The 72,089-nt window shown below is 46.6% G+C and overlaps 2 protein-coding genes across 3 annotated transcripts in view; both read left to right on the top strand.

Annotated features, from left to right (window-relative positions):
• Positions 1–3,952, top strand: part of PSD (ARM repeat superfamily protein) — an 8,857-nt gene extending 4,905 nt beyond the window's left edge. Inside the window, exons 10-15 of one of the 2 annotated variants that reach the window (XM_048699521.2) lie at positions 1–52; positions 167–265; positions 1,488–1,634; positions 2,837–2,990; positions 3,090–3,139; positions 3,547–3,952. The exon at positions 1–52 is cut by the window's left edge and continues 14 nt beyond it. In XM_048699521.2, coding sequence (XP_048555478.2) covers positions 1–52; positions 167–265; positions 1,488–1,634; positions 2,837–2,926 — 388 coding nt within the window. In that variant the 3' untranslated portion in view covers positions 2,927–2,990; positions 3,090–3,139; positions 3,547–3,952. Of the gene's footprint in view, positions 53–166; positions 266–1,487; positions 1,635–2,836; positions 2,991–3,089; positions 3,140–3,519 lie in introns of both variants that reach the window. The other variant, XM_048699519.2, reaches the window with a different exon arrangement.
• Positions 3,953–41,796: 37,844 nt separating this feature from the next.
• LOC125536324 (serine/threonine-protein kinase RIPK) lies at positions 41,797–45,623 on the top strand. Its single transcript, XM_048699518.2, has 4 exons — positions 41,797–42,464; positions 43,421–43,559; positions 44,450–44,586; positions 44,690–45,623. The coding sequence occupies exons 1-4, from the start codon at positions 42,048–42,050 to the stop codon at positions 45,347–45,349; spliced, it is 1,353 nt and encodes a 450-aa protein (XP_048555475.1). The 5' UTR covers positions 41,797–42,047; the 3' UTR covers positions 45,350–45,623.
• The last annotated feature ends 26,466 nt before the right edge of the window (positions 45,624–72,089 follow it).

The following is a 72,089-nucleotide window of genomic DNA, read 5'->3' as shown; positions in this document are numbered from 1 at the left end:
TTTTGTCAAACTTATAAAAGACTGGTGCACTACATCCAAAGCTGATGATAAGGTATTGCTGTGTTCACTCCGTGTGATCTTGCGCTGTTAAGTGTCTCTCTAGTACCTGGACAGTTGTATTACTCAAATCTCATGTGTTCCTGTTTTTACTTTCTTGTTTCATCAGCTTCCTGGCTTCCGAGTATTCATGATTGAGAAGTTTGCTACTGGTTGCTGTTTATACAGTGTCCTTGACAAATCATTTGATTTACGTGATGCAAATACGGTAATAATCTTGCAGCTTGCAATCCTTGTGTTTGTTGTGTTGAAAGTAAACTTTACATGATTATTTGGCTGTTTGTCCGGCTCTATCTGAACCTCAGTAAACTTAGTGACACCCATCTTAGTGGGAGCTATAGGCATCAAATTTTGTGAACACTGCAACTTCCAGTGGTGATAGTTACTTTGTATTATATTGCATTACTTGGTAAGTTAGATTTCTGACCGCCTACACCAGGTTTACTTGGTAAGTGGTGATAGTTAAATTTCGGATGACCACAGTTCCAAAGTAATATAAATTTCAACTTGTGCAGCATGATTATTTAGTCTGTTGTCCCGTAGTTCATATCAGCTTTCTTAAATATCCTGGGAATTTCACTCAAGAAAAATAAAATCTAGTTCTGTCATTGTAACGGAAATTCTAAACCTTACACTTAGTGTAATATGGCTGTATGAAGCCTCTATTTCTGTGACGTTCCAGAGTGAAGAGTTGCATTAAGATCTTATTAGCCATATGCTGTTTTTAATCCATCCAATTTTGTAACTGAATCATCCTTAGAGATTACCCCACCATCTTGGGTCCTTCCCCTAGAGAGGACCGGGGTGGACGGATGTAGATGGGATTTTGAAAAATCCCAAACGATATGTTCCAGAAAAGCGTAAGGCGATGGGATGTACCCTTACATATGAAATTTATATAATTTTAGTTCTCAGCTACACACTATATCAATCTGATCTTTGGCAAAAAAGAAAGTACATGTATCATTGCCCATAATCTGAAGCTAACCTGTTAAATTTTCTACTACTATGCAAGGGATTGTAGAACACTTACCTGGTCAGTTCCATTTTAACTGGGGAAAACTTTGTTTTTGCCACTCTAGCTTTTCCCTTAAACTGATCGAGTTGTACAAAACGAATTGCTGAGTTCGCCATCCTAGACAAGTGATTTTGTTGATTCATGATGATGATTGATAATTAGAGTGCGTGGAGTCAAAACTGAACATGTACTAATGCAGTTCAGACAGTTGTAGCTGTTAATCTGGAATCAATTGTAATGTGGGTTCCATAGAGCACCAGTATGTTTTGTTGAATTTCAGAATTCCGGTGTCGTCATTTTGCAGCAGTATTGTAGTTAAAATCTACATGCTGTTGCATGGTGATATATTGACCAATTTTTTATATCCAAAAGTACATGGTGATGTATTGACCAATTGGTTTATTTCTTCTAGCTTGTTGTCTTTGGTGAAATTGTGATGGCTCAGAAGGTTATGTATGAAAGATTCGGGGAGGACTTCATTGTAAATTTTGTAGCAAAAGCTCTTCCAGAAGCTCACTGCCCACCGGAGCTAGCTGAACAGTACTACCAAAAGTTACAGGTACAATCTTATCTTGACCTCATGTCATTTCTGGTTCCTAATCTATATTTATATCTATATAAATGTATGGTGGATCAGAGGAACCACCTTTGTTCTTAGGACTAGAAATTCTCTCGTGATTAAGAGAAAAAGAGTAGAATCTACAGCACACACAACTTATTATGTTGGAGCCAGATTATGATTGCCGATTTATCTATGTCAACATTATATCTATTACTCCCTCTGTAAACTTTTATAAGACCTCTTAGATCACTGCAAAAGTTTACAGAGGGAGTACATTAGTACAAGGGTACAACAAATACAACTTGTGCTTCAGTCACTGGCTTTACAGTGTACAGCAAATACGACTATATTCTCAATTGTAAACATATAAGTTGAGCGGGCAATTTTACCAGTTGCTGTAGTAATATCAGAATAGACATTGAAGTTACTATATGCAGACTCAAAAGGTTGAATTACTGTTCTCAAAAACTGAACCTACATGTCTGTGGACTATTTTTTCTACTGGACTATTGTCAGGTTGATGGATGTGCCATCAGTATGACGTTTAAGTTAGGAAACTGTTATTAGTATCATCTCTTAGGAAACAAAATGTAGTTGTATTCACACGGTGAGTATATACTACTCCCTCCGTCCCATAATATAAGATCATTTCGCAAGCTTTTAGCTTGTGAAACGATCTTATATTATGGGACGGAGGGAGTAGCTCTTAACTTGTGACTTGAGAGAAATGGTGATGGATGAACTGTTGGATCTCAGGGCTATTCTGTTGCCTGGGGACGCTTTTTGGCCTGTGGGTTCCATAGCTGGTCTGGTTGGAGAGGATAGTTGGGGTTAGGGTCTTAGGTATTAGGGAAACTAGAGTTTATCTACCGTTTCCTTGAATCCCTGGTGTGCCAGTTTGTATCCAGTTAGAGTTGGTTCCACACAGCTCTAATTGGAGGGTTTAGTCATCTTTTGTTTGCCCTATTGCTTTGGGAAGGTTGCTTAATTGAGACTTGAAAGTAACATTGATTAGTCGATGACTCCCATCTTTTGTTTGTCCTATTACTCTGTGAGGGTTGTTTCTTTGTAATGTGGAATAATTATACATGCTGTCATGATTCATGAATACCTGATCTTATTTGTAGCATATTAAAGTCTTCACTTTGTAATAGAATATTTCTTGTTGTAATCAAAGTAGTTTTTTTTTTCTTCAACAGGGAAACGACATAAAGGCATTCAGGTCATTTTATCAATCACTTATCGAGAAAATAAGACAACAGCAGAATGGGAGTCTTGTGTTCAGATAGCATCATCCTATTCATTTTCAATCTGTTTGCCAGAAGACTCGTCAGCTGTATGATTTGAGTATAGGTAGTTATTTCTGACTTATTTACGTTGTTTTTTTTCCTATCTATTTTGCCACTATTATTTCAATCCTAATTTCTTTGTTTAATTCATTAAAATTTGCAGGGTAGTTGTATCAGTGATGTATATAAAGCTACCATTTCTGAGATTAGAAGGTATTGTCTTGCCATTCACATAGTTATTTTTTCCTATCTATTATTATCTTGCTATGTATGTTCCATCTTTTTTGTATTCTTAAGAACTGTGCATCTTATCGGTCAATTCTTCCATTCTGATGGCTTAACGAACCTATAGAGATTTGTAAGAGCGGAAGTCCTGAATGCATTTATCATGAATTCCATAAACATGTCTTTCACCAAGCAGTGTAATGCGATGCATCCTTTTGAACTTTTGGTGGTAGTCTGTTTAAAGTTTTCATTATTTCCGTTCGCATCTTCGATAAACTAAATATTTATACGCACTTTCACCCACCATTCCTCATTTTAGTTGTGTGCTATCTGCATACAGTTTGAACTGGCCTTTTGTATGCTTGCAGATGTATAATGCGGGAACATTTTTACAGACCTGCCGTGGCGAAGTTGACTGTTCACCGCATGTCATCGGATGCAGGGAAGTATAACCCAAGAGTTTGTCATGAGAGAAGAAAAAATACAGGGTTCCATTTATTCGTTTGGAGACTTCTCCCCAAAGTGAATTGGTTGTTTGTTCTCCTACCCGGGCTTGAAATTTTGTAAGGCAATCTCAGTGAGCTAAATAGCCGGGATTGAAAGAGTTGTGTGTGTGGGCCGTGTTTTTCCTGACAGAAAGTTGTCGCACCGCCTGTTGTCGTGTACCAAATTTTGTCTGAGCTTATGTGGTTGGTTTCCACCCCCATTTAGTTAGCTGGGGGTGCTGTACAGACTCTATAATGTTCACCTTATTCGCCCATCCGATGATCTAGTAACCGCAGTGGTATCACTCTGGTAGTACGCAAGGTTTGAGCTGCTGGATGTCTTCTCATCTCAAAGCGTGCAAATTAGAATATTTCCTCGCCTTGTTCCACCCGTCCTTTTTGAAGTTTCTGCAAATCTGAAGTTTCTTCCTTGTTCTGCCTATCCCTTTTTAGATTTTGGATCTTCGAAACAAAGAAGCCGCATGGTTTGATTCCGGGTCTTTGAAATAGAAGACTGCATTGTTGGTGTCTTGGTGACAACGATGTGGCCTCCTTCCCTGTCTTTGTCGAGTTACATCACCGTTAGGCAGAGTGCGCGCGTGCGTGTGTTTGGCTGGGATGGGATTGGGAAGGCCGACAAGAGGTTGGCATGGTCCGAGTCTCCGATCTTCTGGTCTTTGGCAAGGGAGTGGCCGTGAACAGTAATCCGTGCTGGAGACGGCTGTGGCCTGCTTTTATCATGTGCAACTATTGCCTTTGCAAATCTATTTGATTGCGCACAGTGGCCCATATGATTGTTGCCACAACACTGTTGCGAGTAGACTTGACAATCTTTTATCGCCATCGTGTGGAGCGCCGGCAGCTCAATGCAGCGTCCATGGCGTTCCCCCCTCTCGCCTTTCTTCCCCGCGACCCACTCTTTTTCCTCACTCCGCGGCCGTGCCTTGCGACCCACTCTCTTGCTTGCTCGGGCCGCCGTGCTCAGATGGCTGCGCCATGCTAAGCTCATCATCTGAATTCCTGGAATGTATAGAAGTGCATTACCAAGCGTTTGGAGAACTTTGGCGGTTCAAACAGAGTAGGAATTTTAGAATGCGTATTTAGAATTCTTTTCAGCCAAGGCAGCTCAAAGGCACGAGAGATAAGGAAAAACTGAAAAGCTTCTCAAACCAGAGTAGGAATTTTGTAATATTAGGGTTCCATGTCGAAATAGAGAAAAGGATGGTTTCCCTACATGTTTCCCTACACTCTTTTTCCTCACTCCGCGGCCGTGCCTTGCGACCCACTCTCTTGCTTGCTCGGGCCGCCGTGCTCAGATGGCTGCGCCATGCTAAGCTCATCATCTGAATTCCTGGAATGTATAGAAGTGCCTTACCAAGCGTTTGGAGAACTTTGGCGGTTCAAACAGAGTAGGAATTTAGAATGCGTATTTAGAATTCTTTTCAGCCAAGGCAGCTCAAAGGCACGAGAGATAAGGAAAAACTGAAAAGCTTCTCAAACCAGAGTAGGAATTTTGTAATATTAGGGTTCCATGTCGAAATAGAGAAAAGGATGGTTTCCCTACATGTTTCCCTACACTCTTTTTCCTCACTCCGCGGCCGTGCCTTGCGACCCACTCTCTTGCTTGCTCGGGCCGCCGTGCTCAGATGGCTGCGCCATGCTAAGCTCATCATCTGAATTCCTGGAATGTATAGAAGTGCATTACCAAGCGTTTGGAGAACTTTGGCGGTTCAAACAGAGTAGGAATTTTAGAATGCGTATTTAGAATTCTTTTCAGCCAAGGCAGCTCAAAGGCACGAGAGATAAGGAAAAACTGAAAAGCTTCTCAAACCAGAGTAGGAATTTTGTAATATTAGGGTTCCATGTCGAAATAGAGAAAAGGATGGTTTCCCTACATGTTTCCCTACACTCTTTTTCCTCACTCCGCGGCCGTGCCTTGCGACCCACTCTCTTGCTTGCTCGGGCCGCCGTGCTCAGATGGCTGCGCCATGCTAAGCTCATCATCTGAATTCCTGGAATGTATAGAAGTGCATTACCAAGCGTTTGGAGAACTTTGACGGTTCAAACAGAGTAGGAATTTTAGAATGCGTATTTAGAATTCTTTTCAGCCAAGGCAGCTCAAAGGCACGAGAGATAAGGAAAAACTGAAAAGCTTCTCAAACCAGAGTAGGAATTTTGTAATATTAGGGTTCCATGTCGAAATAGAGAAAAGGATGGTTTCCCTACATGTTGCTCCTAATCCTATGGTGGCTGTCAGACTCAGCGGTCTGAGGTCGCGTTCCTATCAGACTCTGGAAAGTCAGTCATTGCAAACTCATGTTTATGTGGTACAGCTAGAAAGGGGCCCTTCCCGGAGGAAAATGCCAATCAGACATGGGACCGTTCCAAAGTACCAGAATAGAGCTACGTTCCAATCAGGGCATAGATACCTGCCAAGTAGCTGAAAAATCATGCATCACAAACATTTCATGCAAGAAACAAAGAAGCATTCACCAAGATGAACTGGCCCCAACTCTTTTCTTTTTGCGGGAAAAACTGGCCCCAACTCGCCGCCTTTTGCGTCCACTTGTCCCGTTGCACTCAAGGGACTTCTATATGAATCCGGGGAATTAAAATCTCTAGGAATTTTCTCCGATACGCGCTGTTTGATTTTGTGTGACTGAATAGTCTATATTTTCATAGGACTCCTCCTATCTCATGAAAAAATCCCTTTGCTTTTTTGCGACGGAATCGATGCGTATTCAATCTGGACATGACATTGCGATCCTAAGTTTCTCCTATTTATGTGTGTTTGGAATCCTGCAAATCGTAGAGGCTCAACTCTCAGTTACTATTTGAGCGGATATTTGAATATTTGCAAACGACATAATAAGTTAACTAATTCTTCGGCAGAACTGTAATGTTTGCAAAAAATTGTCCATCTATTAAAAAAAGGCAGAACTGTAATGTTTGTTTCCAATGCTCGGGAAAACTAGCAAGTCCGGACAACATAACAAATAGCTGTTTCTGCCTCTCCATCGTGAGAAGAATCCAAGTTAATCAACAATGTTGGACGTCTACTTTTACATTGCGTAGTGTTAAGCGTGTTTACTAGGCTTTCATGTATTTTCTCATCGAAGTACTACGGACACTTACGGCACCACAATAATGGACACCTGTGCTAAAAGGCAGTTGGGTGGACACACTAAAAAGGATAAAACTCGCTAACAGTTGTGGAACTGCAGATTGGAGTGCGGAGCTAACTGTCTTTTCTAATATTCACAGTGGAGTTGTTTTGACATCCCAAGTCGGGGTTAGTTGACTTTCTCTTTTTCCCTCGCGACCGCGTCGCCCCCTGCAAGCGATCGGCCGCGCCTCCGTCCCCCTGCCCAGAGGCCCTCCCTCGCCACCTCTCCCCCGCCGTCGCCGGCGTGCGGTGCCGGGCTCAGGCGGCTCCGCCGCCAGCAGCGGCCCTTGCTTTTCCCCTCCCGGAGGCGATCCTGCGCGGGGCGGCGCGTCTTCTGGTGGTGCGCTCAGGCGACGGCGGTCTAGCACGGCGGCGGGGCAACCTACATCGTGAGAAATAGTTGTTTCTGCCTCTCCATCGTGAGAAGAACCCAAGTTACACAACAATTTTGGACATCTAATGTGTAGTGTTAGAGCATCTACCGCCGTGGTCACCTAATTTGACCCCCTATATACCCGCGGACACGTCCGGACGTGTCTACTGAAGGTGACCAGGCGAACCTCATTTCTTTTGTTCCACAGCCACATCCCTCATTTGTCTTATCCCAAATTCATAAACGGTGTTTCTACGTACATGATCATAGAATATAGCAATCCGGCATAGATAACATAGTCCGATACAAAAGCTGTCGGCTGAGTTCATCACTTACAATACTAAAAATCAACTAAAACCGGCAGGGGAGGGGATTTCACCACTTCCTCCATGCCGGGCGCTCCCCCTTGGGGTCTCGCGGTTGGACTAGGCATCGGCGTCGGCGTCAGCTGCTCCGGGCGCGTCGTCGTTGTCCCTTTCTGGAGCGGAGGAGAAGGATGACGAGATGATGATGCCCGCCATGCGACGGGCTTCACGATACTGCTCCTCCCGGAGCCATGCGACTCTCTCCGCCGCTGTCGCCCGCTGCCTCGCCAGACGCTCTGACTCCTCAAGCGCTACGCGGAGCGCCTTCGCATCTTTGCGGCGACGACGGCGGCGTCCGTCTCCACGGACGTGTACGAGCGGCGGATGGTGGTGTGGAGGTTCTCGTCGTTGTCGCTGGACGGGGGAAGTGGTGTGGCGCGGATCTGCTCAATCCTCCCTTGGATCTGCAGCTGTTAGCCGCCCCCGCCTCCCGCTTCTTTGCGAGTCGATACGTGCGGCCCACGGACTTCGGCCGTGGTTCCACCGGCAACAGCACCCAGCGGCGCCCCGGAGGGGCAGGTGCAGGTGGTGTCGAGTGCCGCCTGGCAAGGGCCGGAAGGGAGCACGTCGGACGAGCGCGGGGCGCCGCAGAGCTACCGCTCCCCACCCGGCTAGTTGCCGACACCCTGGAAGAGGAGCTGCTGCCTCGATCCAGCAACGACCGGCAGAGGACAATACAGAGCGCTAGCTCCTCCTCGCGAGGCGCCGACGTGCCATCGGAATCCCCAGCGGCCTTGAGCCACTCCGGTAGGTCAGATTCACTGCCGGACATGGCCAGTGGGGGAAGACGAAGTGAATTTGGGGAAGAAGTGGAGAGGCCGAGTGAGTACGGACTGAGTTTGATTAGGGTTTACTCGTCAGTCGTCATATATTTTGTGGGGGCTGAAGTGGAGTCATTGCGGGCCGTAGCGGGCCAGGCCGACGTGGCGGACGTGCCCGAGCGCCCCCATATCCGGCCCATATTTGAGCTGGATATAAGGGATGCCGGTCAGTCTAGACGGTTGAGGCCCGTTTGAGACGCCTGTCTAGGTCGTGACCGGTTTGTGATGCCCGAATGTTTTAGAAAGGTTTGGTGAGCCCGGCGGTAGATGCTCTTAAGCCGGTTTATTAGGCTTTCATGTATGTTCTCATCGAAGTACCACGGACACTCACGGCACCACAATAATGGACACTTGTGCTAAAAGGCAGTTGGGTGGACACACTGAAAAGGATAAAACTCGCTAACAGTTGTGGAACTGCAGATTGGAGTGTGGAGCTAACTGTCTTTTCCAATGTTCACAGTGGAGTTGCCTGACTCCTGAGCCCTCCCAACACACCTACCATAATGAGGTTGTTGATCTGCAACACTGTATCATGTTTGCTGATCTGATGCAGGCTACGAAGGCGAGGCATTGACATTGCGAGTTTATGCTATTAATCAATGACTATTAGTATATGCTAAAGAATGTTGCTAATGGAGTTAGGTTGATTGGACATTTACATTAAAAAAATACAGGCATAATGCCCCTGCTTTTCAGGCAAAGAAAAAGGAGAATCAACCATGATTGATTAATCCATATTGTATAATTAGGATTATTCCATCCCTTTTTAGCTAGCGTGTATATGCGCATACAATACTTTTCCACCTCCGTTCAAATGTCAAGCAAGCAAGCAGTCGGTCCATTGAAGGAGTCCGTATGACGTATTCCAAAAAGAAATTATGGCCGGCATTCTGTCGAGTGTACTATATGAATGCATGACGGTTGACTAAATCAAACGAAAGATAGTCTCTAATTATAAAAAAATTGTAATCAAACGAAACATAGTCTCTAATCATAAAAAATGGTATAATCAAGCAGAGATAATCCAATCTCTAAGTATGAAAAGCGATCAAGCTAAACTCCTGCAGGATTTTTCATGCTTGCAGCGGACAGATTCAGACAAAACATTCTGATGTCGTGTGTGAGAGTAATCAGGATTGATCTTTGTACACCCACAGAGATACATGCGTATCTCCAAAGATACCGAAGAATCACCAACAAACATATCCTACCCTCGTGTATGTCTACCACATTAGTTAAAGAAGAGCTCCGATCAGCAGGAATAAAATTTTGTGTCCATGCGAGGGAGCAAGCATGAGCCGGCACCTACCACCTTGAGTTTGAGCCATGCATGTCAAGAACCCTAGCGGCAAGGTGGCACGTAGCCTTTCAACCCCATCTTAATCTAATCAGGAGGAAGCGTGCGTGCATGCATGCATCTAGAACACTTTCTTGCGCGGCAGAATATGATCCATCCATCCATCCATGACCATCGATCAGGTGCGAGATGCCATCAGAGCCATAAAATCATGCTTATATCTTCGGGCTGTGGTTGTACCTTCCGATGGGAGCAGTGTTTATCTATGATCCATCCATCCATCTAACTTCCAAATGCAGGAAGCTGGCTGGTTAGTTAAGTTAACCAAGGGAAGCCACGCTGGAGAGAATTGCAGAGGAAGGATCGTGTGAGTGATAAGATATGTGGCGATGAAAGCTGCACACAGTTACATACTGCATACATGTCGTGATGTAGCAGTTGGTAGGGAGTCTCGTGACGCTTGAGCGGAGAGCCTCCGGCCGATCCGATCCTCTCCTGCTCCTCATGGAGGGAGACGGCGGACCTACCGCGTATCCCTCGAAGCTATCCTGTCGCTTACTTTTCGCGGGATCGACATCGATCGTAGCAGTACTACTACTAGTAGTACGTGTTCGTGAGAGTTTCTAGAACCTGTACTGCCGGACTGATTTGCTGAAGTTATCTTCAGGTTTACTGCTCAGACGACGAGAGATTAATAATTAGTTGCTCTCAATCGGGTTGCTCATGATGTCGCCGTCAGTGTCTGCGCACAGGACATTTTGATTAGTACTATAAAATACTTATTTAGTTGCTTGCATCGATCTTCTTGCGGCGTTAGCAAGAGAAGGCGATGACAGCAGGGGTTCCTTGCTGAGACCGGGGACGAAGAATTAACGGCTTCTCTTCTCCGATGTGTGCAGCGAGTTCACTTAGTATACCAACTCACGGCACCGGAGAGGAGGCACACGTACTCAAAGTCTCGAACGCAATCGATCGTTCCATGTAGCCTTGGATCTTAATTGATCACGTGATGCCGTGACGTGCATGCCTAGCTGGGTTGTCTGTTTTTTCAAACTGCCGTAACTAACACAGACAGATCGATGGATCGATCGTAATATTTTATGTGCACGCACCGCAGGAGAGAGAAGTCAAAAGGGTGCAAGGATTGTTTCTCCGCAGGCACGCATGGCGTGCATGAACTCGCGTTTTGACTATCGATCGCTGCCCCACTCGATCGCTCTTCCCTGCCACACGCCATGAAGAAGAAGTAGAAAAAAGACAGGAAGATCTACATAATACATACACACACACACACACATCGATCATGCTGTGAGCGACACCCGTACGAGAGAAAAATTAGTGTACACGCAGATCCTACGACGACGCCGTAGGGGTGTGTGTGTTAGTCAGAAGAGAAAGTTGGTGCAGGTGATATATGGACGACATGGGCGCGCATGCAGCCGTCGTCTCGACGCTTTTGAATTTGCGCGGCCGACGACGTATCACGTATGTGCATTTCTCTTTCGTTCACAGCGTACATGTACGACTTTGCGTTTTTTTGCAAGACTAGACGGGGTGCTAGCTAGCTTCGCGGAAAACACACGCATGCAGCGCATGTTGACTATGTGTGTGTCAGTGGTATTAGCGTCGTCGTTGCAGATTGCCCATACAGTGTACCAAACCGAAGGACCTATCAACCCCCAAGCCCAAGGCCCCAACAACGGCGTGGTTTCTACTGGCCGACGTCGTCGTACGTTTGAGACCGGGTTACCTGCTTGCTCTGCCATCTCTCGCTCTCAGCCAGTACTTACATCGATCGATTTTCACGAGTCATGACCAGTTCCTGATCACGTACTAGATTGTGCGTGACGAAACTAAGCCCGGGAGACATCAATTCCACCAACCAATAATAATCTGAACGTGTGCGCCAAGACACGTTGCACACCATTCGTCCCCGGTCCCTCTCCGCGCCAATTCTTCGTGTGCCAATTCTTTTGTTTTCTTAGGGGTTCGTGTGCCAATAATTCTGGCACGCATCGATCGATCGAGCTCAGCGCATCACATCATCAATTCATCATCGCAAAAGAGAGCCAGCACACCGGAGAAGGAGAAGCAGCCTCTCCATCACCCTCTGAGCTCTGTCTCTAGAAGAAAAGGAAGGCGCAGCAGCTAGCGCGCTGGATCCGGATGTGTGAATGGATCCCGGTCGATAGGCAAAGCGAAACGACGACGACGCGCGCGGCTTGTATGCCACTGTTTGTTTGGTTGGGTAACTGTCTCGAGGAGATCGTAAATAAAGATCCAAAGCGACGCGACGACGGTATCTATCTATCTGGGGGCACTCCGGCCCCTGCGTTGCATTGCATGCATGGCCACACTCGCCGAAAGGAGCAGAGAGAGGCTGTGCCTGCCGTTTTTCTTGGCTAGAAGTCAAGCACGCACTCCCTCCCACTAGTAGAAAAACTCCATTCGTCCCATTTGATAAGGGTCTTTTGTCCCGGTTTATGAACCGGAACTAAATGGTCGTTACTAATGCCTTAGCCCTTTAGTCCCGGTTCTTACACGAACCGGGACAGATGGGCCTCCATGTGGCCGGTGCACCGAGCCCAGGCAGGAGGGCCTTTGGTCCCGGTTGATAGCATCAACCGGAACCAATAGGCATCCACACGTCAGCATTTTAGGGGCTGGGGTTTTTGTTTTTTTTGAGAGGGGGGGTGGGTTGGGGGTTTTGAGAGTTTAATTTAGGTGTTGCATATATTGTGTTAGCTAGCTAATTAATAGAGAGAAGTGTCCTCTCTTATGTCTGTGCTTGGCCTCGGTATCTTCGGCATGATATTTAACCTCAGTTGCATATATGAGATTTGTGTTAATGAACCCAATATCACCGGTTTGTCCTTTCTTCAATTCGGCGATCTTCAATCTGCATAATATAGTGAGGATAATTATAAATACATGCAATGAAAGAGCTGACCTATATAGAGAGACTTAATGACAGAAGTAGTACTACTTACAGACAATAGCAAGTGATCGTTGCTTTATCGAGGGCCTTTTGATTGAAAAACTGGAAGAACTCCTCAAATGGAACATTCAACAGTTCAATTCCAACGAGGTCATGCTCCTCTCTAACTCTCAGCGTCAAAGTATTCCTCCCCCAGACTCTCTGCAGGTTTTCATATACCAATCATGGAATCTTCGCATCATCGTTGTTAGAGATCTTTCATCTTTGACGAGAGGTTTCCCGTACTTGTATTTGTGTTCCTCCACCTCCAAGAACTCATAATGTACATCGTCGGGCAGGTAATCTCCAAGATTGCTATAACCGGGCACCATCCTCGGATCATTAGTAGGCACCTTGATCGGGGGGCACGATTGGTTCGCTTGTTCGCCGAGCTGGGCAATTTTTTTCCCAGCTCGTCGTTCTTCTATCCTTTGATCACTGACAGTACTTCCCGACCGCTCCGCTTCAACAAATTTCTTTGCAATAATGCGATCATAGTTGCCTTTCGGTAGAGACTTTGCTAATTTTTTCAGGGCAGCTAGAGTGCGCTTCGCTTTCACCGGATCTACCTTCTCCTCTGGAGGTGAATGTTTCTTTGCTTTCACCCCTTCAAAGAAGTTCGTCACTTCTGCTCGCGCGATCTTCGCGTTCTCCTCCAGGGTCCTCTCGTATGGTAACTTCTCTGGAGTCTTTAGAGAAGGACCGAATCTGTATTGCCTCCCGCCTCTGGCTGTACTGCTAGACGCTGGCAGAGCAGACGGAGCGGCCGCGGCTGTCTTCTTTCCTTGCTTATGAGGCGGAGGAGAAGGACTATGACGCGCCGGAGCAGCCGGAGCGGCGGCGGGTCTCTTCCGCCCTTGCTGACGAGGCGGAGAAGGAGGAGGCTGGCTGCTCGGGGGCGCCGGCGCAGGAGGAGAAGGAGGCGGAGTGCCGCCACGCGCCGGAGAAGGAGGCTGAGTGCCCTGATCACTCGCCGGAGGAGGGGGCGGAGGAGGAGGCGGAGTGTCCTGACTCGCCGGAGGAGGAGGAGGAGGCGGATGCGTCCAGTTCAGAAGCTTGATGAGCTCCTTCCGCCATAGGCATGGAGTCAATAGACAAGAACCCAGCCGAGTCTCCCCTTCACCGGTAGGGTAGTCAAGCTGGAGGTCCTCAAATCCCTCCGTTATTTCGTCCATCGTCACCCTGGCATATTCTTCTGGAATCGGACTACAGTGAAAAGTTACGCCGGGTTCAGTAGGTCGAACAGAGCCGACAACTGCCTTGACTTTGAAGTTCTACCATTGCGTCATAAGGTGGCAATGTTGAGACTCCGTGATAGCATCCACGGGGTAGCTAGCAGGAGCCGTCAAGACATGCTCCGGCTGAAGCAGCTCGGTGGAAGCCACGCTGCTTCTCCACTGAGATGGCGGGGTAGCTTCGGATCGCTTGCTGCGAACTACTTCTCGTTCCTCTAGCGCTTGAACCCTTTCGTGCAACGTCTGAATTTGGGCATGCTACACTTTTTTCCTCCTCTCCTGGCATTTGTAACCGCCTGCGTTCGGAAAACCAGCCTTCCACGAAACGGAGCCTGGCGTGCCTCGTGTCCGTCCAGGGTGCTCAAGATTCCCGAGGGCCATTGTGAGCTCATCGTTCTCTCTGTCTGGAATGAACGTCCCTTGCTGCGCTGCATCGATATAGTGCTTTAGCTTCTTGACTGGTATGTTCATTTTCTCGTCCGTCCAAACATATTTCCCTGATACAGGGTCCAAGGTTCCGCTAGCCCCGAAGAACCAAGTCCGGCAATGGTCTAGCCAGTTCATTATCTCTGATTTGATCCCTTTATCAAGCAGATCATTCTCAGTCTTGGCCCACTTAGGCCGGGCTTTGATGTAGCCACCTAACCCCGTGCGATGGTGAAGCGTCTTCTTTGCAGCATTTTTCTTGTTTGTTGCCGACATCTTCTTACTCTTTTCCGATGTCTTGTAGGCCACAAATGCGGGCCAGTGATCTCTGATCTTCTCATATCTGCCGATGAATTCTGGTGTTTCTTCTTTGTCGACAAACGTTTTCAGCTCATTCTTCCACCTCCTGAATAGGTCTGCCATCTTCTTAAGAGCATGAGACTTGATTAATTGCTCTTTAACTGGCTTCTCCGGATCCTCCTCTAGCGGTAGGGTGAAATTTGCCTTCAGCTCAGTCCAAAGATCATCTTTCTGCATATCATTGACATAAGACACCTCAGGGTCTTCGTTCTTAGGCTTACACCATTGCTGGATGCTGATCGGGATCTTGTCCCTAACAAGAACCCCGCACTGAGCAGCAAATGCTTCCTTTGTCTCGATGGGTTCAATCGGTGCCATCACGCGCGATTGTTGTGATCTCAAACCTTTCATCTGAGCGCAACTTTTTCTTCGGGCCTCATCTCTTTACCGAAGTTGTGCTCGATCCAGAGGGCTAGAAAAAAGAAGAATTAGAGGAGAGTTAATTAATATGTGTACATACCAACACAATGAATGCATCAATTAGATAGTCATCACAGGCTTAACTAATATATTTACCTGGCCGGACTCTGTTCGGTCACCGGAGCCGTCACCACGGGCTCCTTCTTGCACCAGCATTGGGTCACCAGAGCCATCATAATCATGTCTTTCCTCCTCCATTCTTCGATCACCGTAGCCTGCTTCTTCTTCACCCCGTTCTGCTTGCAGACCATCATTGTCGTTAAGATACGACATGACATCACCTCCGGCTAAGATTATGTCCCCCAACACCTGTTCTTGTTCCTCGTCTCGTCCAAACTCCATTGTTTCTGGAAATATTACAACATGGCAATTATTACACAAACATGACAGCATGTGGATATATTAGTGGCAAACATGGACCTAGCTTATTCCGGATTTCGGGTGGCCTCGGCAACGCTTCAAGGGTAGGGGCGCGGCGGGAGGGGGTAGGAGACCGACATCATTTTTTTCTAGGGTTTGGGTGTCCTCGAGAGTTTTGGCCGAGCGAGAGGGCCGGAGGGTGCTCCCGTGGTATAAGTTATCACGATCGAAGTTATCCGGGAGGGGGTTATATCGACAACGACGACATACATACATGAGAAAATAATGTTACCGGGAAGGGGGTAGGTCGAACCCCCCCTCGTGTTGAAGTTATCGGTACACGGGGTATATCGACAACGACATATCCGATAAAAAATAAGAAGACGAAGAAGAAATAAAAAGAGGAGAATAAGATATTAATAGAGGAGAAGATTGAAGAAAAAAAGAAGAAAAAAAAGAGGAGAAGAAGAGAAAATAGAATATTCTATTTTCTCTTCTTCTCCTCTATTCCTTTCTTCTTCTCCTCTTCTTTTTCTTCTTTTTTCTTCTTCTTATTTATTTCTCCTCTTCTTCCTCTCCTCTTCTTCTCCTTTCTTCCTCTTCTTATTTTCCTTTTTCCTCTCATTCTTTTTCTTCTTCTTCCTTTCCTAGCTAGATATATAAAACTTTTCTAAAAATTTAACTTTTGCATACATACATGGGAAAATAATATTATCGGGGAGGGGGTAGGTCGAACCCCCCTCCTCTTCTTTTTACTCTGTGTATTAGATTTTTGTCAAGTCAATTTTCAAAGTTTGATCAAATTTATATTAAAAAATTATCAACATTTACAAATTTATATCAGTTTGCTAAGTCTCACCTTTTTTGCGGGGAATTGCTAAGTCTCACCTAATATATACTACATGAAACTGCATTTCATAATGAATCTAACAATATCGATTTGACATTGTGAATGTTGATACATTTTTATATAAGTTTGGTCAAAATAGAGATACTTCCATTTCAATGCAGAGCAAAAAAGATGAGACTATTAGACAAGGGTTTTAGGGTTTGTGGCACACCTCCAACATGGGGTGACCTTTTCATTATATAGAGAGGTACATATAATGTACAATACAATTACACGTGGGGCCCAGTATATACAGAGTCTAACACCCTCCTTCAATCTTAACCGTGTTCAGAAGAATTCACTAGGTTGAGATCGCGCCTACATCCTTAAACTGAGGAAGAGGCAATGGCTTCGTGAAGATGTTAGCAAGTTGATCTTTGGAGGAGATAAACTTGATAAGAAGCAGTTTCTGGGCAACACGTTCTCTGACAAAGTGATAATCAACTTCGATGTGTTTGGTGCGAGCATGAAAGACTGGATTTGAAGACAAATACGTCACACCAATGTTATCACACCAAAGTACCGGCGGCTGCTTCTGAGGAATCTTCAACTCCTTGAGCAAAGACTGTATCCAAATAAGCTCAGCTATGGCATTTGCAACTGCTTTATACTCAGCTTCAGTGCTACTGCGGGACACCGTTGCTTGTTTACGAGCACTCCAGGCGATCAAGTTAGAACCAAGGAACACTGCATATCCCCCCATTGATCGTCTGTCATCCGGACTCCCAACCCAGTCTGCATCAGAGAATGCAGAGAGAACTCCAGAGGGGGCCGGTTGCAGATGCAAGCCATAAGAAGAAGTGAACCGGATATAGCGCAAGATGCACTTAACTGCAGTCCAATGAGAGTCTCGAGGAGCATGAAGAAACTGGTAGACACGGTTGACAACATAGGAGACATCCGGACGGGTGATAGTCAAGTACTGCAAGCCACCAACAATACTGCGATACTCAGTAGCCTCATCAGCAGAGAGAAGAGAACCATCGAGAGCAGACGGTCGGTCAGTAGAGGACATAGGTGTAGTAGCTGTCTTGCACTGAAGCATACCAGCCCGTCGAAGAATATCAAGAGAGTACTTCTGCTGAGTAAGGGTCAAGCCAGAGCCAGAGGACAAAACTTCCAGCCCAAGGAAATAGTGAAGCTACCCAAGATCCTTAACAGCAAAATCAACACTCAAAGCAAAAACCAAGCGATCCACAGCATAGTCCGAGGAGCTGACCAGGATGATATCATCAACATAGACCAGCAGGTACATAGTAACCGTAGGTCGTTGAAGAAGAAATAACGAGGTATCGGCCAGAGAGGGAACAAATCCATGAGCCCAAAGAGTGGTGCCAAGACGCGCATGCCATGCACACGGAGCCTGCTTCAGACCATAGAGCGCCTTAACAAGACGACACAGATGCTGTGGACAAGCTGGATCAACAAAACCAGGAGGCTGCCGCATGTAAACCTCCTCCTCAAGGACACCACGAAGGAAAGCATTCTGAACATCAAGCTGACAAAGAGACCATCCACGAGTAATAGCCAGTGAGAGCAGAAGCCGGATAGTGGTGGGTTTGACCACCGGACTGAAGGTGTCCTCATAATCAAGGCCATGGCACTGTTTGAACCCTTTAGCAGCCAGTCGAGCCTTGTATCTCTCGATAGAACCATCAGCATGTTTCTTTACCTTGAAAACCCACTTGGAATCAATGATGTTGACACCATCCTTGGGAGAAACTGAAGGAAATATGCCCCAGAGGCAATAATAAAGTTATTATTTATTTCCTTATATCATGATAAATGCTTATTATTCATGCTAGAATTGTATTAACCGGAAACATGATACATGTGTGAATACATAGACAAACAGAGTGTCACTAGTATGCCTCTACTTGACTAGCTCGTTGATCAAAGATGGTTATGTTTCCCAGCTATAGACAAAGAGTTGTCATTTGGTTAACAGGATCACATCATTAGGAGAATGATGTGATTGACCTGACCCATTCCGTTAGCTTAGCACTTGATCGTTTAGTTTGTTGCTATTGCTTTCTTCATGACTTATACATGTTCCTATGACTCTGAGATTATGCAACTCCCGTTTACCGGAGGAACACTTTGTGTGCTACCAAACGTCACAACGTAACTGGGTGATTATAAAGGTGCTCTACAGGTGTCTCCGAAGGTACTTGTTGGGTTGGCGTATTTCGAGATTAGGATTTGTCACTCCGATTGTCAGAGAGGTATCTCTGGGCCCACTCGGTAATACACATCACTTAAGCTTTGCAAGCATTGCAACTAATGAGTTAGTTGCGGGATGATGTGTTACGGAACGAGTAAAGTGACTTGCCGGTAACGAGATTGAACTAGGTATTGAGATACCGACGATTGAATCTCGGGAAAGTAACATACCGATGACAAAAGGAACAACGTATGTTGTTATGCGGTTGACCGATAAAGATCTTTGTAGAATATGTATGAGCCAATATGAGCATCCAGGTTCCGCTATTAGTTATTGACCGGAGACGTGTCTCGGTCATGTCTACATAGTTCTCGAACCCGTCGGGTCCGCACGCTTAAAGTTCAATGACAGTTATATTATGAGTTTATTAGTTTTGATGTACCGAAGGTAGTTCGGAGTCCCGGTTGAGATTGGGGCCATGACGAGGAGTCTCTAAATGGTTGAGATGTAAAGATCGATATATTGGACGACTATATTTGGACATCAGAAAGGTTTCGAATGATTCGGGTATTTTTCGGAGTACCGGGGAGTTACGGGAATACGGGGGAAGAAGTATATGGGCCTTATTGGGCTTTAGGGGAGAGAGAGAGGCAGGCTGTGCGCCACTCCCAATGACTAGTCCGAATTGGACTAGGGGGAGGGGCGGCGCCCCCTCCTTCCTTCTCTTCCCTCTTCCCCTTCCTTGTCCCCTACTCCTACTACTTGGAAAGGGGAGGAATCCTACTCCCGGTGGGAGTAGGACTCCTCCAGGGCGCGCCATAGGGGCCGGCCTTGGAGACACAACAATTGATCCCTTGGATCTCTTAGCCGTGTGCGGTGCCCCCTCCATCATAATCCACCTCGGTCATATCATAGCGGTGCTTAGGCGAAGCCCTACGTCGGTAGAACATCATCAACGTCACCACGCCGTCGTGCTGACGGAACTCTCCCTCAAAGCTCGGCTGGATCGGAGTTCGAGGGACGTCATCGAGTTGAACGTGTGCAGAACTCGGAGTTGCCGTGCGTTCGGTGCTTGATCGGTCGGATCGTGAAGATGTACGACTACATCAACCGCGTTGTGCTAACGCTTCCGCTTTCGGTCTACGAGGATATGTGGACACACTCTCCCCTCTCGTTGCTATGCATCACCATGATCTTGCTTGTGCGTAGGAAATTTTTGAAATTACTACGTTCCCCAACAGAAACTAGACGCCACATGTCATTCTTAAGAAGAGCGTGGTATTCTTGTTCCATCGCAGTACGCCAGTGAGGGATACTCAGGGCAGCCTGAAAATGCCGTGGCTCGGCAGTAGGGTCGGACTGGGCCTGCGCCATGCAAGTCGCAAGCTAGGCCACCATGCCATCCTTGCGTTTCTTAGGACGAACCACCCCACTTTTGCTGCGTGTATGAGGACGCAACACAGGGGGTAGAACGGGTGGCAAAGCCGACGGTGAGGATGACGACGGGGGCACAACATCCGTCATGACAGATGCTGATGCAGTCGGGGGCGGTGACGGGGTAGAAGCAGCAGGAGACGGCGACCCACTGGAGGGCGACACCGGTCCAGGCGAGCGGGACAAGGACCGTGCAGGCGACGTGAACTGCGAGGGGCTCCCAGGCGGGGAAGGCCCAGGCATCGGTGCAGGGGACGGCTTAGGCGGTGGTGTCGGGGACGCCGATGAAGAAGAGACGGCCCACTGGGCCAACGCGTCGGGCAGCAGCGGCGACTGGGACGGAGTACCGGGGCGCGCTGGCACGGGCGCAGACGGGCTCGTTGCATGGGGCATGCAGGGAGCCACCCGATCGACATGATCGGACGAGGGGGACGGAGCGGTCGGGGACGAGGGAGCCGGAGGGTCAACCTCGTCCAAGAGCTCCAGCCGTGCACATCTCCCAATACCTGCACCATGGTTAGACAACAAAGAGGGCGAATGTGCATCATCTACAAATTGATCAGGCAATATAGTGGATGGGTGCACCGGCGGAGTGGAGCTTGTGTCAGGTGGGGGAAGGGCAGCAAAGGGAAAATCATGCTCATCAAAGACAACATCTCGTGAGTATACACATGATTAGATGGGACATGAAGACACTTATACCCTTCGGGAATAGAGCTGTACCCCAAAAAGACACATTTTTTTGAACGGAACTCAAGCTTGCGATTATTATACAGACGGAGATGCGGCCAACACGCACACCCGAACACTTTAAGAAACGTGTAATCAGGAATCTGACCAAGCAAGAGTTCAAGTGAAGTTTTCATAGGAAGGAGCCGCGAAGGAAGCCTATTTATGAGAAAACAGGCTGTAGTAAAAGCATCACTCCAAAAACGAAACGGGACAGATGCATGAGCGAGCAAGGTTAACCCAGTTTCAACAATATGACGATGCTGAGCCGTTCTGCTGATGTGTATGTGGGCAAGAGACACGATGAGCAATTCCAAGTTTTTCAAATAAAGTGCTAAGATTGCGGTACTCACCCCCCCAATCCGACTGTACATGAATGATTTTATGATTAAGGAGACGCTCAACATGTGCTTGAAATTGTAAAAACATATTAAACACATCATACTTATGCTTAAGAAGATAAATCCAGGTAAAGCGACTATAAGCATCAATGAAACTGGCATAATATTTGTGCCCACTAACGGACAGCTGGGCAGGACCCCATACATCTGAAAACACAAGCTCAAAAGGAGTTTTGACTATATGTGTAGAAACAGAAAAATGTAACTGATGACTCTTGCCTTGCTGACAGGCATCACAGATGGCAACAGCTTTATTAATAGACTCAGACGGTAGCTCATGACGATGGAGGACATGGAGAACAATGGGTGATGCTGGGTGACTAAGGCGAGAGTGCCATTGCGACGCCCCAAGACCGGAGCTTCAGATGCCTTCCAGGGTTTTCGGGTTTCGTCGCGTGATTTGTTTGGTTCTTTACATCATGTGCATTGCATCATGTCTTCTTGCACCTCTTCTTTAAAACTCAACTAAATAAAATGCATAGATCTTTGATCTATTTAAATTGAGGGAACTCACCTGGTGATTTCTCTATATAACATATCCTCCTAATAATTATGGAGCTATTATTAAATATTCCATTCTTTTGGAATTAACCGTTGACACACTTGCAAATAAATCCCAATGCCTTTGTTATCTCAATTCTTGGTCTCCGACTTGTCCTCATATTCTTTTATCGTTTTATCGAGGCTCTTCCTAAATGTTCAACATTTTTGGAAACTTCGGATTCCTACTCCATTCAAACGAGTTAAATCAAATTCAAATACATTTGAATTTAATCTTTCAATCTTGGCCATTTCTATTTTCGCGGAAAAAGCACATTTTTATGAATCTGGGGAAATTATTCCCATGCGCAACTCCTTCCCTAACCCTCTCTTTCTTCTCCTCTCTCTAATTTTCTTTTCTGTTAAAGTAAATAAGATTTTAAGAGAGAGGGAGAGATAGAAGCAGTGCCCTTGGGCCTCACTGTTCAGCCCAGCAGCCTGGGATCTCTTCCTGCGGCCTGATCAAAAGGCCCGGCTGACCCCCTCCTCTCTACTGGGCCGGCCCCAAGCCCACCTAACCCTCTAACCCTAAAACTAACCCTCTCCCTGCCCGATCCCACTCACCCTCTCCCTCTCGTCCTCATACACCGCCGCCAGGGAGAAGCCCCGCGCACGATCTCTCCCTCGCAGCCACTCCCTTCCCTCGATCCCATCTCTCCTGTACGCCGCGCCACCTCTCCTCTCGATCTCTTCCTCACTGCCAGCCCGCGACCTCCGCTGCCTCGCAAGCACCATCAACCTCCGCCGCCGCTCAAGTCCGAGAGCCCCGCGCACCCTGCCTCAGCGCCGCCCTTCTCCATGGCCGCTGCCGGTTGAGCTCAAAGCTCCGCCCCGAGGCCCTGGCCTCGACCTCTTGGGCCTCTTCCTCGTCCTGCCGCTGTTGGAACCTGCGCCTCCCCAAGCTACGCCCGTCTCTTGGCTTGGCCCGTGAGGCCATCAGCATCGCAGCACCCCTGCTGCCTCCCTTTTCTTGCCGGCCTCGACCTCCCCGTCTTCCCGGCCTCCTCCGTGTACCCTGGCTGCTTCTCTCTGCATCAAACAACAGCAGCTCAACGCCTCGGCGCCCCCACACCCCAAGTCCATCGCCACCTCGTGGGAGCGCCGTCAGCAGCAGGTCGCCACCTCCCCTTCCCTTCGCAGGAGTCCCGAGCCGCGCTAGGCACCCGCGTCCTCGCCAAGCTGCTGCTGTCTTTCCTCTTGTTTTTCCTCTGTCACCAGTCCAATGAGTAGCGCCTTGGGGGTTTTCTCGAAGTCCCTGCTCCGTTGAACTCACACTCAACCTCGACGACCTGCCAAGCACCTGTGACCGAAGACTCCAAGTGACCTTCAGAACGTAAAGACTGGCAAGTCCAACTAGCATCGATGCCCCAAGGACCCTGAGTATGACTACGCGGTGATGCGTCGAGTACTTATACTGCGTCTCCGGAATCGCCAAGACCGTCCCGGATATCACAAAGTACCACTCCGGTTCCAGAACGCGACAAGTACCACGACACCCATGCCCCGTCAAGTTTGACTACAACGACTACGTGACGACCCTGGATATGGAATTGCAAAACGCAAGTACCCCTTCGAGTTGACGAGACCGGCGAGTCCGAAGACCCCAAGTACCACGACAACCTCGAAGGGATTCAAATCCGCCAAGCTCCTCTAACGATGACCCGAGAACGTCTATGATCCATGCACAACTACCGTCGCCAAGACCGGACTGACAAGTTCTCCGACAACGTGTGTACAACTACCGCCGTCTACGGATTCGCTAAGAACGACAAGTACCTTGACGCCCAACGCATAGAACAACTACTGTCGACCCTCGAAGACCCCGTGGATGTCAAGTTCCTCGCCGTGACCCCGAACATCTATGCCCTTTGTCTACACCATGTCCGTATTGTCACTCATTTCCATGCCACTAACCCGTGGGAACCCGGTATCCAGGAGCGCCCCGCCATCTTTTGCACGCATCCGCACATTTCCCCTTTGCATCGGTATCTCAATCAAGTACCGGAACCGGAACGTTGCCGTGGCACCGTTACCGTTATCGTTGCCGTGGCACCCCTTTTCGTTTCCTCCACGATGACAAAATGCTTCATAATGCTCTTATCAACATTTGTATTAAAATTGCATAATCTTGAACATGTCCTCCGCATCATGATAATAACATTTAAATGTTTAACTCTGTTGTTGCACCAAATTGCTAAATGCATATGGGGATTTACCGGAATTGCTGTTTGTTATTTCCGGCCTCATTTAAACTTGACTAGATATGTAGATTCACTTTGCTTCATCTCTTGACATGCTTAACAACATTTAATATTGGTGAGTACATAACCGAGAGAGAACTAAATAATTGATGTGGTGTTCCGTCAATATGCAACCCATTGCATATTGAGCTCCACTTAATATGTAGTTTTGGTTGTTGCACTTTGCCATGCCATGTATCATTAAAACGGACATGCATCATACTTGGTTGTGCATCATGCCATGCTTATGTGGTGGTTGTTTACTATGTTGTTTGCTTGTTTCCGGTGTTGCTTCTTCGGGTTGGTTCCGATAACGTCGCGTTTGTGAGGATTCGTTCCACTTCGTCCGTTTGTCTTCTTCATGGACTCGTTCTTCTTCCTTGCGGGATCTCAGGCAAGATGACCATACCCTCGAAATCACTTCTATCTTTGCTTGCTAGATGCTCGCTCTTTTGCTATGCCTATGCTACGATACCTACCACTTGCTTTAGCATGCCTCCCATATTGCCATGTCAAGCCTCTAACCAACCTTGTCCTAGCAAATCGTTGTTTGGCTATGTTACCGCTTTGCTCAGCCCCTCTTATAGCGTTGATAGTTGCAGGTGAAGATGGAGTTTGTTCCTTGTTGGAACATGATTATTGTTGGGATATCACAATGTCTCTTATTTAACTAATGCATCTATATACTTGGTAAAGGGTGGAAGGCTCGGCCTTATGCCTGGTGTTTTGTTCCACTCTTGCCGCCCTAGTTTCCGTCATACCGGTGTTATGTTCCTTGATTTTGCGTTCCTTACACGGTTGGGTTATAATGGGAACCCCTTGACAGTTCGCCTTGAATAAAACTCCTCCAGCAAGGCCCAACATTGGTTTTACCATTCGCCACCTAGCCTTTTCTTTCCCTTGGGTTCTGCAGACTCAAGGGTCATCTTTATTTAAACCCCCGGGCCAGTGCTCCTCTGAGTGTTGGTCCAACTTGTCAGCCGCCGAAGGCTACCAGGGGCAACTCTGGGCTGGCCTACCGGAAGTTTGGACAACCCAGTGTGCCCTAAGAACGAGATATGTGCAGCTCCTATCGGGATTTGTCGGCACATCCGGGTGGCTTTGCTGGTTTAGTTTTACCATTGTCGAAATGTCTTGTAACCGGGATTCCGAGCCTGATCGGGTCTTCCTGGGAGAAGGAATATCCTTCGTTGACCGTGAGAGCTTGTGATGGGCTAAGTTGGGACACCCCTGCAGGGTTTTGAACTTTCGAAAGTCGTGCCCGCGGTTATGGGCAGATGGGAATTTGTTAATGTCCGGTTGTAGAAAACCTGAAACTTAGCTTAAATAAAATGCACCAACCGCGTGTGTTACCGTGAGGGTCTCTTCTCGGCGGAGTTCGGGAAGTGAACACGGTGTTGGAGTAATGCTTGACGTAGGTTGTTCTAGGATCACTTCTTGATCATAGTTGTTCGACCGTGCCTTTGCCTTCTCTTCTCGCTCTCTTTTGCGGTTTGTTAGCCACCATATATGCTAGTCGCTTGCTGCAGCTCCACCTGTCGGTGTCAAAACCGGCGGATCTCGGGTAGGGGGTCCCGAACTGTGCGTCTAGGCGGATGGCAACAGGAGGCAGGGGACACGATGTTTTACCCAGGTTCGGGCCCTCTTGATGGAGGTAAAACCCTACGTCCTGCTTGATTAATATTGATGATATGGGTAGTACAAGAGTAGATCTACCACAAGATCAGAGAGGCTAAACCCTAGAAGCTAGCCTATGGTATGATTGTTGTTCGTCCTACAGACTAAAACCCTCCAGTTTATATAGACACCGGAGAGGGCTAGGGTTACACAAAGTCGGTTACAATGGTAGGAGATCTACATATCCGTATCGCCAAGCTTGCCTTCCACGCTAAGAAAATTCCCTTCCGGACACGGGACGAAGTCTTCAATCTTGTATCTTCATAGTCCAGGAGTCCGGCCGAAGGTATAGTCCGGCTATCCGGACACCCCCTAATCCAGGACTCCCTCAGTAGCCCTTGAACCAAGCTTCAATGACGATGAGTCCGGCGCGCAGATTGTCTTCGGCATTGCAAGGCGGGTTCCTCCTCCAAGTACTTCATAGAAGATTTTGAACACAAAGGTAGTGTCCGGCTCTGCAAAATAAGTTTCCACATATTGCCATAGAGAGAATAATATTTACACAAATCTAATCTGCTGACGTATTCCGTAGCGTGACATCACACCACGGTCAAGTCTTTATTCGAATCGTTTTACTGTCCCACCTCAGCGCGTTTAGCGAGGCGGTTTCCTTGGCACGTCTTGTCAAAGCAGAGATCGTGTCCCCTTATTCCGGGATTCTCATCAATACGGGCGTGGGTAACCCAACCGCGCCATTGATTACGGCGCTTGGGAGATAAGCGAGTTTTACCAGGTTGGTGGGGACGCATAGTCGCGTCCACCCATATAAGGGGATAAGGATCCACCTTTTCATCCACGCCTTCTTCCTCCTTTGCCTATCCATTTCCGCGCACTCGAGCTCCAGCACCCAAGTCCGCACACCCCACCTCAACCTTCTCCAGCCATGTCCGGAGCGGGAGGCAAGTGGATGGTCTCCTCCGTTACGGAGGGACACATCAAAAAACTGAGGAAGGCCGGATACTTGTCTAACGACATTGCGCACCGGCTTCCTGAAGAGGGGCAGCTCATCCCCACCCCTAGGCCCCATGAGAGGGTGGTGTTCCTCCCCCATTTCCCCCGCGGACTGGGCTTCCCTCTCCACCCATTTGTCCGGGGGCTCATGTTCTACTATGGCCTAGATTTCCACGATCTGGCCCCGAACTTTGTCCTCAACATCTCGGCGTTTATCGTCGTGTGCGAGGCTTTCTTCCGCATCCGCCCCCATTTCGGCCTATGGCTCAAGACTTTCAATGTCAAGCCGAAGGTGGTGCGCGGCACCCAGGCGGAGTGCGGAGGCGCCATGGTGGGCAAGATGCCCAACGTCCTATGGCTCGAGGGCTCCTTCGTGGAGTCCCTAAAGGGGTGGCAATCGGGGTGGTTTTACATCACCGAGCCGCGCGACCCTGAATGGGTCGCAGCCCCCAAGTTCCGATCCGGACCCCCTACGCGGCTCGCCTCCTGGAAAGAGACATTCCTGTCGTGGGGTAAAAAAGGAGAGCTGACTGAACTCCAAACATGCGTCCAAACCCTGGTGGACAAGAAGCTCAAACTTGTCAACGTAGTGCAGGTTATGCTCATCCGCCGGATCCTCCCGTGTCAACAACGGGCTTTCAACCTGTGGGAGTTTGACCCGGTGTGGCACCGAACTCTGAGCAGACTCTGAGCAGGCTCTTCGACACGACATACGAAGATGCCTGGAAGGTGCTTTTCAAGGGCGCCGAGGCCCCCGTATCCGCTACCAAGGATCGCGAATTCAGCACGCAGCGTCACGCTCGTGCGGTAAGCTGTTTTTACCTTTTATAGGGTATTAGTTTTTCATAATTGACTCCATGCGAGATCTAAGCTCCCTTACCTTTGACAGGATTGGCAGGAGACGTCCGGACAGATCGACTGTCCGGCTCCTTTGTCCGAAGGCCCAGCGGACGCTCGCTTGGCGAAGCTGCTGGTTCCGGCACCCTATGTGGTGCCGGAGAAGAAGGCCAAGAAGAAGGCCACGGGGATTCAAAAGAGTGCCCGGCGCCAGGAGGTGTCGGATTCATCATCCGACGACTCCAAGGCGCACTCCTCCCATGAAGACGAGGAGGAGGAAGAAGAGACCTCTCCCCCTCCAGCGGGGGGAGGGGAGAAAAGGAAGGCCGCCCCAACTGGGGAGGCCGAAGGGTCCAAGAAGGGGAAGACCCCTCCTCCGGACTACTCCACCAACGCCGACGATGGCAAAGAGGAGTGGCCGCATAGGGCCAAGCCCCTGGCAAGATCATAAGTATCCGGATACCAGAGTGATTCATAGTATTCCCCCATTGCACAACTTTTCCTTACGTCGAACATGTTTATGCAGTCCACCCAAAGACCATCTCGACGTGTCGTCGAGCGGTTCCCTGGATTCGTCGGATGTGAATTCGCTTCCGACGGCTACCTCCCCCCATCCTACGGACGACGCCGCGGTGGTGTCCCAACAGGTTCCAAGCCAGGAGGAGGTGGTCTTGGAGGTGCCGCAAGGCGACCTCCCGGACTCCAGGCGTAAAGGGGATAGAACCCCCAAGGGCTCCAAGTCCAGTCTTGAGCCGGACACCACGCCGGAACCTTCAACGGTTCCGGACTCCGGTAGGCAGCCTCCTTCCAAGAGGAGCAAGCCTACCGAGCCGGTGATCTCCGTCCAACCGGAGGCACCGGACAATTTGATGGAGATGCTTAACGGCGCCTCCATCGACGAGGAGCACCGCACTATTATGAGTGCGGTGATCCAGAAGGTTCGGCCCGCCAAGAGCGGACTGACTGAAGCCTGTGCCAGCCTTCTAACAGGCTTTGAGGTAAGTAAATAATATGTAAAAATATTACCGCATAGACAGTAGCCCCTTATGCTCTGTTCGGCATTCAGAAAGAAAAGCCGAATAGAGGATCTAATAACATTCGCAGGAGTCTAACATAATCAAGTCAATATGCGTATGCAGGCTTCGCTGCTGGCCTCCGCCGCACTGACTGCGGAGGTGGATACACTGAAGCAAAACCTCGCGCGGTCCGAGAACGAGCTCGGCCATGCCAAGAGGCAACTCGAGGAGAATGAAGGTAAGTAATACCTTGCGCAAGTATATAGAGAAGATGTGGTTGCAAAAAATGACAGGATCAACACGCTATTATAGGGGCCACGACCGAGGTGGCAACCCTTAAGAAAGCGCTGTCCGAGGCCGAAAGCAGAGCGGCCACGGAGCGCACAGAGAGAGGGAAGCAGGAGGTGCGGGTGGAGGAGGTGCAGAAAGAGCTCCTGGCTCTCGTGAAAAAACACGAGAGTTTGGAGCTTGACTCGAAGACGCAAGCGTCCGAGCTTGCGGCAGCCCTCGAAAGCGCGAAGTCTGCCAAGGCCGAAGCCCAGAAAGCCCTCCAAGAAATTGGAGATATGAAGAAGATAGCGGCGGGTAAGGCATTCATTATGCAAAGCAAGCACGTGAAAGTGAATTACTTGTTACTTACCCGAGTCTGGAGCTCTCCAGGAGCATTCGCAGATTTGCCCCGTAGTGCGTCTGATGCCGCCGCCTACTACCGAGCCGAGGAGGGGAGCTCGACGGAGAAGGTGCTCTGGTCTCAGTATGCTGAGGCCGGACACCTGGTGTCTTTGAGCGACCAGCTGAAGCAAATGGTCGAGCTCCACAAGGTGGCCGAACAGGCCATAAAGGGCCTCATAGTTCGGCTTTGGCATGGAGAGGCTCTGCCTGGGAGCTACTTCGGGCTGGTGAGGCGGCTGGTGGATGCCTGTCCACGGCTTGAAGTAATCAAGCGCTCCGTCTGCATCGAAGGTGCCTGTAGGGCGCTTGCCCGTGCTAAAGTGCACTGGGGCAAGATGGATGCGGAAAAGCTGGTGAAGGACGGGCCGCCGCCGGGCAAGGAGCATCGCGTCCCGGAAGCGTATTATGAGGGCGTCCTGAAGGGTGCCCGCCTTATAGCGGATGAATGCTCCAAAGATGTAATTTTTGAGTAAACTCGCATTTGTGATCCTGTACGCTGAAAACTTGTTCATATGCGCTAAGCAACGCTTTTGAATTTAAAATATTACCTTCTGTGCGGACGTTTATCAAATTTGAGAGATGGCGAGTCGTCGGCTTCTGCCCCTATGCCGCGAGTGCTGGGGTGTTCGGGATAAACATGAGCGCTCTTTTTCCCATTCTTGGGTCCTTCAAGGGAGGCGCTCAACACAACGAACAAGGCAATTGGACTATAATGCTTGAACACTCTCACTTAGCCATAGAATTCTATAATTTTAAATTTCGGCGAAGCCCCTAGTGTTCGGAAGACCGAGTTCGGGGCGCTATCCACGCCTAGGCCGGACAAAGCCGACTCCTTGCTCTAAGCGGCATAAGTCTTTAGGGACTCGAAAACCTCTCGAACAGCGACCAGCTCTCGCCTCATCATGACGGCCAGTTTTAGCTTTCTCTACTGAGGTGCTTAGCCCAGCTCAACTGGGGCACAATCGCAGTAGTTCTCCTAGTGCTACCTTAGCCGATATAACGGAACGTAAGGTACCAAAACATAGGAGCCGGGCAAACCCAACTATTGACCCAAGACATGATTCGGAGCTGATGCATATAATGCTATAAGTTCGGGGTGCCGCACTTGTGAAAGTGTTCAGACTTCTCACACAATATTGTGGGGTACTTAAGCCCCTGGCGTATTGGCCGTACCAAAGTGTACGGGTGCAACATGTCATTAATGAACATATATTCGTAAAAAAAGAGTAATGCAATAATAGACGGAAGCTATGCATTGTTTATTTAAAAAAGCTGTGATCAAAGCAGAACGATACAAATACTGCAATAAGCAAAATATGGGACTATTTAACATGTCCTTTCCAGGGGCAAGCTGCGGAATGTTATGTGAAACAGGTATACTGCTCGTTATAGAGACCACCTTAGAGTTCCATAGTGCGGCGTAGTTTTCTGCTTCCCTGGTTGTATCGTTTGTGCGGCAATTGTACTGCCGGACAAGCCTTCTGAAGAATGGAGTCCTGAAAATAAGAGAAAATTAAGAAATCGGCAGCCCCTAGTGCGGTTTAAGCCGCGTTTCGGGCGTGCCGTGATGGTGCCCCTCCCCCTGTGCCCATGGTATTTCCCGAGCGTAGTTATGGACGCGCAACACTGGTTTCGCAAGTTCGCGAGGGCTGGGGTTGGGGCCACATTGCTACACTTTCTCGGATCGTGCCAGGCGGTCTTGTTGTAGGTTACTCCGGGCGCGCTTGACGGTGTCCAAACGTTTAATGGCCGGACTGGAGAATTGCCTTGAGAGGCTGCTTTGTACTTCTGCTGCGATAGCGCCGTATGCTCCTCCATTCAGAGAGAGCGTTCGTTGTTTCCATTAACCGTGATGACTCCTCGAGGGCCTGGCATCTTGAGCTTGAGGTATGCGTAGTGCGGCACCGCATTGAACTTGGCAAATGCGGTTCGCCCGAGCAGTACGTGATAACCACTGCGGAACGGGACTATGTCGAAGATTAACTCCTCGCTTCGGAAATTATCCGGAGATCCGAAGACCACTTCAAGTGTAACTGAGCCTGTACAGTTAGCCTCTACACCTGGTATGACGCCTTTAAAGGTCGTTTTAGTGGGTTTAATCCTCGAGGGATCGATGCCCATTTTCCGCACTGTATCCTGGTAAAGCAGGTTCAGACTGCTGCCGCCGTCCATAATGACTCTAGTGAGGTGAAATCCGTCAATAATTGGGTCTAGAACAAATGCGGCGAATCCGCCATGACGGATGCTAGTGGGGTGGTCCCTTCGATCAAAAGTGACCGGGCGGGAAGACCATGGGTTGAACTTTGGGGCGACTGGCTCCATCGCATATACGTCGCTTAGCGCACGCTTCTGCTCCCTCTTGGGGACATGGGTTGCGTATATCATGTTCACCGTCCTCACTTGTGGGGGAAAACCTTTCTGTCCACTGTTGTTCGGCGGCCGGGGCTCCTCCTCGTCATCGCTATGCAGCCCCTTGTCTCTGCTTTCGGCATTTAACTTGCCTGCCTGCTTGAACACCCAACAATCCCTGTTGGTGTGATTGGCTGGTTTTTCGGGGGTGCCATGTATCTGGCATGAGCGGTCGAGTATTCGGTCCAAACTGGACGGGCCCGGGGTATTTCTTTTGAATGGATTTTTCCGCTGACCGGGTTTAGAGCCTCCGAATCCGGCATTAACTGCCGTATCCTCAGCATTGTCGCCGTTAATGCGGCGCTTTTGCTTGTTGCGACGCGACCTGCCACTGCTGTCCTTGGTATCCGAATTACCAGGGCTCTTGGTCATGTTATTGCTGCGAGCTAGCCAGTTGTCTTCTCCCGCGCAAAAGCGGGTCATAAGTGTCGTGAGGGCTGCCATAGATTTCGGTTTTTCCTGTCCTAGGTGCTGTGCAAGCCACTCGTCGCGGATGTTATGCTTGAAGGCTGCTAGGGCCTTTGCCTCCGGACAGTCGACGATTTGATTTTTCTTGGTTAGGAACCGTGTCCATAATTGTCTGGCCGATTCCTCTGGCTGCTGAATTATGTGGCTAAGGTCATCGGCGTCTGGTGGTCGCATATAAGTGCCGTGGAAATTGTCGAGGAATGCGGTTTCCAGGTCCTCCCAAAAACCAATTGATTCTGCTGGCAAGCTGTTAAGCCAATGCCGAGCTGGTCCTTTAAGCTTGAGTGGGAGGTATTTGATGGCGTGTAGGTCATCACCGCGGGCCATGTGGATATGAAGGAGATAGTCCTCGATCCATACCGCAGGATCTGTTGTGCCATCGTATGATTCGATGTTCACGGGTTTGAAACCCTTGAGGATTTGATGATCCATTACTTCATCTGTGAAGCATAGTGGGTGTGCGGCGCCTCTGTATTGGGCTATATCACGAAGCAGCTCAAACGAGCTTTCTCTACTATGTTCGGCTCGGCCGGATTTACTGTATCCGGAGTGACGATTACCGTCTTGTGCCATGGGGCACCCACGCGATCCGTAGATCGATCTTGTTTGCCTTGCCTTGTCCTCCAATATATCTCGCAGGTCTGGCGCATTTTCCCGTGCCTTGGTATTTTTTGAGCGGCGCCGGGGTGCAGCTTGAGTGGAGGGCCAAGAGGCCTCTCTGTCGTGGCCACGGGGTGGCCGGTCGGCCACATCATGCGCTGGTGATGTAGGTTTAGGTGCTTCCTCCTCTAATCGGGGTAGCAACCTGCGCTTTGGGTAGCTCTTGGAGGGGCGTTCGAGTTCATACTCTTCGGCCGCAAGGACTTCAGTCCATCTGTCGGCTAGCAAATCTTGATCAGCTCTAAGTTGTTGCTGTTTTTTCTTGAGGCTGCTCGCCGTGGCCATAAGCCTGCGTTTGAAACGCTCTTGTTCGACGGGATCCTCTGGCACGACAAATTCGTCATCGTCGAGGCTTGCCTCGTCTTCGGAGGGAGGTATATAATTATCGTCCTCGACCTCTCTGTCTTCCGCTCTCTCATGAGGGCTGGCTTCTCCATCCTCCTGTGCTGAATCTTGCTGGTTGTCTTCGGCACTGTCCGGGGTGTTATTATCTCCCGTGCCGGAATCACCGTTTTTGCTTTGGCAGGATTTAGAGCGGCGTCGCTGACGCGGCGCTTAGGCTGCTTCTTGGAGGGGTCATCCTCCGCTGTTCCATCGCCATTGTCTTCTTTTGGGGTGTCCACCATGTATATGTCATACGACGAGGTGGATTTCCAGTGCCCTATAGGCGCTGGTTCTTGATCGTCTCCTGCATCGGCGTCCATACCGTCGATGTCTTCGGAGTCGAAGTCGAGCATGTCGGTTAAATCATCGACAGTGGCTATGAAGTGGGTGGTGGGTGGGCTTTGAATTTCTTCATCATCCGCATCCCAACCTTGCTGACCATAGTCCGGCCAGGGCTCTCCTGATAAAGAGAGAGACTTTAGTGAATTCAGAATATCGCCGAAGGGCAAGTGCTGAAAGATGTCCGCGGCGGTGAACTCCATGATCGGTGCCCAATCGGGTTCGATTGGTAGGGGCGCGGAGGGCTCGGAGTTTGGAGAGGAGTCCGGATCCTTGGAGTCACGGGCTTCGTAGAGAATAGGGCTGGTGTTCGGCTCGATCGCCGTAGAGATTGCAGCCCCCGAGACGGTGTCCAACCACCCATCCTCGATTGGCGCAGTTGGCTCCGAATTAAGGGTCGGAGCTGATGCGGGTGCGGCCTCCAGGGCACTGTTCGGCGGCAGAGCTAGATCATACCCATCGTGACAGTGCGGCGCGCTCGGCTGCGGCTCGAACCCGTCGAAGATCAAATCTCCGCGGAGGTCGGCCGTGTAGTTCAAACTTCCAAATCTGACCTGATGGCCAGGGGCGTAGCTTTCGATCTGCTCCAGATGGCCAAGCGAATTGGCCCGCAGTGCAAAGCCGCCAAATACGAAGATCTGTCCGGGGAGAAAAGTCTCACCCTGGATCGCATCGTCGTTGATGATCGGAGGAGCCATCGGGCCTAAAGGTGACGACACAGAGGAACTCTCAATGAAAGCACCAATGTCGGTGTCAAAACCGGCGGATCTCGGGTAGGGGGTCCCGAACTATGCGTCTAGGCGGATGGTAACAGGAGGCAGGGGACAGGATGTTTTACCCAGGTTCGGGCCCTCTTGATGGAGGTAAAACCCTACGTCCTGCTTGATTAATATTGATGATATGGGTAGTACAAGAGTAGATCTACCACGAGATCAGAGAGGCTAAACCCTAGAAGCTAGCCTATGGTATGATTGTTGTTCGTCCTACGGACTAAAACCCTCCGGTTTATATAGACACCGGAGAGGGCTAGGGTTACACAGAGTCAGTTACAATGGTAGGAGATCTACATATCCGTATCGCCAAGCTTGCCTTCCACGCCAAGAAAAGTCCCTTCCGGACACGGGACGAAGTTTTCAATCTTGTATCTTCATAGTCCAGGAGTCCGGTCGAAGGTATAGTCCGGATATCCGGACACCCCCTAATCCAGGACTCCCTCACCACCTCATACCTTTTAACCTTCCTATAAGCTTAAATAGTCTTGATCACGAGGGTGTGAGATTGCTGAGTCCCCGTGACTCACAGATACTTCCAAAACTAGCTTGCAGGTGCCGTTGAACCGTGCAGGTGACGCAACCAAGCTCAAGGAGGAGCTCGATGAAGATTGTGTTCGCTATGTTGTTCCGTTTCCAGTTGATCAGTAGTGGAGCCCAGTTGAGACGATCGGGGATCTGTGTAGCATTTGGGGTAGTCTTTTTTTATTTTGGTTCCGTAGTCGGACCTTGATTGTATCTGGTTGATGTAATGCTTTATTCATGTAATTGTGTGAAGTGGCGATTGCAAGCCAGCTATGTATCTCTTTCCCTTATGTATTACATGGGTTGTGTGAAGATTACCTCACTTGCGACATTGCTTACAATGCAGTTATGCCTCTAAGTCATGCTTCGACACGTGGGAGATATAGCCGCATCGTGGGTGTTTCAGCCATAGTGAAGGAGACACACGAACGCCACTGAAGACTTGGAACGCAGCAGCAGGAGCGGGAACGTCGGTAGGCGCATCAAGAGCATATAAAACACGGCGGTAGCGACCTCTAAGAAGTATGTTCCTCGTAGCACAATCCTTAACAAAGAGATGAAACGGGTGAAATTCACAGAAAACATTATTATCCTGTGTAAGTTTAGGAACAGAGAGTAAGTTTCGTGCAACTGTAGGAACACGAAGAACATTTCTAAGATGTAAGGTCCTAGAGGTGTTTGTGAGAAGTGATGCCTGGCCAACATGTGAAATGTGCATACCTGCCCCGTTAGCTGTGTGAACCTTGTCATTCCCGCGGTAAGGCTGCTGTACAGTTAGCTTGCCCAGCTCGTTCGTGACATGAGTTGTTGCTCCAGTATCCATGTACCAAGAAGGATCAACATGATAAGAAGGAGTGTGACCCTGGTGCGCCATGTTGACTTGACGCTCATTGCCCTTGCCATTATTGCCGAGGCCGAGGAAGTCAGTCTTGTACCGGCGATGACAGCGGGAGACGACATGGCGAGGAAGGCCACAGAGCTGACACGGCTGCGCCGCACCACAGACAGTACAACAGGCGCAGGCGTGGCCGTCGACGACAACCACCGAGGCGTCAAGACGCGGGGCCTGCTGCGGGGCAGGGGACGCACCACCGGACTTGCCCCCCACCCGAGGACGAAGCTGCGGAGGAGCCACGGCCGCTGCCTTTGCCGCGGTAGACGGTATCGACGGAGGAGTCGATGGAGATGTCGGGGCGGCGCGCATTGAGCCGTTGCTCCGTAGATAGGAGGCGACTATAGAGTTCCTGGGGACGAATAGGCTCCTTGCGTTCATTAAGGACCTCGGCAAGCGAGTCGTAGTCGCTGTCAAGGCCGGCTAGGATGAAGGACGTGAACTCGCTGTCACGAAGGGGCTCTCCAATGGAAGCAAGAGTGTCGGCCAACTTCTTGACCTTGTTGTAGAAGGCGGTCACCGTACCATTGTCCTTGCGAGTTTTACCAAGCTTGGCACGGATGGCCATGGACTGAGGAGTAGATTGAGACGAAAAACTCGACTCCAGGATGTCCCACACCTCGTGAGAAGATGCAGCAAAGAGGACGAGCCCGGCCACACCCTCACCCAGGGAAGACTGGATGGCTGAGAGGATGGCTTGGTCCTGAGCGATCCACGCACGAAACATCGGATGCTGTGGCGGTGGACACGGCAGGGTACTGTTGACGAACCCCTCCAAATAATGGCTGCAAAGGAGAGGTAGCACATGAGCACGCCAGTACAAATAACTGTCTGGTTTAAGCTTCATCGGAAGAAGGTGCGAGAACAAAAACAACGGCGAGGGGATCGCGGCCAGAGCAGCTTCAACATCCACATATGGCACAGGAGAGGGCAACTGTGCAGACGGAGGCACGGCCGGTGCGTACATGTGTTGGGCACTGTACGCGTAGGATGTACCATAGGGCGGCAGAGTCTGATACGAGCCCTGGCCAGGGTACGTGCCGTAGGAGGGGCGTGCGGGTGGCGGCGGCCCGTACGGGGCCGCATACAACGAGTAGCCACCAGGGCCGCCATGATGCAGATGGGCGATGCCGGCAACGGCAAGGCCGACTGCGATGTAGAGGGAGGCAGCCGGAGCGGGTGCGACCACACGCATCGGGTGCGATGTAGTCGATGGCGGCGCGATCACTAGGGAGTGCGTGGCAGCCGAAGGCGGCAGCGGTTGCTGGGACCGGGCCGAAACAGCGGGCGACGAGGACGACACGCCGGCGTACAGTGATGACACCGGGCCGGCGAAGAGGGACCCCGCCGATTGGGTCTGCAGGGGGCCGAGCGATCCATCCGTCGTGTAGGGTGGAGTCCCGCCCTGGAGGAGATGCGCGAGGGAAGGCGGGAGGAACAGTGATCCATGGCGGCGGCGCGTGGGGCGACGTCGGCGGCTGGCGGCGGAGGCGGAGCGGAAGACATTAGATCGTTAGGTCGGATACCATATTAGACAAAGGTTTTAGGATTTGTAGCACACCTCCAATATGGGATGACCTTTTTATTATATAGAGAGGTACATATAATGTACAATATAATTACATGTGGGGTCCAGTATATATAGAGTCTAACAGAGATCAGACATTTTCGGCGCACCTGGTGGCTTAGCTTTCCCCTCCGCTCCGAGCTAGCACGGTCGACGTACGTTGCTATGGCTCCGGCCCGTACGTCGGTCGATCAAACACATTCGAAGAGGACAACGGAATTACCTCACGTACGATGAAAGCAGTCTTATGCAGATCACACGGGGGATTCACTGCTCTGGAGTTGGTGCAGGCGATACATGGACGTGGACGCGCATCGCCTCGATGCTTTTGAGTTTGCGGGGTCGACAATGTACGCGCCTTTACTAGCTTCCAGAGCGTATATGTACGACTTTGCATTTCCGCGCGCAACAAGACGGGGTGCGCTCCGCGGAAATCGTATGTGCTACGTGTTGACCTGTGCGTTGCAGTGTTAGCATTAGCGTCGTTTCACATTACACGTAGTACAGTAGTATCTCTCTAAACAAATCTAAAAGCGTTTAAATTACTAAAATAGTGATCTAAACGCTTTTATATTTTTTTACGGAGGGAGTATATACCAAACCAAACGACCTATCAACCCCCGACACAGGCGCAGTTTCTACCGGCCGGTCGACGTCGTGGTTCGGTTGACACTGCACTGCCCGCGCAAAAAGGTGTTGCCTGCGGCTGCAGGTGGGCAGGAAGGGATCAAGGGAGCATGCTCGCTTGCTTGCGCGGGCATTTCTCGGCCACTTTATCGACCTTCATGACCAGCTCCTGGCTACGTGCTAGATTGTGCGTGACGAAAGTAAAACGAAAACCACCTCCCTGATCAACCGATCCGAACGTGTGCGCCAAGACGCCTTCCCTCTCCCGCTCTCCGTGCCCATGCATACTTCGTGTGCCAATAGTTCTGGGACAGCATCGTTCGACCGATCCATCCATCCATCTCGGCACATCACATCATCGTCGCAACAGAGGGCACACCAGAGAAGCCTCTTGAGCCTCTGATCTCTCTCTGCCTCTAGAAGAAAAGGAAGGCGCAGCTAGCGTACTGGATCTGGATGGATGTCTGAATGGTTCATGATATAGGCGAAAAAACGACGATGCGCGCGGCGTGTACAGCACTGTACGTCCGGTTGGGGCAACGGTCTCGAGACGAAAGAGACGACGATCTTGTTTAAAAAAAGGAAGAAAGAGACGACCCAGAGCGACGCGTACGCGACTAGGGTATCAATCTATCTGGAGGCACCCCACTCGCTCCGCTTCGTTGCATTGCATGGTGCATGGGCCACTCGCCCAATGAAAAGCCCTCGCCGAAAGGAGCAGAGAGATGGACCGTGCCGATGCCGTTTTCCTTGGCTGGAAGCCAAGCACGTATGTACGTATCCTGGCCGTATGGACGTACGAAAAGAATGCGACGACGATGCCTTTCCGGCGGGCGCACAACCCGGTGGCTTAGCTTTTCTCTCGGCTCCGAGCGAGCGAGCCAGCACGGCCGACGGGTGCTGCGGGCTGTGGCTGGGACGCGTCGGCGCGTAGGTGTGGATGCCATGCATCGGCCCGTGCGCGCGCGCGCGTCGACTATGGCCGAAACCACTGGTCCTGGCCCTGATCGGGTAGGAATCACGCATCGCGTGTGAGCTGGCTACATGGCCGAAACTCCAAAGTAAAGTGCATGCGCTGTACCACTGCCACTAGGCTAGGATAGGGGGGTACGGCGTGGCCATCGGAGACGGGACTCGATCGGTTGCTTAATTTGGACCGATGGCGACGGAATTCGGACATATCTGACGGGTGAAATGAGATGATCCGGTGGTAGTACGCGGGACAGGGCCATGTGTGCGTGCGTGGGGGGCATTGGCCAATGCCCTTAGCAAGCATGGCACGTGATTTCTTCAGCCAAGACTTGCCGGAAACAGCACACTATCAAATCCGGCGTCAATCATGCCTGCCACGCCTGAGAATTCAGATGATGGCGTACCCTTCCGGTGCATCCGTCCATCCGTGGCGCGCAACATTTACAGAAATGGTTGCGGGCGAATATTTTCGAAAGGGGGCAAAAGATTTGCCGTTTCATTAATTAAGAGGAACTGGGGAATTAAGAGGTTCAAGACAAAGCCACAAGGTGGTGAAACACAACAACTGCTTCTTCTTTTTTTTGAATAAAAGAGGTTTCCCTCGCCTTAACTTTTTTTTTTGCCAAAAGATCAGATTTATTATAAAGATTCATCGAAAGTACAAAAACCTCAAACATAATAAAAATTACATTGATGTCTATGGACCACCGAACGGCCATTGCCGTCATCGGAACAAAAACGCCGACACGCCGTCGTCGCCGCTCTCATATCGGAGCCGGCCTGACCTTGTTGATGACAGCCGAGAAGTCTTCATGCACGTGCCCCAACTTCTATTACAACCAAGGGAAACATTCAAATGTTTCACAACCCTCGGCTGCAACCAAGGTAACTGCAACAAACTTATTATAGCTACATCGCAACAACAAGTTTGCAAGTCGCAGGCTTAAGAGAGGAATACAAAATCTCAGCGAAAATGTAATCCTAACTATAGCCTAGAAGAAGACTCCTGCCAAGCAATCCTAAGAACTCGTCCTTGCCGATGATCGAGCGGTTAGAGTAACTTGGGCAACTGAACACAAAATCTTCCTCTGACGAACCAGAGAACCGACCAAACCCAGGATGCATTTCCCACTTCACCATTTTTACCCCTGAAATACAAAATCATAGTGCAAACATCATAAGTGCATCCACAAACGGACTCCTCAAATTGACCCAGCGGATGCAGGACCACTGACCGGATAGGAGAGAGAAGGAAAAAGTTGGCCAAACCGGACCCCTCACAACCTCCTTAAATGCCCGGCTTATCTGGAACTCATCATATTGGCCTCATATATGGGATGAGTACGAGGAGTGTCTGGGCGTGTCCGGTTAGTGGTCATGCGTCCGCCTCATAAGATTTGGCCTACCACATAGCATCCTTTTCCTTTCTTTATTCTCTCTCCTTCTCCATCAGTCACATGCATGTGATCGGATATATATGAAAGAAAATGAGAGACATGGCAACGTGGATGGGCAAATAGGGAGTCAAAATGAACACGCCCGGGCACTGACCGGGCGCGCCCGCGGATGTTTGAGAGGCCAAATTTGCCCAGTTCGGATTCAAGCTTTGTGCAAAACACACAGGTAGGTCTGAAACTGCATGACATTTAGCTAGGTTATCCCTAGTTAAACTCTTGTTATGTATAATGGGCCACATGAAGACATGTATATTGGGGGTCACCTTAATTTTCCAAATACAATCTTGAAGCATATAAGTGATCCCCCCTAAGTTAACAACTTGTAAAACGACCTAACAGAATATGTACCAGAAGGCTCAAGCACCCAAATAGGGACATCCTTATTAGTAGAAAGAGTTTTAGTTTGAACTATGGAAAGTAGTTGAAGCCTTCTTGTGTATAATTATTCATTCACACGGAAGTTTCAAAGTGGCACCATTCCACACCTGGGCAACAGTGCTATCTTGTTGTTGACAGTTTTCAAATAGATCCCAGATCATAGTGAAATTTCTCCACCCCAACAATCATGCCATAAAAGCAATGTTATCCACATTACCCAGTTTCCACTTGTAATTTTTTTCAAATGCCCAATGAACACTCATCCAAAAGTTAGACCCCACAACAGGTTACTACACAAAATATTAGGTTTATTGGTACCATATTTAAAACATAGTGTACCCTTCCAGTTCCAGTCACCGTTTCTATGATCAAAGAATCCCTTGCTCCAAGCTGCCAAGACTGATGCGCTTTGGTGGCGAAGGCACTACAACGTGATGTCTATTCTCGATCGTTGATGATGTAATGAACATAGTTATGAGTTTCACTTCATGGAGTGCCACAACGGTCATCAGGGAAGGCAACAAATTGGCTCATGGTGTAGCTGCTCATACAAGGCAGGTTACAAAGCAAGGATCATGAGAGAGCGAGATCTAGGGGGCAACTAGATAGGAGGGTGAACACGAGGCTAACCAGGTTATATCCAGTCGTAAAGCTTGTAACTAATTAAAAAAATCAAAATCAAATTCCTTCATAAATGAACTTGGGTTGACCAAAAATGACCCTACTAATTCTCTACTATTAACAAATAAATTAAATGGAATTCATGGACCGTGTGCACACACAAACCAACTAAACGCACAAAATGACCGAAATAGGCTTTCGTCTCGCTTTATAACAAAGCATCAACCGCGTCTATACAAGCTATCCAAGTGCCGAATTCACAAAGTTGCTTGAGATTCCATCGTCGGAACCGAATCCCGGTTGAAGGAGTCGAATCCGGTTCCCGGAAAACATGGCGCAATATAAAAGGGCTGCATTGCTCACAAAACCAGCATTAAACTGATTTTTTCCACCCTCGTCATTGTGAAAAGAAAGCCAAATCAAACGGGAATAACACCTACTACCCTTGCATGTCACGGGTCATGACGCATACTACCAATTCGCAAAGCGGGTAGGTAGGAAAAGGCGCGGGCACGTTGCCCCGTTCTAAAATCCCGACGAAATAGTCAATCCACACTGAAAAATTCCCACCATGACACAAGAACAGTTTGTAATTTGTGCAGACAGACTGCAGCCAGCAGCCAGCACAATTTTATTCATTTCATTCCCAGAGTCAAACGCAACACAATGACATGTCATCGCAGCAGAGCCAAGCCAAGCCAAGCCAAAGCTCCGCACGCTCCTATATATTCTGCCGAACCAGGTGCGGCCTCGCCACACCACACACACCACACGGACACGGCCCCGCCTCGCGAACCATCGTCGATCGGGCTCCTCTTTTCTCTCTCTCTGTATCTTTCTCCCGCGCGACCCACACACAGGCCAGCTAGCTAGCGAGAGAGAGCGCCCGCGCGACGACGTGCGTGTCGGGCTCGCGGCGGCCGGAGGGGCTCGGTATATGCTGCGCGGCGACGGCGACGGCGGCGTTGAGAGGTAGCTAAGCTAAGCCGCCGATGAGGAGCGAGGGGGCGATCAAGGCCGGCGGCGCAAGGGAGAGGTCGTCGTCGCCGTGGAGGTCGCTCCTGGGCGGCTGCCTGGGCGGCGCGGCGGGCGACCACGGGGCGAAGAAGAAGGCCCGGCCGCGCTCCGGCGGCGGCGGGCTGCGGCGGCTGTCGTTCACGGACCTGAGCGGCGCGGCGGACGAGGACCTGTCCGTCTCCCTCGTGGGGTCCAACCTGCACGTGTTCACCGTGGCGGAGCTGCGGGCGGCGACGGGCGAGTTCGCGGACGACAACTTCCTGGGCGAGGGCGGGTTCGGGCCCGTCTACAAGGGCTTCGTCGGCGGCGGCGTCAAGCCGGGGCTCAAGCCGCAGGCCATCGCCGTGAAGCTCTGGGACCCCGAGGGCGCGCAGGGCCACAAGGAATGGCTGGTACGTCCAACCTCCACGTGTCCTCCTCGACTCCTCATCCATCCATCCATTAATCTTCTTTGCGCGTGCAATAGCCACAGCCCAACGGCAACCAGTAGAGCAGCTGGAGTAGCTTTTCTTGGAAGAGATTCCAATTATGTCCGACATCGATGGCCTAATATAATGCATGCTTGGGGGAGGGAATAGGGCTTGGATTTCTTTCTTACAGTGAAAGAGTGGGCTCCTCTCCTGCATGGTTAACCAACAAGTCAGCATAGATGATAGATCCCTTACAAGGATGTCCAAATCCGATCCTTACATCTGCTGCACCATTGAGTAACTTCATGGATAATTGAAATTTACAAGCTATGCCGTCGCAGGAATCCTCCTGGAGAGGTTATTATCAACCATTTATTAATATAACGTAACCTGTAGCCAAGAAGCAATGCTTGTAGAGTTATAGGCAAGTTAAGCTAGCTCGCTGTCCCAAAATGGGCGTGCAAGTTTTGAGCAATCTTTGAGGGGAATATTCTTGGTTACACAGTAATTGAGCTGTTCCTCCTTGTGGACTTTGCACAAGTTTTTTTCTGTGTTCCCAACATGGCTTGCTTCGCGATGAAAACATGGCATCAAGATCAATTCAACCTTTGCGTTAATTAGTAACTATCAACCAAGTAACTTTCACACCACGTGTTTAAGTTTTCTGAAAGAGCCATTCTCAACCACACATAAGCCAAAGCTAAGCTGAGCAGGCAAGGCATGCATGCTCCGTAAAATATCTCGGCGCCAAGGATTAGGACCTGTGGGCCGGGCAAGGAAAACCGGCGAGCGAGAGGTTTGTTGGGCGATGTGACGGTTCCGGCAGCCGGCCGGCGGCCGGATAAAAGTCGGGCGGCCTAAAACGATGGACGCTGACACGGACACGGACATTGACCCTTGATTGATTAATTGGTTGTTTAATTTGCTCGTGCGTGCAGGCTGAGGTGATCTTCCTGGGGCAGCTGCGGCACCCCAACCTGGTGAAGCTGGTGGGCTACTGCTGCGAGGACGCCCACCGCCTCCTCGTCTATGAGTACATGCCCAACGGCAGCCTCGAGAACCACCTCTTCGGCAAACGTACGTCCCTCACTCCATTTTACTTGCAAGTCTTGCTAAATCTCAGTCAACTGAGACTTGGTTTCGAGAGATCTTAAATTGAGAACTATGCAATTTTCTTTTGGATTAGTTTAACATGTTAGTCACGGTTAAGTCTCGGCGACACCCTTTTACTTGCTGCTTCGTTTGTCTCGATCATGCATATGGATGAATCAAATTGAATAAACGGTAGAAAAATATATGATCTGGTAGTCTGCTAGCTGTGGTGATAGAGATGAGTTGGTTGACCTGCCTCCGGTAAGTACATTGACTTGGCATGCCCATGGACGGATGGAAACCAGCTGTCTGAATTCAAAAGCCCGTCAGCAGGTTGGCAAATGCCGGAATTTTAAACTGGAGTAGTGTAGTTGCACGGCGGCCGAATTTTCCCCAGCTAACTCGCAACGTTTTTCAGAGTTCTGACCAACTAAACTTGACCCATCTCTGAATTAACATACCCCCATCTCCATGCGTGCACCAGAAGGCAGATCAGGGGTCGCTGGTCAGAACCCAGAAGCAAGTGAGGTCACGACTCACGAAGATAGATATAGTTGCCCGATCCATGTCGCGATTAATCCATCTCAGCACGCTACAATTTCCCAGCCTCACCGATTGATCTCCTCCCGCCCAATAGTCGTCGCCAGATCTCCTAACGCGTTGACCGTCCCTGCGTCCAGAAAAATGTAACAGTCCCGACAGTAGGCGCGAAATGGATGCGATATCTCTGTCGGCAAGACAGTAACACTGTCGGGGCATCGGCGGATGATTCCTTGTCTAGTGTATACAGAACAATTGACTAGGAAATGGAGAATGTGGCTCTGGGTCGAATCTTGGAATGATTTTGGTGTGTGTGTGTGTGTGATGGCTTGCAGAGGTTCCCGCGGCGCTGTCGTGGTCGACGAGGCTCAACATCGCCGTCGGCGCCGCGAAGGGGCTGGCGTTCCTCCACGACGCCGAGAAGCCGGTCATCTACCGCGACTTCAAGGGCTCCAACATCCTCCTCGACTCGGTGAGCCCACTCTCCGGCCTGCTCATCTCACACTATGTATCTATCTAGCGGCAAATGAAGCTGAGTTGCTCACGTTTTCTGATCGATCCGTGTGTGTGTGCAGGACAAGAAGCCGAAGCTGTCGGACTTCGGGCTGGCCAAGGACGGGCCGGAGGGCGACGACACGCACGTGTCCACGCGGGTCATGGGCACCCACGGCTACGCGGCGCCGGAGTACATCATGACGGGCCACCTCACGGCGAAGAGCGACGTGTATAGTTTTGGGGTGGTGCTGCTGGAGATCCTCACCGGCCGGCACTCGGTGGACAAGACCCGGCCCAGCAGGGAGCAGAACCTGGTGGAGTACGCGCGGCCCGGGCTCAGGGACCCGCTCAAGCTGGCGCGCCGGATCATGGACCCGGCGCTGGAGGGCCGGTACCCGGCCGCCGCGGCGCAGAAGGCGGCGGCGGTGGCGCACCAGTGCCTGAGCAGCAGCCCCAAGAACCGGCCGGACATGTCGGCCGTCGTGGAGGCGCTCGAGCCGCTGCTCGCCGTCACGGAGGACGTCGCCGTCGGGCCGGTGGTGCTGTTCGTGGCCGCGCCGGAGCCGGCAGCGGAGGAGAAGGAGAGGAAAGAGCGGCCGTCGAGGACGGCGAGGGACGTCGGCGCGCACCACCGGCGGAGGCTCCGGTCGCCGAAGGGCAGCCCGAGGAAGCGAGGGGCGGGGCCGAAGGAGGAGTTCTGGGTGTGGCACGTGCCGGCCGAGGACGACAAGAAGGCGTGACGCCGCCGTGCCTGTGCATGTGCTGTACATATGAGAGAGAAAGAGAGGTGGTGAGAGTTGAGGTGCTGCTGCTATTGTTTAGGATTTAATTAGGATTGCATACGCATCCCTGTAGTTCTACGATCATGGCGAGTCTTCGTTTTTCTTTTCTCTTTGGTTTTCTTTTGCTTTGGATCTGTAAGTTCTTACAGTGAGATGCAGAATGTGGCCCATAAGTGGAGCTATCAAACAAACAAGAATACTGATTGATCAACATGACAGAAATTTGGTCGCATGTCCGTCTTGGATTAATTGAAGCTACGACAATGCGAGTGTTTAGTATGGGTGTCAATCGGTGTTAGGATAACCTAGGAAACAACCGGTCTTCTACGTGATCTTTGTTTTGGTTGTTTTGAGGACGTGGTATCTTGTCTGAAAAATATTATGTTTCAATATGAGACATCAATATATACACATACACTGGCAATATCATCGTAGTCTGTTTGTTTTTCTGCATGTACGCCTGCCACGAAGACTTCCAAGAAGCAGAGGAGGAAGGTGCCGACTCCGGAGCTGCTGAACGAGCTGGTTTGTGAGATCCTGATTCGTCTGCCGGTGGAGTCGCTCCTGCGTTTCAAGCGTGTCAGCAAGGCCTGGCGCGCACTCATATCCGACCCTTCCTTCATTCAGTCGCACCTTCAGCTATCCGCCTCCAAATGGGAGTAGAAGCCATCCTTGATCATCACCCCGCATTGCCTCGACCACGTCATCGAAGGTGAGGACTGGCCTACCACCTTCTCCAGCAGCATCTTCTTCTACCGGTGGCAGCAAGGTGCCTCCGAGGCGAGGCTCGTGCATCGCAGGGACCTCGGCAGAGAATTCAGCTCCGTTTGCTACTTTGCCCACTACGACGGCCTGGTGCTTGTCCCCACGGACACCAACGTCTACGTCTTCAACCTGGCCACCAGGGACGTTGTCACCCTGCCGGAAAGCAGCCGGAACGTGTTGCCTGGTCTCGTTAACCTCTCTGTGGGATTTGGCAGTGCGCTTTGGATTTGAAGTGCTTACAGTGAGATGCAGAATGTGGCCCATAAATGGAGCTATATCAAACAAGAGTACCGATTGATCAACATGACGGAAATTTGGTCGCATGTTCGTCTTGGATTAATTGAAGTTACGACAATGCGAGTGTTCAATATGGGTGTCAATCGGTGTTAGGATAACCTAGGAAACCATCGGTCTTCTATGTGATCTCCGTTTTGGTTGTTTTGATGACGTGGTATCTTGTCTGAAAACTACTATGTTTCAATATGAGACATCAATATATACACATCCACTGGCAATATCGTCGTAGTCTATTTGTTTTTCTGCATGTACGCCTGCCATGAAGACTTCCAAGAAGCAGAGGAGGAAGGTGCCGACTCCGGAGCTGCTGAACGAGCTGGTTTGGGAGATCCTGATTCATCTGCTGGTGGAGTCGCTCCTGCGTTTCAAGCGTGTCAGCAAGGCCTAGCGCGGACTCATATCCGACCCTTCCTTCATTCAGTCGCACCTCCAGCTATCCGCCTCCAAATAGGAGCAGAAGCCATCCTTGCTCATCACCCCACATTGCCTCGACCGCGTCATCGAAGGTGAGGACTGGCTTACCACCTTCTCCAGCAGCATCTTCTTCTACCGGTGGCAGCAAGGTGCCTCTGAGGCGAGGCTCGTGCATGGCACGGACCTCGACGGAGAATTCAGCTCCATTTGCTACTTTGCCCACTTCGACGGCCTGGTACTTGTCCCCACGGACACCAACGTCTACTCTTCAACCCGGCTACCAGGGACGTTGTCACCCTGCCGGAAAGCAGCCGGAATGTGTTGCCTGGTCTAGTCAACCTCTCCATGGGATTTGGCCGTGCGCTTTGGATTTGTAAGTGCTTACAGTGAGATGCAGGATGTGGCCCATAAGTGGAGCTATATCAAACAAGAGTACCTATTGATCAACATGACAGAAATTTGGTCGCATGTTCGTCTTGGATTAATTGAAGCTACGACAATGTGAGTGTTCAGTATGGGTGTCAATTGGTGTTAGAATAACCTAGGAAACAATTGGTCTTCTACGTGATCTCCATTTTGGTTGTTTTGAGGACATGGTACCTTGTCCGAAAACTACTATGTTTCAATATGAGACATAAACATATACACATCCACTGGCAATATCATCGTAGTCTGTTTGTTTTTCTGCATGTATGCCTGCCATGAAGACTTCCAAGAAGCAGAGGAGGAAGGTGCCGACTCCGGAGCTGCTGAACGAGCTGGTTTGGGAGATCCTGATTCGGTTGCCGGTGGAGTTGCGCGCACTCATATCAGACTCCTCCTCCATTCAGTCGCACCTCCAGCTATCCGCCTCCAAATGGGAGCATAAGCCATCCTTGCTCATCACCCCGCATTGCCTCGACCGTGGCATTGAAGGTGAGGACTGGCCTACCACCTTCTCCAGCATCTTCTTCTTCTACCGGTGGCAGCAAGGTGCCTCCGAGGCGAGGCTCGTGCATGGCAGGGACCTCGATGGAGAATTCAGCTCCGTTTGCTACTTTGCCCACTGCGACGGCGTGGTGCTTTTCCCCACAAACACCGAGGTCTACGTCTTCAACCTGGCCACCAGGGACGTTGTCACCCTGCCGGAAAGCAGCCGGAACATGTTGCCTGGTCTGATCAACCTCTCCGTGGGATTTGGCCGTGCGCTTTGGATCTGTAAGTGCTTACAGTGAGATGCAGAATGTGGCCGATAAGTGGAGCTATATCAAACAAGAGTACCGATTGATCAACATGATGGAAATTTGGTCGCATGTTCGTCTTGGATTAATTGAAGCTACGACAATGCGAGTGTTCAGTATGGGTGTCGATCGGTGTTAGGATAACCTAGGAAACAATTGGTCTTCTACGTGATCTCCGTTTTGGTTGTTTTGAGGACGTGGTATCTGCTACCTCTTGAGCACTGCGTTGGATTTCCCCGAAGAGGAGAGGATGATGCAGCAAAGCAGCATAAGTATTTCCCTCAGTTTTTGAGAACCAAGGTATCAATCCAGCAGGAGGCTACGCGCGAGTCCCTCGTACCTACACAAAAACAATAGCTCAACGCAACCAACGCGCTTAGGGGTTGCCAATCCCTTCACGGTCACTTACGAAAGTGAGATCTGATAGAGATGATAAATAATATTTTTGGTATTTTTGGTATAGAGATGCAAAGTAAAAAGTAAAAGCAAAGTAAAAGCAAAGCAATAATAAAGTGATGAAGATTGATATGATGAGAAAGAGACCCGGGGGCCATAGGTTTCACTAGTGGCTTCTCTCAAGAGCATACGTATTCTACGGTGGGTGAACAAATTACTGTTGAGCAACTGACAAAATTGAGCATAGTTATGAGAATATCTAGGTATGATCATGTATATAGGCATCACGTCCGAGACAAGTAGACCGACTCCTGCCTGCATCTACTACTATTACTCCACTCATCGACCGCTATCCAGCATGCATCTAGAGTATGAAGTTAAAAACAGAGTAACGCCTTAAGCAAGATGACATGATGTAGAGGGATAGTTTCATGCAATATGATAAAAAACCCATCTTGTTATCCTCGATGGCAACAATACAATACGTGCCTTGCTGCCCCTTCTGTCACTGGGAAAGGACACCGCAAGATCAAACCCAAAGCTAAGCACTTCTCCCATGGCAAGAAAAACCAATCTAGTAGGCCAAACCAAACTGATAATTCGAAGAGACTTGCAAAGATAACCAATCATACATAAAAGAATTCAGAGAATATTCAAATATTATTCATAGATAGACTTGATCATAAACCCACAATTCATCGGTCTCAACAAACACACCACAAAAAGAAGATTACATCGAATAGATCTCCACGAGAGAGGGGGAGAACATTGTATTGAGATCCAAAAAGAGAGAAGAAGCCATCTAGCTACTAACTATGGACCCGTAGGTCTGAAGTAAACTACTCACACTTCATCGGAGGGGCTTGGATGATGATGTAGAAGCCCTTCGTGATCGATGCCCCCCTCCGGCGAAGCTCCGGAACAGGCCCCAAGATGGGATCTCGTGGATACAGAAAGTTGCGGCGGTGGAATTAGGTTTTTGGCTCCGTCCCCGATCGTTTGGGGGTATGTAGGTATATATAGGAGGAAGAAGTATGTCGGTGGAGCTTCGAGGGGACCACGAGGCAGGGGGCGCGCCCTCCACTCTCGTGGCCGCCTCGTGGCTTTCTTGACGGAGGGTCCAAGTCTCCTGGATCTTATCTGATGAGAAAATCACATTTCCGAAGTTTTCATTCCGTTTGGACTCCGTTTGATATTCTGTTTCTCCGAAACACTGAAATAGGCAAAAAAACAACAATTCTGGGTTGGGCCTCCGGTTAATAGGTTAGTCCCAAAAATAATATAAAAGTGGAAAATAAAGCCCAATATAGTCCAAAACAGTAGATAATATAGCATGTAGCAATCAAAAATTATAGATACATTGGAGACGTATCAAGCATCCCCAAGCTTAATTCCTGCTCGTCCTCGAGTAGGTAAATGATAAAAAGAGAATTTTTGATGCGGAGTGCTACTTGGCATAATTTTAATGTAATTCTTCTTAATTGTGGTATGAATATCCAGATCCGAAATATTCAATAGAAAACTTCATATTGACATAAAAATGATAATACTTCAAGCATACTAACTAAGCAATTATGCCTTCTCAAAATAACATGGCCAAAGAAAGTTCATCCCTACAAAATCATATAGTTTAGTCATTTTTCATTTTCGTCACACAAGAATGCTCTCATCATGCACAACCCCGATGACAAGCCAAGCAATTGTTTCATACTTTAGTAATCTCAAACCTATAAACTTTCACGCAATATATGAGCGCGAGCCATGGACATATCACTATAGGTGGAATAGAATATAATGAGGGGGGTTATGTGGAGAAGACAAAAAAGGGAGAAAGTCTCAAATCAACGAGGCTAATCAATGGGCTATGGAGATGCCCACCGATTGATGTTAATGCAAGGAGTAGGGATTGCCATGCAACGGATGCACTAGAGCTATAGATGTATGAAAGCTCAACAAAAGAAACTAGTGGGTGTGCATCCAATTTGCTTGCTCACGAAGACCTAGGGCACTTGAGGAGGCTCATTGTTGGAATATACAAGCCAAGTTCTATAATGAAAAATTCCCACTAGTATATGAAAGTGATAACATGAAAGACTCTCTACTATGAATATCATGGTGCTACTTTGAAGCACAAGTGTGGTAAAAGGATAGTAACATTGTCCCTTCTCTCTTTTTCTCTCATTTTTTGGGCATTTTCTTTTTATGGCCTTTCTCTTTTTTTATTCCTCACTTGGGACAATGCTCTAATAATGATGATCATCACACTTCTATTTATTTACAACTCAATGATTACAACTCGACACTAGAACAAAGATGACTCTATATGAATGCCTCCGGCGGTGTACCGGGATATGCAATGAACCAAGAGTGACATGTATGAAAGAATTATGAACGGTGGCTTTGCCACAAATACTATGTCAACTACATGATCATGCTAAGCAATATGACAATGATGAATGTGTCATGATGAACAGAATGATGGAAAGTTGCATGGCAATATATCTCGGAATGGCTATGGAAATGCCATAATAGGTAGGTATGGTGGCTGTTTTGAGGAAGATATAAGGAGGTTTATGTGTGAAAGAGCGTATCATATCACGGGGTTTGGATGCACCGGCGAAGTTTGCGCCAACTCTCAATGTGAGAAAGGGCAATGCACGGTACCGAAGAGGCTAGCAAGGATGGAAGGGTGAGAGTGCGTATAATCCATGGACTCAACATTAGTCATAAAGAACTCACATACTTATTGCAAAAATCTACAAGTCATCAAAAACCTTGGCACTACGCGCATGCTCCTAGGGGGATAGATTGGTAGGAAAAGACCATCGCTCGTCCCCGACCGCCACTCATAAGGAATACAATCAAATAACACCTCATGTTTCAAATTTGTTGCATAACGTTTACCATACGTGCATGCTACGGGACTTGCAAACTTCAACACAAGTATTTCTCAATTTCACAACTACTCAACTAGCATGACTTTGATATTATTACCTCCATATCTCAAAACAATCATCAAGCATCAAACTTTTCTTAGTATTCAACACACTCATAAGAAAGTTTTATTACTAATCTTGCATACCAAGCATATTAGGATTTTAAGCAAATTACCATGCTATTAAGACTCTAAAAATAATCTAAGTGAAGCATGAGAGATCAATAGTTTCTATAAAACAAATCCACCACCGTGCTCTAAAAGATATAAGTGAAGCACTAGAGCAAAACTATAAAGCTCAAAAGATATAAGTGAAGCACATAGAGTATTCTATCAAATTCCAAATCATGTATGGCTCTCTCAAAAGGTGTGTACATCAAGGATGATTGTGGTAGACTAACAAGCAAAGACTCAAATCATAAAAGACGCTCCAAGAAAAACACATATCATGTGGTGAATAAAAATATAGCTCCAAGTAAAGTTACCGATAGAAGTAGACGAAAGAGGGGATGCCTTCCGGGGCATGCCAAAGCTTTGGCTTTTAGGTGTCCTTAGATTATCTTGGGGGTTCCATGGTAATCCCCAAGCTTAGGCTCTTGCCACTCCTTGTTCCATAATCCATCAAATCTTTACCCAAAACTTGAAAACTTCACAACACAAAACTTAAAGTAGAAAATCTCGTGAGCTCCGTTAGCGAAAGAAAACAAAAGACCACTTCAAGGTACTGTAATGAACTCATTCTTTATTTATATTGGTGTTAACCTACTGTATTCCAACTTCTCTATGGATTATAAACTATTTTACTAGCCATAGATTCATCAAAATAAGCAAACAACACACGAAAAACAGAATCTGTCAAAAACAGAACAGTCTGTAGTAATCTGTAGCTAGGGCTAGACCTGGAACCCCAAAAATTCTAAAATAAATTTCTGGACGTGAGGAATTTATATATTAATCATCTGAAAAAATAATTAACTAAATAGCACTTTCAAAATAAAAATGACAGCAGTTCTCGTGAGCGCTAAAGTTTCTGTTTTTTACAGCAAGTTCAACAAGACTTTCCCAAAGTCTTCCCAACGGTTCTACTTGGCACAAACACTAATTAAACACAAAAAACACAAAAAAACAGAGGCTAGATAAATTATTTATTAATAAACAGGAGCAAAAATCAAGGAATAAAAATAAAATTGGGTTGCCTCCCAACAAGCGCTATCGTTTAACGCCCCTAGCTAGGCATAACAAGCAAGGATAGATCTAGGTATCGCCATCTTTGGTTTTCAATTTTTTAGCGGAATCAAGCTCGAATCCGGGAGGTTCTTTACGTTTCCCTTCATATTCTGAAATTTTTAGATCTAAAGAATCCAACTGCTTATTGCAAAGGGTAATCAACATATTCGTGCGGTGAATATTTTCACTAATGTTCTTAAGAGGTTCAAGAGATTTCTGCAAGATTTTAGTAACTTCACAATTTTTTTCAAAAACTTGTGTCTCTTCCTGAGTAGGATGAGGCCCCTTTTGTTGAGGTAGTGTTCCCACTATACCTTCTATAATTTCAAGTGCAATATGGGGATCGATTTCAATAAAATTGCCTTTGGCAACGCAATCCAAGAGTTGTCTATGAGACATATTTAATCCAACATAAAAATTGCGAAGCAAAATTCTCAGATTTATTTCAGAGGTACAATTATGATGAGATTCCATTATTCTCAACCAGGCATCATTTAGGTTTTCTCCTAACCTTTGTTTAAAGTGAAAGATTTTGAACTCAGGGGTTAACGGAGAAGATAAGGGACTAGCCATAATGACAAGCAAACAAACTAACACACAAGCAAACAAAAAGCAAACAGGCAAAAAGAGGCAAATAGAGAGGGAGGATAGAGAGAGAGGGCGAATAAAACGACAAGGGTGAAGTGGGGGACAGGAAAACGAGAGGCAAATGGCAAATAATGTAATGCGGGAGATAGGGATTGTGATGGGTACTTGGTATGTTGACTTTTGCGCAGACTCCCCGGCAACGGCGCCAGAAATTCTTCTTGCTACCTCTTGAGCACTGCGTTGGATTTCCCCGAAGAGGAGAGGATGATGCAACAAAGTAGCGTAAGTATTTCCCTCAGTTTTTGAGAACCATGGTATCAATCCAGTAGGAGGCTACGCGCGAGTCCCTCGTACCTACACAAAAACAATAGCTCAACGCAACCAACACGCTTAGGGGTTGTCAATCCCTTCACGGTCACTTACGAAAGTGAGATCTGATAGAGATGATAAATAATATTTTTGGTATTTTTGGTATAGAGATGCAAAGTAAAAAGTAAAAGCAAAGCAATAATAAAGTGATGAAGATTGATATGATGAGAAAGAGACCCGGGGGCCATAGGTTTCACTAGTGGCTTCTCTCAAGAGCATAAGTATTCTACGGTGGGTGAACAAATTACTGTTGAGCAATTGACAGAATTGAGCATAGTTATGAGAATATCTAGGTATGATCATGTATATAGGCATCACGTCCGAGACAAGTAGACCGACTCCTGCCTGCATCTACTACCATTACTCCACTCATCGACCGCTATCCAGCATGCATCTAGAGTATTAAGTTAAAAATAGAGTAACGCCTTAAGCAAGATGACATGATGTAGAGGGATAGTTTCATGCAATATGATAAAAAACCCCATCTTGTTATCCTCGATGGCAACAATATAATACGTGCCTTGCTGCCCCTTCTGTCAGTGGGAAAGGACACCGCAAGATCGAACCCAAAGCTAAGCACTTCTCCCATGGCAAGAAAAACCAATCTTGTAGGCCAAACCAAACTGATAATTCAAAGAGACTTGCAAAATAACCAATCATACATAAAAGAATTCAGAGAAGATCCAAATATTATTCATAGATAGACTTCATCATAAACCCACAATTCATCGGTCTCAACAAAAACACCGCAAAAAGAAGATTACATTGAATAGATCTCCACGAGAGAGGGGGAGAACATTGTATTGAGATCTAAAAAGAGAGAAGAAGCCATCTAGCTACTAACTATGGACTCGTAGGTCTGAAGTAAACTACTCACACTTCATCGGAGGGGCTTGGATGATGATGTAGAAGCCCTTCGTGATCGATGCCCCCTCCGGCGGAGCTCCGGAATAGGCCCCAAGATGGGATCTCGTGGATACAGAAAGTTGCGGCGGTGGAATTAGGTTTTTGGCTCCATCCCCGATCGTTTGGGGGTACGTAGGTATATATAGGAGGAAGAAGTATGTCGGTGGAGCTTCGAGGGGCCCACGAGGCAGGGGGGCGCGCCCTCCACCCTTGTGGCCGCCTCGTGGCTTTCTTGACGGAGGGTCCAAGTCTCTTGGATTTTATCTGATGAGAAAATCACGTTTCCGAAGGTTTCATTCCGTTCGGACTCCGTTTGATATTCTGTTTCTCTGAAACACTGAAATAGGCAAAAAACAGCAATTCTAGGCAGGGCCTCCGGTTAATAGGTTAGTCCCAAAAATAATATAAAAGTGGAAAATAAAGCCCAATATAGTCCAAAATAGTAGATAATATAGCATGGAGCAATCAAAAATTATAGATACGTTGGAGACGTATTAGTATCTTGTCCGAAAACTACTATGTTTCAATCTGAGACATCAATATATACACATCCACTGGCAATATCATCATAGTCTGTTTGTTTTTCCACATGTACGCCTACCATGAAGACTTCCAAGAAGCAGAGGAGGAAGGTGCCGACTCCGGAGCTGCTGAACGAGTTGGTTTGGGAGATCCTAATTCGGCTGCCGATGGAGTCGCTCCTGCGTTTCAAGTGTGCCAGGAAGGCCTGGCGCGCACTCATATCCGACCCCTCCTTCATTCAGTCGCACCTCCAGCTATCTGATACGTCCATTTTGCATCATGCTTTATATCGATATTTATTACATTATGGGCTGTTATTACACATTATGTCACAATACTTATGCCTATTCTCTCTTATTTTACAAGGTTTAGATAAAGATGGAGAATGTTGGCAGCTGGAATTCTGGGCTGCAAAAGGAGCAAATATTAGAGACCTATTCAGCACAACTCCAAAAGTCCTGAAACTTCACAGAGGCACGTTTTGGAGTATATAAAAAATACTGGCGAAAGAATCAACCAAAGGGGGCCCATACCCTGGCCAGGAGGGTGGGGGTCGCGCCCTTCCCTCTGGGCTCGCCCCCTGTCTCGTGGGCCCCTTGGCAGGCCTCCGGTGCCCATCTTCTGCTATATGAAGTCTTTCGCCCTGGAAAAAATAGAGAGGAAGCTTTCAGGACGAAACACCGCTGCCACAGGCGGAACCTAGCGAAACCAATCTAGGGCTCCGGCGGAGCTGTTCTACCGGGGAAACATCCCTCCGGGAGGGGGAAATCATCACCATCATCATCACCATCGATCCTCTCATCGGGAGGGGGTCAATCTCCATCAACATCTTCACGAGCACCATCTCCTCTCAAACCCTAGTTCATCTCTTGTATCCAATCTTTGTCTCAAAGCCTCAGATTGGTACTTGTGGGTTGCTACTAGTGTTGATTACTCCTTGTAGTTGATGCTAGTTGGTTTATTTGGTGGAAGTTCATACGTTCAGATCCTTTATGCATATTAATACCCCTCTGATTATGAACATGAATATGATTTGTGAGTAGTTATGTTTGTTCCTGAGGACATGGGAGAAGTCTTGCTATAAGTAGCCATGTGAATTTGGTATTTGTTCGATATTTTGATGAGATGTATGTGGTCTTTCCTCTAGTGGTGTTATGTGAACATTGACTACATGACACTTCAAGGAATGCATTGGGAAGTAATAAGTAGATGATGGGTTGCTAGAGTGACAGAAGCTTAAACCCTAGTTTATGCGTTGCTTCGTAAGGGGCTGATTTGGATCCATATGTTTCACGCTATGGTTAGGTTTACCTTAATACTTCTTTTGTAGTTGCGGATGCTTGCAATAGGGGTTAATCATAAGTGGGATGCTTGTCCAAGGAAGGGAAGTACCCAAGCACCGGTCCACCCACATATCAGATTATCAAAGTAACGAACGCGAATCATATGAACGTGATGAAAACTAGCTTGACGATAATTCCCATGTGTCCTCGGGAGCGTTTTCCTTTATATAAGAGTTTGTCTAGGATTGTCCTTTGCTACAAAAAGGATTGGGCCACCTTGCTGCACTTTATTTACTCTTGTTACTTGTTACCCGCTACAAATTACCTTATCACAGAACTATCTGTTACCGATAATTTCAGTGCTTGCAGAGAATACCTTACTGAAAACCGCTTGTCATTTTCTTCTGCTCCTCGTTGGGTTCGACACTCTTACTTATTGAAAGGACTACGATAGATCCCCTAGGACTATGATAGATCCCCTATACTTGTGGGTCATCAAGACTCTTTTCTGGGGCCGTTGCCGGGGAGTGAAGCACCTTTGGTAAGGAAAAAATTTATATGGTGTTCTGAAATTTACTGTCACTTGTTACTATGGAAAGTAATCCTTTGAGGGGCTTGTTTAGGGTATCTTCACCCCGACCAGCAGAGCAAAGAGTTGCTCCTCAACCTACTGAATCTACTAAAAATGTTTACTTTGAAATTCCTTCGGGTATGATAAAGAAACTGCTAGCTAATCCTTTTACAGGTGATGGAACATTACATCCCAATTTGCACCTAATCTATGTGGATGAAGTTTGTGGATTATTTAAGCTTGCAGGTATGCGCAAGGATGTTATCAAGAAGAAGGTCTTCCCTTTATCTTTAAAGGGAAAGGCATTGACATGGTTTAGGCTATGTGATGATATGGGATCATGGAACTACAACCGATTGAAATTGGAATTTCATCAGAAGTTTTATCCTATGCATCTTGTTCATCGTGATCGTAATTATATATATAATTTTTGGCCTCGCGAAGGAGAAAGCATCGCTAAAGCTTGGGGGAGGCTTAAGTCAATGTTATATTCATGCCCTAATCATGAGCTCTCAAGAGAAATTATTATTCAAAATTTTTATGCTCGGCTTTCTCTCAATAATCGCTCCATGCTCGATACTTCTTGTACTGGTTCTTTTATGATGAAGACTATAGAATTCAAATGGGATTTATTGGATAGAATTAAACGCAACTCTGAAGATTGGGATCTCGAAGAAGGTAAGGAGTCAGGTATAACACCTAAGTTTGATTGTGTGAAATCTTTTATGGATACTGATGTTTTCCGTGAATTTAGCACTAAATATGGACTTGACTCTGAGATAGTAGCTTCTTTCTGTGAATCATTTGCTACTCATGTTGATCTCCCTAAGGAGAAGTGGTTTAAATATAATCCCCCCGTTGAAGTAAAAGTAGTTGCACCTATTAAAGTTGAATAAAAGACTATCACTTATAATGTTGATCCTATTGTTCCTGCTGCTTATATTGAGAAACCATCTTTCCCTGTTAGAATAAAGGATCATGCTAAAGCTTCAACCGTGGTTCATAAGAGTAATACTAGAACACATACACCCCCGGAGCAAATTAAAGTTGAACCTAGTATTGCTATGGTTAAAGATCTCTTGGCTGATAATATTCATGGGCATGTTATTTACTTCTATGATGAAGCTGCTAGAATTGCTAGACCCGATACTAAGGGTAAACATAGACCTGTTGTTGGCATGCCTGTTGTTTCTGTTAAAATAAGAGATCATTGTTATCATGGCTTATGTGATATGGGTGCTAGTGCAAGTGTACCTCATTCCATATACAAAGAAATTATGCATGATATTGCACCTGCTGAGATAGAGGAGATTGATGTTACAATTAAGCTTGCCAATAGTGATACTATTTCACCAGTTGGGATTGTTAGAGATGTTGAAGTCTTGTGTGGGAAAGTTAAATATCCTACTGATTTTCTTGTTCTTGGCTCCCCACAAGATGACTTTTGTCCCATTATATTTGGTAGGCCCTTCTTGAATATTGTTAATGCTAAGATAGATTGCAAAAAGGATGTTGTTACTATTGGTTTAGGGGATATGTCTCATGAATTTAATTTTGCTAAATTTCATAGACAACTCCATGATAAAGAATTGCCTAGTAAAGATAAAATTATTGGTCTTGCTTCTATTGCCGTGCCTCCTAATGATCCTTTAGAACAATATTTGCTAGACCATGAAAATGATATGTTTATGAATGAAAGAAGGGAAATAGATGAAGTATTCTTTAAACATGGACCTATTTTGAAACACAACTTGCCTATTGAAATCCTAGGGGATCCTCCTCCACCCAAGGGTGATCCTGTGTTTGAGCTTAAACCATTACCTGATACTCTTAAATATGCATATCTTGATGAAAAGAAGATATATCCTGTTATTATTAGTGCTAACCTTTCAAAGAAGGAAGAAGAGAAATTATTGAAAACTCTGAAGAAGCACCATGCTGCTATCGGATATACTCTTGATGATCTTAAGGGCATTAGTCCAGCTCTATGCCAACACAAAATAAAATTGGAGAAAGATGCTAAACCGGTTATGGATCACCAACGAAGGTTAAATCCTAAGATAAAAGAAGTGGTAAGAAAAGAAATACTAAAGCTTCTGGAGGCAGGTATAATTTATCCCACTGCTGATAGTCAGTGGGTAAGTCCTGTCCATTGTGTTCCTAAGAAGGGAGGCATTACTGTTATTCCTAATGATAAAGATGAATTGATCCCACAAAGAATTGTTACAGGTTATAGAATGGTAATTGATTTCTGCAAACTAAATAAAGCTACTAAAAAGGATCATTACCCTTTACCTTTTATTGATCAAATGCTAGAAAGATTATCCAAACATACACATTTTTGCTTTCTAGATGGTTATTCTGGTTTCTATCAAATACCTGTGTCAAAAGAGGATCAAGAAAAGACCACTTTTACTTGCCCTTTCGGTACCTTTGCTTATAGACGTATGCCTTTTGGTTTATGCAGTGCACATGCTACCTTTCAAAGATGCATGATGGCTATATTCTCTGATTTTTGTGAAAAGATTGTTGAGGTTTTCATGGATGATTTCTCCGTATATGGAACTTCTGTTGATGATTGCTTGAGCAACCTTGATCGAGTTTTGTAGAGATGTGAAGAAACTAATCTTGTCTTGAATTGGGAGAAGTGCCACTTTATGGTTAATGAAGGTATTGTCTTGGGGCATAAAATTTCTGAAAGAGGTATTGAAGTTGATAAAGCTAAAGTTGATGCTATTGAAAAGATGCCGTGTCCTAAGGACATCAAAGGTATAAGAAGTTTCCTTGGTCATGCCAATTTTTACAGAAGGTTCATTAAAGACTTCTCAAAAATTTCTAGGCCTTTGACTAATCTCTTACAAAAATATGTTCCTTTTATCTTTGATGATGATTGTGTAGAAGCATTTGAAATACTTAAGAAAGCCTTGATTTCTGCACCTATTGTTCAGCCGCCTGATTGGAATTTACCCTTTGAAATTATGTGTGATGCTAGTGATTATGTTGTAGGTGTTGTTCTAGGACAAAGAGTTGATAAGAAATTAAATGTTATCCAATATGATAGTAAAACTCTAGACAGTGCCCATAGAAATTATGCTACTACTGAAAAAGAATTTTTAACAGTTGTATTTGCTTGTGATAAGTTCAGACCTTATATTGTTGATTCTAAAGTAACTTTTCACACTGATCATGCTGCTATTAAATATCTTATGAAAAAGAAAGATGCTAAACCTAGACTTATTAGATGGGTTCTCCTACTACAAGAATTTGATTTGCATATTATTGATAGAAAGGGAGCTGAGAACCCCATTGCAGACAACTTTTCTAGGTTAGAAAATGTTCTTGATGACCCACTACCTATTGATGATAGCTTTCCTGATGGACAATTAGCTGTCATAAATACTTCTCGTACTGCTCCATGGTATACTGATTATTATAATTATATTTTTGCTAAATTTATACCACCTAGTTTCACATACCGGCAAAAGAAAAAGTTTTTCTATGATTTAAGACATTACTTCTGGGACGACCCACACCTTTATAAAGAAGGAGTAGATGGTGTTATTAGACGTTGTGTACCTGAGCATGAACATGAACATATCCTACACAAGTGTCACTCCGAGGATTATGAAGGACACCATGCTGGAGATAGAACTGCACATAAGGTATTGCAATCCGGTTTTTATTGGCCTACTCTCTTCAAAGATGCCCGTAAGTTTGTCTTGTCTTGTGATGAATGTCAAAAAATCGGTAATATTAGTATACGTCAAGAAATGCCTATGAACTATTCACTTGTTATTGAACCATTTGACGTTTGGGGCTTTGATTATATGGGACCTTTTCCTTCCTCTAACGGGTATACACATATTTTGGTTGCTGTTGATTACGTTACTAAGTGGGTAGAAGCTATTCCAACTAGTAGTGTTGATCATAACACCTCTATTAAGATGCTTAAAGAAGTTATTTTTCCGAGGTTTGGAGTCCCTAGATATTTAATGACTGATGGTGGTTCACATTTTATTCATGGTGCTTTTCATAAAATGCTTGCTAAATATGATGTTAATCATAGAATTGCATCTCCATATGACCCGCAGTCTAGTGGTCAAGTAGAACTTAGTAATAGAGAGCTCAAATTAATTTTGCAAAAGACTGTTAATAGATCTAGAAAGAATTGGTCCAAGAAACTTGATGATGCATTATGGGCCTATAGAACTGCATATAAAAATCCTATGGGTATGTCTCCGTATAAAATGGTTCATGGAAAAGCATGTCACTCACCTCTCGAACTAGAACATAAGGCATATTGGGCCATTAAAGAGCTCAATCATGATTTCAAACTTGCCGGTGAGAAGAGGCTATTTGACATTAGCTCACTTGATGAGTGGAGAACCCAAGCCTATGAGATTGCCAAACTATTTAAAGAAAAAGTTAAAAGATGACATGACAAAAGGATACAAAAGCGTGAGTTTAATGTAGGTGATTATGTTTTGCTATACAACTCTCGTTTAAGATTTTTTGCAGGAAAACTCCTCTCTGAATGGGAAGGTCCTTACGTTATCGAGGAGGTCCATCGCTCCGATGCATAAAAATCAACAACTTCGAAGGCACAAATCCAAAGGTGGTGAACGGTCAAAGAATCAAACATTATATCTCAGGTAATCCCATAAATGTTGAAACTAATGTTATTGAAACCGTGACCCCGGAGGAATACATAAGGGACACTTTCTAGAACGTTTCAGACTCCGAAAAGGAATAGGTATGTGGTACTGTAAGTAAACCGACTCCAAAACTGTTCTAATAGCAATTTTTGTCCGTTTTGGAATATTTAAGAAAATAGGAAAATAAAAAGTACTCCCAAGAGGACACGAGGTATCCACGAGGGTGGAGGGCACGCCCTACCCCCTAGGCACGCCCCTGCCTCGTGGGCACCTCATGTGCTCTCCAGACTCCATTTTCTTGCACAATACCTCTTTTGCGGTAAAAATTCATTATATAATCTCCCGATGGTTTTGACCACCGTACCATGCAAATATCCTCTGTTTCTATTTTGGGCTGTTTTTTTTGCCAAAGTTGTCAAGGCCAGGCATCATGTTGTCCACCTCCTCCACTAATGAGGGCAACGATGCTTGGCTAATGAAGATATAGCTGAAGAGATATGAACCCTGGGAGATCACCAAGGATGATAGGATAAATAAGGCCATGGAGGATCAAGATCCGGCAGAAGAAGAAGAAGACATCCTTCCACCTCATTACAATCTTCTTACCCCAACTGAGATTGAAGCTTTCAAGATGATTGATTTAGCTCGTATACAAAACAAGTATCTCACATGTGAAAATATTTTGTTGAAGGAGCATATCACCGCACTCAAGGGCATTATCCGCAAATTGGAGGATCTCCTACGCTCGATGTGCGACTATCCATCATCACCACCATCTTCTTCACTAGCAAAGGAGAACTGAGTATCTTGTATGGGCACCCCCCTTAGAAACTGCCAAACTTGGGGGAGGTGCCCCGGTATCGTATCACCATCACACTCCTATCTTTACTGTTTTTCCTAGTTCGATCCTTTTGGTAATATCTTGATCTAGTAGAAGAAAGTTTTAGTATGATCTAGTTTTGAGTTTTGCTTTATGATCCCTCTATGTAATCGAGTCCTTGAGCTATATATAATAAAGATTATTTTCTAGTCAAGGGCTTTGCTATCTTGCCATGATCTTGAGGGAATAATAGTAAAAAGAAAGAATAAAAAGAATTAGAGAGATCGTATTGATCTTATTGAGAGTAATGACTTCACATATAAAAGAGTATGATGAATAAAAGTTGTTGAGAGTTGACAAACATATTTTTGGTCATCGTTGCAATTAATAGGAAGTAATAAAGAAAGAGAGGTTCTCACATATAAATATACTATCTTGGACATCTTTTATGATTGTGAGCACTCATTAAAATATGACATGCTAAAGAGTTGATGTTGGACAAGGAAGACAATGTATTGGGTTATGTTTTCTTATATCTGAAGTAAAGTATATTGTCATGGATCATCCAACATGTAGAGCTTGCCTTTCCCCCTCATGCTAGCCAAATTCCTTGCACCAAGTAGAGATACTACTTGTGCTTCCAAATATCCTTAAACCAAGTTTTTCCATGACAGTCCACCATACCTGCCTATGGATTGAGTAAGATCCCTCAAGTAAGTTGTCATTGTTGCATGCAATAAGAATTGCTCTCTAAATATGTATGATTTATTAGTGTGGAGAAAATAAGCTTTACACGATCTTGTGATGTGGAAGAAATAAAAGTGACGGACTGCATAATAAAGGTCCATATCACAAGTGGCAATATAAAGTGACGTTCTTTCGCATTAAGATTTTGTGCATCCAACCATAAAAGCACATGACAACCTCTGCTTCCCTCTGCGAAGGGACTAGCTTTTTCTTGTCTTATACCCTATACAAGAGTCATGGTGATCTTCACCTTTCCTTTTTACATTTTATCCTTTGGCAAGCACATTGTGTTGGAAAGATCCTGATATATATATATATATATATATATCCAATTGGTTGGAAGTTATCATGAACTATTATTGTTGACATTACCCTTGAGGTAAAAGGTTGGGAGGCAACACTATAAGCCCCTATCTTTCTTTGTGTCCGATTAAAACTCCATAACCATAAGTATTGAGTGAGTGTTAGCAATTGTGAAAGACAAAATGATAGTTGAGTATGTGGACTTGCTGAAAAGCTCTTATATTGACTCTTTCCTATGTTATGATAAATTGCAATTGCCTCAATGACCGAGATCATAGTTTGTTAGTTTTCAATGAAGTTTCTGATTCATACTTGACATTGTGAATAGATTGTTACTTTAGCATAAGAAATCATATGACAATATATATATATATGTTGCTGTTATAACAATGATCATGATGCCCTCATGTCCCTATTTTATTTTATCGACACCTCTATCTCTAAACATGTGGACATATTTTTCGTTATCGGCTTCCGCTTGAGGACAAGCGAGGTCTAAGCTTGGGGGAGTTGATACGTCCATTTTGCATCATGCTTTTATATAGATATTTATTACATTATGGGCTGTTATTACACATTATGTCACAATACTTATGCCTATTCTCTCTTATTTTACAAGGTTTACATGAAGAGGGAGAATGCCGGTAGTTGGAATTCTGGGCTGGAAAAGGAGAAAATATTAGAGACCTATTCTGCACAACTCCAAAAGTCCTGAAACTTCACGGAGGCACATTTTGGAATATATAAAAATACTAGCGAAAGAATCAACCAGAGGGGGCCCACACCCTGGCCACGAGGGTGGGGGGCGCCCCCCTTGTCTCATGGGCCCCCTGGCAGGCCTCCAGTGCCCATCTTCTGCTATATGAAGTCTTTCGCCCTGGAAAAAATAGGGAGGAAGCTTTCGGGACGAAACACTGCCACCACGAGGCGGAACCTGGCGAAACCAATCTAGGGCTCCGGCGGAGCTGTTCTGCCGAGGAAACATCCCTCCGGGAGGGGGAAATCATCACCATCGATCCTCTCATCGGGAGGGGGCCAATATCCATCTCCATCAACATCTTCACCAGCTCCATCTCCTCTGAAACCCTAGTTCATCGCTTGTATCCAATCTTTGTCTCAAAACCTCAGATTGGTACCTGTGGGTTGCTAGTAGTGTTGATTACTCCTTGTAGTTGATGCTAGTTGGTTTATTTGGTGGAAGATCATATGTTCAGATCCTTTATGCATATTAATACCCCTATGATTATGAACATGAATATGATTTGTGAGTAGTTACGTTTGTTCCTGAGGACATGGGAGAAGTCTTGCTATAAGTAGTCATGTGAATTTGGTATTCGTTCGATATTTTGATGAGATGTATGTTGTCTTTCCTCTAGTGGTGTTATGTGAATGTCGACTATGTGACACTTCAACATTATTCGGGCCTAGAGGAAGGCATTGGGAAGTAATAAGTAGATGATGGATTGATAGAGTGAAAGAAGCTTAAACCCTAGTTTATGCGTAGCTTCGTAAGGGGCTGATTTGGATCCATATGTTTCATGCTATGGTTAGGTTTACCTTAATACTTTTTTTGTAGTTGCAGATGCTTGCAATAGGGGTTAATCATAAGTGGGATGCTTGTCCAAGGAAGGGCATTACCCAAGCACTGGTCCACCCACATATCAGATTATCAAAGTAACGAACGCGAATCATATGAACGTGATGAAAACTAGCTTGACGATAATTCCCATGTGTCCTCGGGAGCGTTTTCCTTTATATAAGAGTTTGACCAGGCTTGTCCTTTGCTACAAAAAGGATTGGGCCACCTTGCTGCACTTTCTTTACTCTTGTTACTTGTTACTCGCTACAAATTACCTTATCACAAAACTATCAGTTATCAATAATTTCAGTGCTTGCAGAGAATACCTTACTGAAAACTGCTTGTCATTTCCTTCTGCTCCTCGTTGGGTTCGACACTCCTACTTATCGAAAGGACTACGATAGATCCCCTATACTTGTCGATCATCACTATCCGCATCCAAATGGGAGCAGAAGCCATCCTTGCCCATCACCCCGCATTGCCTCGACAGTATCATCGAAGGTGAGGACTGGCCTACCACCTTCTCCAGCAACATCTTCTTCTACCAGTGGTAGCAAGGTGCCTCCGAGGTGAGGCTCGTGCATGGCACGGACCTCGACGGAGAATTCAGCTCTGTTTGCTACTTTGCCCACTCCGACGGCTTGGTGCTTGTCCCCACGGACACCAACGTCTACGTCTTCAATCCGGTCACCAGGGACATTGTCACCCTATCGGAAAGCAGCCGAAACGTGGTGCCTGGTCTCTTCAACCTCTCCGTGGGATTTGGCCGTGTGCTTTGGATTTGTAAGTGCTTATAGTGAGATGCAGAATGTGGCCCATAAGTGGAGCCATATCAAACAAGAGTACCGATTGATCAACATGACAGAAATTTGGTCGCATCTTCATCTTGGATTAATTGAAGCTACGACAATGCGGGTGTTCAGTATGGGTGTCAATCGGTGTTAGAATAACCTAGGAAACAATCGGCCTTCTACGTGATCTCCGCTTTGGTTGTTTTAAGGACGTGGTATCTTGATAACCCACAAGTATAGGGGATCAATTGTAGCCTCTTTCGATAAGTAAGAGTGTCGAACCCAACGAGGAGCTAAAGGTAGAACAAATATTCCCTCAAGTTCTATCGACCACCGATACAACTCTACGCACACTTGACGTTTGCTTTACCTAGAACAAGTATGAAACTAGAAGTACTTTGTAGGTGCAATGCTAGAACTACTTTACAAGAATAAAACTAGAAGTACTTTGCAAGATAATAAAGAGCACGTAAATAAAGTCTAGGGGCTGTTTAGATAAACACACAACTTAGTTAGTTTTAGTAGAGAGCTTTTGTCAACAAGAAAGTTATTTGTCCCTAGGCAATCGATAAGAAGCATCGGTAATCATTCTTGCAATTTTATATGAGGGAGAGGCATGAGCTAACATACTTTCTCTACTTGGATCATATGCACTTATGATTGGAACTCTAGCAAGCATCCGCAACTACTAAGGATCATCAAGGTCGTGAAACCCAACCATAGCATTAAGTATCAAGTCCTCTTTACTCCCATACATCATATCCCACCTACTCGGGTTTAAGTTTCTGTCACTCTCGCAACCCACCATAAGCAAAGCATGAACATAATGCAACACCCTACAGCGAGGGCCCCTCAGGTTTGCCCGAGATGAAGGGCACCGTAGGACAGCACCATAAATAAAATATACAATCATACCAACCAAGATCACGATTAACCCATAGGACAAAACAGATCTACTCAAACATCATAGGATAACCATAGATCATTGGGAAATAATGTATGGAGTTGAGCACCATGTTTAAGTAGAGATTACAATGGGGGGAAGAGGTGTTACACTGCTGCATAGAGGGGGAGAGAATTGCTGTTGACGGTAGCAAGATTGTTGATGTAGATCGTCGTCCCGATCATTGCCCCCGGTGGCACTCCGGCGCCACCAAAAGCGAGGGGGAGAGAGCCCCCTACTTCTTCCTCATCCTTGGCCTCCCCCTAGATGGGGTGGAGAATTCCCTCTTTGGTCCATGGTCTCCTATGGTGGCGGATGGGCGGGAGCCCCTCCGACATTGGATCTCCCTCTTTGTTCTCTTCTGTTTCGCGTACCCCAGATCTGGCCCTTCACTGTTTCTTAAATTCCCGAAGATCCGTAACTCTGATTGCGCTGAAATTTTTACACGATTTTTTCCATAAATATCTTTCTTGCGCCAGAAGAAGGGCCCCAACCAACCTTCGAGGAGGGCACAAGACACCTGGGCGCACCAGGGGGTGCCTGGCGCGCCCTGGTGGGTTGTGGGCTCTGTGGGCCCCCGTTTGCGTTGATTCCACCTCCTAAAAATCACATATATTCCAAAATAATTCTCCATAAATTTTTATCGCGTTTGGACTTCGTTTGATATGGATTTTCTAAGAAACAAAAACATGCAACAAACATGAACTGGCACTAGGCACTGGATAAGTAAGTTAGTCCAAATAAATCATATAAAAAGTTGCCAAAAGTATGTAAAAGTTGAATAATATTGGCATGAAACAATCAAAAATTATAGATACGACCGAAACATATCAACATCCCCAGGCTTAATTCCTGCTCGTCCTCGAGTAGGTAAATGATAAAAAAATAATTTTTGATGTGGAATGCTACCTACCATAAACTTGATCATATATCTAATGATGGCATGAATATTAAGACATAAGTGATTCAAAGCAATAGTCTATAGTTTGACATAAAGACATCAATACTCAGGCATCCCAACAAACAATCATGTCTTTCAAAATATCAACACTAAAGAAAGTTATCCCTATAAAATCATATAGTCTTGTCATGCTCTGTCTTCTTAACACAAAGTATTTATCATGCACAACCCCGATGACAAGCCGAGCAATTGGTTCATACTTTTTAACGCGCTTCAACTTTTTCAACCCTCATGCAATACATGAGCGCAAGCCATGGATATAGCACTATGGGTGTAATAGAGTATGATGATAGGGGTAAACATAAAGAAGACAAAAAAGTAAGAAAGTCTCACATCGACGCGGCTAACCAACGGGCTATGGAGATGCCCATCATTCGATATCAACATGAGGAGCAGGGATTGCCATGCAACGAATGCACTAAGAGCAATAAGTGTATGAAAGCTCAATATGAAAACTAAGTGGGTGTGCATCTAATCCTATAGTGAAAAATTCCCACTAGTATATGAAAGTGACAACATAGGAGACTCTCCATATGAAAAACATGGTGCTACTTTGAAGCAAAAGTGTGATAAAGGATACTAACAATGCCCCTTCTCTCTTTGTTTATTTTTTCTTATTTATTTTTTATTTTTTCCCCTCTCATTATCCGGAGTCTCATCCCAAATTGTGGGGGAATCATAGTCTCCATCATCCTTTCCTCACTGGGCCACTGCTCTAAAAATGAATAATGATGATCATCACACTTCTATTTACTTATAACTCAAAAAATAAAAATTACAACTCAATACCTATGACAAAGTATGACTCTATATGAATGCCTGTGGCAATGTACCAGGATGTGCAATGATCTAGCATAACATGTATGAAAAATGATGAACGATGGCTGAGCCACAACTACTATGTCAGCTATATGATCATGCAAAGCAATATGACAATGAATTCTCAAGTCATCAAATGAAAGCGGTGGAAGTTGCATGGCAATATATCTCGGAATGGCCATGGAAAAGCCATAGTAGGTAGGTATGGTGGCTATTTTGAGGAAGATAAAATAAGATTATGTGTGATAGAGCGTATATTATCACGTGGTTTGGATGCACCTGCGAAGTTTGCACCACGTCTCGATGTGAGAAAGGGCAATGCACGGTACCATAGAGGCTAGCAAATTGCGAAAAGGTAATAGTGCGTATAATCCATGGACTCACATTAGTCATAAAGAACTCATATACTTATTACAAAAGTTTATTAGCCCTCGAAGCAAAGTACTACTATGCATGCCCCTAGGGGGATAGATTGGTAGGAAAAGACCATCGCTCATCCCTGACCGCCACTCATAAGGAATACAATCAATAATAAATCATGCTCCAACGTCATAGCATAACGAGAGACTATACGTGCATGCTTCAGGAATCACAAACCTTAACACCAATATTCTTACTAACCACAACCATTTACTAGTACCTCCCACATATTCCATCTCTATATTGCAAAACTATTGCAAGGAATCAAACATATCATATTCAGTGATCCATAAGTTTTATGTAGGCTTTTATGACTAACCATGCAATTGACCAATTCCTTTTGACTCTCTAAATAGATATAAGTGAAGCATGAGAGTTTAATTCTTTCTACAAAAGATCATGCTCTAACAAATATAAGTGAAGCAAAAGAGCATTCTTCAAATAACGGTTTTCTATGTGAAGAGAAACAGGCAATCCAAACTTCAAATGACATAAGTGAAGAACATGAAGCATTCTATAAAGCCATACTCAAAAGATATAAGTGAAGTGCAATGAGTATTCTACAAATCAACCATGGACTATCTCATACCAGTATGGTGCATAAAATAAAAGTGAAAACTAAATGCAAAAGACGCTCTAAGATTTGTACATATTGCATGAACGAAACGAATCCGAAAACACACCGATACTTGTTGAAGAAAGATGGGATGCCTTCTGGGGCATCCCCAAGATTAGACGCTTGAGTCTCCTTGTATATTTACTTGGGGTGCCTTGGCATTACCAAGCTTGAGCTCTTGCCTCTCCTCCTTCTCCTCACATCAAGACCTCCTCGATCTTCGAACACTTCATCCACACAAAACTTAACCGAACTTTTAGTGGCGGGGTTAGTGAATATGGCAACGAAATCCCATCATGTACTGCTGTAACATTATTGTATAATTATAAAAAAAACATTACCCACTGTATGCTATCGCAATTCTATGGCCCCAAGTCAAGGAGGCTTCAACAAGAATTCAAACATACGCAAATAATGAAGCTATAACAGCAATCTGTGAAAACAGGACAGTCTGTAAAGATTCGAACATCCACCATACTTCTGTAACTCTAAAAATTCTGAAATATTCAGGATGAAATAAAATTTTTTTATAGCAAGACTATGCAATTTTTTTCATAATTTTACCATGTTCCAGTGAATTTAAACAATTGTATTTCTGGGAACAAAAGTTTTTGTTTTTGCACCGCACAAACCAACAAATAATCTAATCATCCTAAAGGCAAATCATGGCACATTATTTTTATAATACAATGGAATTGTACAAGGGGATAATTATTTTTGTTGAAAAGTTTCTGTAATTGTAGGATCGAAAGTATGTCTAGAGGGGGGGGGGTGATTAGACTACTTGACCAAATAAAAATCTAGCCTTTTCCCAATTTTAGTTCTTGGCAGATTTTAGTAACTTTGGACAAGTCAAGCAATCTTAACACAATTCAAGCAAGCATGCAAAGAGTATATGAGCAGCAGAAAGTAAAGCATGCAACTTGCAAGAATGTAAAGGGAAGGGTTTGGAGGATTCAAACGCAATTGGAGACACAGATGTTTTTGTCGTGGTTCCGATAGGTGGTGCTATCGTACATCCACATTGATGGAGACTTCAACCCACGAAGGGTAACGGTTGCGCAAGTCCATGGAGGGCTCCACCCACGAAGGGTCCACGAAGAAGCAACCTTGTCTATCCCACCATGGCCATCGCCCATGAAGGACTTGCCTCACTAGCGGTAGATCTTCACGAAGTAGGCGATCTCCTTGCCCTTACAAACTCCTTCGTTCAACTCCACAATCTTGTCGGAGGCTCCCAAGTGACACCTAGCCAATCTAGGAGACACCACTCTCCAAGAAGTAACAAATGGTGTGTTGATGATGAACTCCTTGCTCTTGTGCTTCAAATGATAGTCTCCCCAACACTCAACTCTCTCTCACATGATATGGATTTGGTGGAAAGAAGATTTGAGTGGAAAGCAACTTGGGGAAGGCTAGAGATCAAGATTCATATGGTAGGAATGGAATATCTTGGTCTCAACACAAGTGTAGGTGGTTCTCTCTCAGAAAATATAGGTTGGAAGTGTAGGTTTGTTCTGATGGCTGTCTCCACGAATGAAGAGGTGGTGGAGGGGTATATATATAGCCTCCACACAAAATCTAACCATTACACATAACTTTCCAAACTCGGTGGGACCGAATGGTTATACTCGGTCGGACCGATTCAGCAAAGCTAGTGACTGTTAGGGTTTTCGGTGGGACCGACATGCAACTCGGTAGGACCGATATGATTAGGGTTAGGGCATAACATAATCTCGGTGAGACCGATTACACAAACTCGGTGAGACCGATTTTGGTAATAAGCTAACCAGAGAGTTGGTCAGGTAAACTCGGTGGGACCGATCGCTCATTTCGGTGAGACCAAAACGTTACGAAGGGAAAATAGAGAGTTTACATTGCAATCTCGGTGGGACCGATCGCTCATCTCGGTGAGACCGAAATGTTACGAAGGGAAACAGAGAGATTACAATCCCATCTCGGTGAGACCGAGATCCCTATCGGTGATACTGATTTGCCTAGGGTTTGTGGCAGTGGCTATGACATTTGAAACTCGGTGGCGCCGGATAGAAAGAATCGGTGGGGCCGAGTTTGAATTTTGGTTTAGGTCATATGTGGATGTGAGAAAGTAGTTGAGGGTTTTGGAGCATATCACTAAGCATTTTGAGCAAGAATCTCATTAAGCAACACCTCATCCCTCCTTGATAGTATTGGCTTTTCCTATAGACTCAATGTGATCTTGGATCACTAAAATAGAAAATGTAGAGTCTTAAGCTTTGAGCTTGAGCCAATCCTTTGTCCTTAGCATTTTGAGGGGTCCACTTTTCTCATCCATGCCATGCCAATCATTGAGCTTTCCTGAGATATTAATCTTGAAGTAGCATTAGCTCAATGAGCTATATGTTGATAGGAATTACCAAAACCACCTAGGGATAGTTGCACTTTCAATCTCCTCCTTTTGGCAATTGATGACAACATATAGATCAAAGCTTCGACAAATGATAATAAGAGTGAAAAACATTATCGCTTTGAGAAGTATGTGAAAAGCAAGAACTCCCCCTAAATTTGTCCA

Source organism: Triticum urartu, chromosome 2A (genome assembly GCF_056163025.1).
Source record: "Triticum urartu cultivar PI428250 chromosome 2A, HENAU_Tu73, whole genome shotgun sequence".
NCBI lineage: Eukaryota > Viridiplantae > Streptophyta > Magnoliopsida > Poales > Poaceae > Triticum > Triticum urartu.
Note: the sequence above shows the minus strand (reverse complement) of the source record. Positions and strands in the feature narration are given on the sequence as shown.

What these genes read in the sequence shown, in the direction of transcription:
- LOC125536324 (XM_048699518.2), top strand. Translation starts at nt 42,048, where the DNA reads ATGAGGAGCGAGGGGGCGATCAAGGCCGGCGGCGCAAGGGAGAGGTCG. An exon ending in AGGGCCACAAGGAATGGCTG is followed by an intron (nt 42,465 to 43,420) that starts GTACGTCCAACC and finishes TCGTGCGTGCAG; the next exon opens with GCTGAGGTGATCTTCCTGGG. An exon ending in CCAACATCCTCCTCGACTCG is followed by an intron (nt 44,587 to 44,689) that starts GTGAGCCCACTC and finishes GTGTGTGTGCAG; the next exon opens with GACAAGAAGCCGAAGCTGTC.